This window comes from Cupressus sempervirens, chromosome 2 (assembly GCF_028749045.1).
Source record: "Cupressus sempervirens isolate cs-2001-9-10 chromosome 2, ASM2874904v1, whole genome shotgun sequence".
In the NCBI taxonomy this organism is placed as follows: Eukaryota; Viridiplantae; Streptophyta; class Pinopsida; order Cupressales; family Cupressaceae; genus Cupressus; species Cupressus sempervirens.
This window is the reverse complement of record NC_143119.1, coordinates 767,777,041-767,849,129: the sequence shown is the minus strand read 5'-3', so window position 1 is coordinate 767,849,129 and position 72,089 is coordinate 767,777,041.

The following is a 72,089-nucleotide window of genomic DNA, read 5'->3' as shown; positions in this document are numbered from 1 at the left end:
TTTTAACCATAGTCCTTTTCATGAGCACTATGTCCTAGTGCTTCCCTTCCAACATCTTGGGTCTCTTTGAACAATGGAACCTTGGGATGTTAGGGAGTGACACCATGGCTTTGTGGAATTGGACCTTATGCCATGTGTGTTGGGGGGTTTGGAAAGAGCAGAACAACAAAATTTTCAGGGATAAGGAAACAAAGGCTGACATTGTTTTCCACAAATGCCTTAATGCCTTGATGGAAAACTACACCAATATCAAAGGTCCTATCCCGTCTCTCGGTACAAAGGGTAGGGACAATAACAAGAGGGATGGATGCAAATGAACTCTTTCGCCTAAGAGATGGCATAAGGCTAATTTTGATGGGGCAGCCAAAGGCAACACAAGAAAGGTTGGGGTCGGAGGCATCATCAAAAATGCTTTTGTCAAAGGGATTGCTATGGTTGTTGCCCCCCCCTGGAATACAAACTAATCATTATGTGGAGGCTATTGCGGCTCACCATACTATTAAACTGGCAAGAGAAATGGGAGTGAAATATCTCTGGCTAGAAAGAGATTCAAAAAATATTATTGATTGCCTAAATGAGAAGAAGAAGCCAACATGGATAACTGAGAATATCATTGTTGAATGCATTCAACATCTCAAGACCTTCAAAAAAACCTATGTGGCACATGACTACCGGGAAGCCAACCAAGTGGCAGACAAATTGGATAACTGGGTAGTCAAGTACAATGAAGTGGTTAAGTGGATGGATGGTTATAATTTCCTGTTAGAAATTAATGAGTTGATCGAAAGGGAAAGGATCCTGGGTAGATTGGGTATCATAAAAAGTCCATAATGATTGTTAATGAGTTATAGGGAGTGGTTAGAAATATAATGTGTAGATTTATTATGATTGTCAGTGATTTATGAGGAGTGTGCCAAAATGTGATGTGGAAGAACGATAGCACTGGTACTTCTCACATCAACCATATCTATCAACTTACTTCAAGGATCGATTTTAGGCAGAAAATTCATAAGGCAAAAAAAAGGTCCAAGAAAACAAGGAGCACCAAAGTTTTTCTGGATTCAAAGGGCTTTGATATTGGATATAGAGCTTGCATAGAGTAAGATATCATGGTAGGGGAAAGACATAGGAGGGAACCAAAGGATGAAGCCCAGAAATGGCATAGACGTTCCAAGGTATGGAACATTCTAAAAAAAGGGGAAATCACGACTTCATTGAATGGCTCCATGGTTGGAAACCCTTTTTTACCAAGACTATGGTTAAGAGTTGGAATGAGGGAATAGTTAAAATTGATGGGTTGGATTTTACAGTGACGAAGGATGTCATATCTGTTGTTACTGGCATTCGCAACTTGGGAAAGAAATTCTACAGAGATAGAAAAATCTTGGGGCAAGTGGGGGTGGAATTCACTAAGGATCAAGAGGAAAAAGAGGCATTGGTGAAGAGAGGAACTCATTATCTTTCGAGCTCCATCAAGCCGCTATGGAGGTTTGTGTTGCGAGTTATCATCAAATATATCACCCTCGACACCAGATTTGACCACCTTTGCACCTACCACTTCGTGTTACTTAACCATTTCAGGTATGGGGTGAAGATTTCTATCCTCTTCTACCTCTACTCTTCTATGAATGAGAACATTAATGATTATCAAGAGAAGCATACTACAAATCCAGTGCTCCATGAGGGGTTGTTACTATTAATCTATGAATTCTTTAAGGCTAGGACAATGGGAAAACAAATTAAGAGTAGGAAGGAAGGCAAGAAGAACATAGGGGACTTCAAAGAGTTGAAAGAGGATTATTTGCCTTCTGATATAGAGGACAGTGTTGAGATGCATACTAATTTGGAGAGGGATGATTCCCCACAGAGTGGTACTGGTAAAAAATAATCAAAATGGAAAGGAAGGAGAAAAATGCTTTCCCCAAACCCAAGCAGGGCCTTGACACCTCCTTGGACAAGGACTATTATGAAAGGGTTGATGGCATCGATACGAGGGAAGAAAGTGCAGAAGGAGAGGGGGAACTTAGAGAAGGGGAGGGTTTGGAGAGGAAGAGGGGCAAGAGAATCATCACCGTCAAAATGCCGATAAACAAAGAGGATGATGTCCAAACATCCTAGGGCCAAAAAAGATAACTCTCTGAGGCCAAGGAGGATAAGCAAGGGATGGAGAAGGAGGGGGTGGAAGGGGACCTCAATCAAAGTGAAAGGGAGGAACAAGAGCAGGGCTACGTGGAATTTAGAACTAGTAAATATAGATGCTCGATTACGGGAAAGGATAGGAATGTGGTGTGGCAAAATTTTGACACATCTTCTGCTAAAATGGGAATCAATAAAGAGTTGATCAGAACTCTGGTCAAAGAGAGCGAAGAGGGTGAAATCCAAATGGAAGAGTTGATCGACTTTGCCCTAGTTATTTTTAGCGACACCACTAAGGAAAACCTAGAAATGGATGTCCTCAACAATGCCAAAAATAGTGCGATGGACAGTTTTCGCACCACCAAGTGGATTTTTCATGAAATCCAAGAGCTCAAATATGGGGTGAGCATCTTGGAGAGGGAGAACTACAACTTGAAGAATGGGATATCAGAGGAAGAAAAAAGCATGGACAATAGAGTGGAGGAGGTCAAGAACAGGGTTCAAACGATGGAGAGCTCAATGTAGATTATAGTGGAACAGAGCTATAATGTTCTCAAAGAGGTCAATGAGAATAATAAGTTGCACATTAACAAAATGGAGGAGCAAAGAATCAGTAAGGAGGAGGACCTTGCCCCCCACAGTGCAAAGGACAAGACCCTTGATGATAGCTCGAGGAAGTGTACTAGACCCAGCTTGAGGAAAAAGGACACCCTGGAACCTGACCAGGAACTCTTAGACATGAAGGAGGCAGTGGGTAGATTGTTGAAGCTAGAAATCAATGTAGCAAAAATGATGAGAGATATCTCTTGAGTGCTCTGACTTTTCTTGGCTAGTCCTGGTTTTTTGTCTTGACTCCCTAGCTTTTTACTGATTTTTTACTATAGTATGGGGAGTTGTTTCAACTGGTTGCTTTTAGTTTCTTTTGATACTTTAAGTGTTTTTTTTTTTGTTAGATCTATGTATTGTATGGGTTTTAGGGCCTTGTTAAAACTTTCTTTCCTTAATAAAAAATAAATTAAAATTATGCAACTTAATATGATGTAACCTCTCGCTCTTTTGAGCCAGGGTATCACCCATGTAGAGCATGTTATGAAGATTTGATTGTTTCTCAAATTGGAAATTATGTTGTTGTGAGTTTGGAAGTTTGAGTTGTTACAAATGAGAAGGAAGGAAGTTGGATCAGTTGTGAAGCATTTTTTTTGGGCTATAGGTATCATGGGATTTTGCATATATATACAACACGAGTACATTCCATACGTTAATCCTATGTTGTTGGATTTTCAATTATATTTTTATAAGGGTTACATTTTTTGAGTTTATTTGCATGGTCATAATGATTTCATGTTCATACATGAACCCTTAACGAGTCTTTACTTCTTAAAACCTTATTTATTTTTTATGTTTGTAATTCATTGTTTAATCCAGTTTGATGTGTATTCATTATTTACTTGTCCTTCATTTTTTTGGTCCTTCAAACCAAGGCCGTAGTTCTCTACTCGTAGTACATTATTTCCAATTAACTACATGGTTTTTCTTACAACTATTACCATATCACCACAAAATCTCCTAATTTCCTTTTGAACATAGTTGAATTGATATTGATCAAATATCTAAGAGAAACTATAGCAGATATTTTGTAGGTGAGGATCTTTTGACACGTCATGTGTGTGTGTGTGTGTGTGTGTGTATTTGGTTGGTAATTTTTGTAAAAATTCATTATAAACTTTCATAGATACATATATAGGCAATAGAAATAGCCTTTCTACACCTTTTTACATCTCATCCTATACACACCTGTCTTTCAAACCTATTCAAATATTGCCCCTTTAATCGAGTTATTCATATTACCCATTACAATATCAAAAAAGACAAAATTATATATGAAATTCCTTAAAAAACCTACTAGTTGCCCATCTTTGGCTTTGTCCATAAATTGCATCAATCTTCCATTTCTCCGCTCACCTGACCTCTTTATTGTCAACACAACCATCCATTAACAGTTCTCCATTGCTTCACATTCTGCCTACGACCATTAAAATCTATCTCCCTATCTTTTTACTATCAATTTGTAGCTATCTGTGATCCGCTATATTCTTCGACATCCTTTGATTTTCTTTACCGTAGGCTTATCCTTTGAAGCCACTTCACAAGTCCAAAATTTAAAACCCATTGCTATGGTTTTTATCAGTGAAAAAACATGCAAAAAGCAAAAAGAAAATTTCGTCACCCTTTCACATCATTCTTCCACCTTTGTTGGGAACAAGACCCTAGCCACCCTTCTTTTCTTCTTGTTTCCTCCTGTTCGTTAGCATCTTGGATGGAAGACCAAAAACCCAGTAACCTTTTATCCCTCCCTTTCTTTGAAGATGTAAATCTCCTCCACCAACCTAAGTCATTCCACTCTTATCTTTTCCTTGCAAGCTTCCTTGTCCACCCCAGCTAGCCACCAAGTGAAGTCAACTTTTCCTCAAGCTTCCCCCTCCTCTTCATTTTCAAAGCACTCGTTGTAATTGAATCCCTTCCTCGGCCATACCCATTCAAGTAAAGAGTCAATCCCCACAATCAAATCTTTAAGGAATGGTGACTTCATTACCCATTCCACTTCTTCTTCTGAAAATGCCAATTCAAGTACCCACGCCATCACCATTGTTGCAATATCCACATTGATTTTCCAGTGGTGGGTTGAATTTTGAAATAATTCCTCCACCGTTCCCTTAATTGCCTCCAAACCACTATGTGATGGGCATAGCAACAGTAGTCAAAGTCTCTAATTTTGGACCTATCCATAAAGTGCCTTCTGCTATCTAGTCGTCCTGAAAGTGAAGATAGCTTCCATCTTCTTCCTCTTAATTTCCTCTCTTGTCACTCTCGCTAAATCTACACTTACTATTCAAGGTTGTTAAAAATTATCTTTTTAGTTACTTTATTTATAACATATGGATTAGCTCCCTTTTTTGCACTTTCTTCCATTTTCCAAGTGCCTTAATCATTTCGTCCTTTGCTTTTAGCTCGTCTTTTCATTGTGTAGGTATTTATTGCAAATCGTTCAAATCTTTCTTCCTTACTTTTTTGATAGTTCTTTATAATGTCATCCTCCACTTGATCATTTACGCATCTTTTTAAACTTGAATACTTTTTTCCTTCAATCATCACCTAACACCCCCTCCCAACGGCCACACCATTCAAAACATTATGATCCCACCACCAAACATTCTGCTATCCATGTCAAAAGTTGATCTGCTTCCTTGTTTGCCTCTCAAAAAACACGACACACTTTAAAATTATTAGTACCATCTGATAATTTGTTTTCCCTTATTGCTAACGTTTCTCCTTTATGATCTCACACTATGCAGGGCAACCCCTAATTTTCCTAGATTTCTCCTTGCAGCCCCCATCAAAATTTACTTTTATCCAACCTTCCTCTGGAGCTTTCCACCTTATTTTATTTTCTCTATTCCAATTTTGAAATGCTCCTCCTTATTGCTCTAGACTGTCTAATTTTGATCCCTGGCTATTCCTTTGAATATCTCTATCTTTTATCATAAAAATACTCTTTAACAAATCCTTCTTAAAAACTTATGCACTTACCACTTCTTCAATAACATGGTCAATCCTTCTCAAGAGTTGTTCCATCGATTCAGTCACCTCTTGGAAAGATTATCCTATTTCGCTCTTTCCACACCTCCCATATTACAATTGAAGAGCATATTCTCCACACACTTTCTAGTATATTTATTTTACTCTTCTTGGCCATGACATGAAGAACTCCATTAGAGAGGGACTTCATGGGCCTATCCATCCCAACTTGCCTTATTTTTTTTCTACCTCATAGTTTAACAATAGATGCTCCATAGTTTCCTCCTCTTTACCACACATCACAATTTTAGTTGGACCTTGGAAACCTAATTTCTTCCTCCTTTCCCCAGTTAGAATTCTACCATGAATGGCTAACCATGAAAATGTTCCTGCCTTAGGCAAAATATCTTTATGCCAACATAAACTATAGCTAGGCCGAGTGGGCAGGAATAGATAGTTGTTGGGTGGGACTATAGCCAGGTGGGCCCGGTGGCCCCTACAGGTAGTCGTTCCATGGATAAGAAGTGATGGCAGACATACATTAATGAAGACCACCAGATCTAAGAAGCGAAGCTGAAGACATCTCCTTATGGTCCTGGAAAGCCAAACTTGGAAGGTAGGTCCCTTAGATATCTTCGGAAAGTCCCAACCCCACACTCGACTACTTATATAACTGCCCCCATCTTGCTTCGGGGTGGGAGCCCTGTTATATCACCCACTTCAAAACTAACATCCTTTCTATTTGCAATTAACTCGTAGCCTAGTTTAACAGAAAACTTTCTTGAAGCTGCAACACACCAAGTAATTTTATCCCTTTTAGCAATTATGAAAACTTTCCATCACATGAAAATATCTTCAAGGGATTGTTGTTGCCCCTAAGAAAGACCCTCTAGCCTCGAATCCTTCTATTCCCAAGACTTCCCTAGGACACCTTCCTTCTCAATTAAGTAATCTCTAACTTCCCCTCCTGCCCCCACCCCCCCCCCCCCCCATTCTGAGATTTGCTTGGCTACCATCACTAATCACCCATGAGATGTGGTCTGTTATGACATATCGACATGAAATAACAAAGTTCCAGATAGTTAAACCTTTTAAGGGGTTTTGGACTGTTAAAATCCTTATTCCATCATTTGAATCCAAGTATTTTGCCCTTAGAATTTTTGTCCAAATATGATCATAATCGGTTACCATCTACCACACTAATTTAGCTCCTAAAGTTATACTCATAAGGTTTAGTCTCTGATTCCAACTCCCCCATTCTTTTTTGGTCTACATAGTTTCTCCCTTTTTTACAAAGGTATTTTCTTACATTCCCCTGCACCACTCCAAAAGAATCTACTCATCTATTTTTCCATAACATTAATTACCTTTTTTGGGATTTTAAGACACATCATTGAGAAAATTGAGACTGCAGACACTGCTGATTTGAACATCAAAATTCTCTTTGCAGATGACAACCATTTACCCTTCCATCCTTAAAATAAATTAAAAAAAACATTTTTCAGCTAAACACTTCCACACATCACTTTTGTTTCTACCTTGAAACAATGGGATCCCCAAATATCTACTTGGAAGTAACCCTTGCTTTATATTAAGATGTCTATAGATCACCACTTTTTCACTTAAAGGAGTGTTAAAGAAAAAATCTTTGATTTTTTCTAGTTAATCTTTTGTCTTGAAATTTTTCCATAGGTCTCCAAAGTCCTCTTCACCATTTTGGCTTCATTCTTTGAGGCTTTCCCTATTAAAAAAGTGTCATCCACAAACTAATGGTGGGAAATAGCTTCCACACCCCTAGCCACTTTCACACCTTTCCACAGGCCTCTATTTCTCTTTACACTAATCAATCTTTCCAATACTTCAGCTAATGTGATAAAAAGAAAGGGGGAAAAAGGATCCCTTTATCTTATTCCTCTTTCTAACTCAAAGAAGCCTTGAGGGCCACCATTAACCAATACCGAGGACCTGACAAAACTCAAACAACCTTTAACCCATCTAATCCATACTTCATTGAAACCAAAATTATTCAGAACTTTAAACAAAAAAACTCTATTCACCTCATCATAGGTTCTTTTAATATCTAATTTCACCATCATTTTATAAATTTTTTTATTCTAATTGAATGAATCATTTCACAGGCTATTATAAAACCTTCAAAGATAGATCTCCCTAGTGCAAACCCAGTCTATTCATTTGAGATCACCACACTTAAAACCAGCCTTAGTCATTTCACAATCACTTTAGATATGATTTTATACAAAGTATTACACAATGAAATAGGCCTAAAATCTTCAAAGGTCTCGCATGCTTCCTTCTTTGGCATCAAAGCAATAAATGTATTATTTATGTCTTTTAAAACAAAACCCCCTTGTCTATATTCCTTAACCACCTCCCACACTTCATCCCCCAAGTAGTCCCAGAAAAATCTAAAAAATCTTCCCATAAACCCATCTGACCTTGGGCTTTTATCCTTACCTAAACCCCACAGAGCATTTTTTACCTCCTTTTTAGTTACTTCTGCACATAACATCTTGTTTTGCATCTCTGAGACACTATTAGGAATACACTCCAAGACTTCATCAACTATTTCCCCACCTTCTTCCTCTAACCTTCCCCAGTCTTTAAAAAAGGCTACATCCTCCCTCTTTATCACCTCTAGGTCATTTACCATCATCCCTTTAGAGTTTACATAGAGAAAATCTTATTATGTGCTCTTCTCACTTTAATTGAATTATGGAAAAACTTGGCGCTCCTATCTCCTTCTTTAAGCCATGTCTCCCTTGATTTCTGCCTCTAGTACACCTCCTATCTCAATCAAATTTCATCATTTTCCTTATTTAACTTCATTTCTTCTTGGAAGTCCTCCTCTTGCATTCCCTGTATGAGTATTCTTTCATTTAAATCTTTTGAAGATAGTTCCAAATCTTCTTTCCTTTTAAAAGTATTTTGAAAGGATTCCCTATTCCAAAACTTCAATTTCCCTTTGATATGTTGTAACTTTTAAAATATTTTGAAAGCCTTATTACCTTCTTGAAATGGGGCATTTTTCTACCATTGTTCTATCAACTTCTTAAAGCCATATGCTCTTAGCCACATTGCTTCAAATTTGAAAGGGCATCTATCTAGCGAGCAATCTTCCTGAATTCTAAAACTAATTAGAAAATGATCTGATCCATGGATATGTTAGGAATAAGGTGTCTCAACGTTGTATAATTCCTATTCTTAGTATTTGTTTTGTAAAATGTATTTCTTGCAAATAATGTTGATGTGTCGACATCTTGAATTGTGTGTAAGGAGATCATGACTAAAACGGTTATGACGGATTCCTATGACACGTAAGAGCTATGTTAGGAAGATTCAATGACAGGTGAAGACATGTGGCAACTAAGATATTTGAGTACTGTACACTCTACCCCAATAGTGGGGTTTGAGGCATTGCCCCAAAAAAATTTTTGGGGTTCCTATTTTCTCGGAGAATGGTAAAACCCTAATACAATTTACCTTTGGGAGTAGCCCTAAAGTGAAGCGCATGTTATAAGTGTTTTTTAGGGTTGTGAAGAGATGTGATGCGAAAAGGGTGTATTGTTGGTACTGCGAGTAGCTACTGGTGTCTTCTGTTGTCGATGTTGAACTTGCATTGCGAGTGTATTGTAACCTTGTATTGAAGATAATACATTGTGCAGGTTTTGAAAGGGTGGGGTTGTTTTACCGAAAGGTTTTTCCCCACCGAAAAATCCTTGTGTTATGTGTTCCTTTCTCTGTCTATTTTCTGTATGCATGGTTGGCTGCAATATTGTTGTTTACATGATATTGAATCCATAAGTGAAGAAGATTTTAATAGGATTTGCATCATACTTTCCTTATGAGATTAGTGTAGGAAGTTGTTTCTTCACCTGAGTTTCCTTTTAGGATAGGTAATATTTTAGCTTCCACCATCCATTCCACCAGTGTCTAGTCCCCCCCAAAGAAAAATCTATCCAACTTTTCTACAATATTCACAAACCCAGGTCTTCTATTATTCCATGTAAATTCACCTTGCTTAAAGGGAATATTAACTAACCCATTATTAGTCATAAAAGGCTGAGAAGTCTTCCTGTTTAGCTGATCTCTAGTCCCTCCCCCCTTTTTTCTCCCCTAGATAGAGAATAGCATTGTAATCACCATCTAAGAAAGTGATTTCATCTTGGAGAACCTCCATTATCTCTATTAAAGATTTTCATAACACTTTTTCCTCCCTACACTAAACCGGCCCATACACATTGAACACATTAAATTCTATCCCCAACTATTTTGAACTCACCTTAAACCATTGCCAATTCATTTCCTTCTGTATCACCACTACACTCACGGTTTCTTCCTTCCAAAGCACACACATTCCACCTGAAGCTCCATATGTAGCTACCCATTCACTATGCCACTTCCCATATTTCCTTTTAGCACCTTCTACATCATCCCCTTTTATTTTTGTTTCCTGAAAAAGAACCGCATCTAGTCTTACTTGATCAATGCCCCTCTTGATCAAGTAGATCTTGTTAGGGGCATTACAACCCCTGACATTCCATGAAAGGATCTTCATCCCTTTTAGGAAGGGTTTTTCCCCCTTCCTATCTTCAGTTTACTTCTTGAAATTTGAGTTAAAGCATTTAGTGATCTCCTTCCCCTCTTTTGACTTTCTCCCACTTAAACTTTATGGCTCTTTCTATCTAATTTTGCTAGGGTCCTTTTTTTCTTTCAAAGCCATCATCTCCTCGAAACGCAAATAATCCTCATCCAACAATTCCTCCCTATCCATTGCTTTCTTGTCCAAGCTCTCATCAGAGCTAGGTGTTAGAACAATAAGATATTGCCTTATTAATTAAATCATTTTGATTTAATTATTAGGTCACTTATTACCTCTAGTTTACTTAAGCTAAACTTTAGGCATATAATAATTAATTATTTTATTAATTATTATCATGCAACCTAGGTTTTAACCTGTTAGGGTTTTGACCTCCTTTTATAAGGATTGATCTCTTTGTAATCTGTTCATTCACTTTTGATAATAGCAATTTCTTTTTTGCTCATCAAGAATGTCTCATTTGTGGATCTGGGAATTCTAACATCCATAGTTTTTGCTTCTCTCTTTTTTTGATAGGTGTTTGCATGCAAGTGATTCTTGGGAGTTGTAGGGTTGATCTTTCATCAACTTCAACATGGTATCAGAGCTCCAAATCTTCATGCCCCTATTCTATTTATGAGAAGTTTGGTTTGGCTTTCAGATTTGTGTTTTTCTTTCAAAGGGTTTCATTTTTTAGAGTTTTTTTTGTTGTATTGAATTTGGGGGTCACCATTTTTTGGTGCACTCTGAGCCCAAAAAGACATCACCGTTGAGCTCAAAGCGCCCAAAAACCCTATGTTCATATAAAATTTGTCCAATTTGGAGACAATTGGAATTTGAGGCCAAAAAACATTGCTCCCAGATTGAACACATTTCCTGAGACAGTGATTTTCTGATTTTTGCACGCAAATCAAGATTTTTTATTCATGAATCAAGATTTTGGCATGTTTACCAAGGTGGCATTTTTTTAATTTTGGCACACAAATCAATATTTTTGGTTCAAAAATTGAGATTTTTGGCATGTTTCTTGATGCAATAATTTTGTGGTTTTTTGCACATAAAAATGTGATATTTTTGTGCTCAAATCGAGATTTGTGGTTCAAAATTAAGATTTTTGGCATGTTTCCTAAGACAATGATTTTGTGATTTTTGGCACACAAAAAATATGATTTTTTTGCACGTAAATCGATATTTTTTGGCATGCAAATCAAGGTAAATTGGTACAAAGTTGACATGATTCCCGAGACAATGATTTTTTTGCTTTTTCTAGTGCTTTTTTTTTTACCTACATGTGGTTTTTTGGCCATAACTTACTCATCCATACTCCAATTTTTTATTTGAAAGAAGTTTCAAAAAGTTGATTTTGAGCCCGTCATAGATTTTTTATCTTGTTTGGTTTCTTATTTTGGCTGTCAAAGTTAGAAGTTATTTTTTGCACTCTAAGAGACATATTTTAAGATATTCTATTTTCCAAATTCTGCTCTAAGCACATCCCATTTAGTTTTTTTATTTTTCTACATTCTAATAGATGTCTTGGTTGTCTAGGTCCAGGGATCGATTTAGTTGTTTTAGATGATTTTTCTTGGGTTGTACTATCTATTGTATCAATCTTATGTCTCTTTTGATCTTTGTTGACATCCTTTTATATTATTTTTGTAAATGCACTGAGATAAAGTGTCACTCTATTGCATTTTGGGATCTTGCACATCTTTGTGTTTTATTGTACTTGCACTACATTATAAAGTGCCTTGGGGGGTTTCATGTTGGCCACATTCGTCATCTTCCTTTTTCAAGTGAGTGTTCCTTCCATGATATTAAGCTCATGATGTGTCGATGACACACGCCATTATAAGTGTTTGTACTTCTGTTGCGATCTCGATGTTCTATGTCCTTCTTTCTATAAGAGATATTGCATTTAGTTTAAGTGTTAATGTCTTACCTCTCAACATTATGGGGGAGTTATGTTAGTTCTATTTCTTTCTTGGTTAAATGGAGTGAACTTTGTATTCAATATTTAATCCTATGTACTAGGCAATTTTAGTGGTTGGATACCTATGCATTTTAGTGAGATGGATCATTTACCATTAAGACATTTTTCATTCCTATTTTTGGAGGCCATGAAGATACCTTCCATTTTTTATTGATCAACTCTTTAAACTTAGTCTTCTCTACCTGGTCATGTTTTGTATGGTGAAGGTTCTTCAGATCAGTAGTTTGATAGTGTTTGCAGCTTCATGCTTCAATGGCGTTCTTCATGATCATATTTTGTTCCTATCTTTTGGAACATTCTTTCCATCTATTTTTGGAGTATGATTTTCCCCATGTGGTTTTCTCTATTTCTCCTCTTTACAGAGATTTGGTTGTGCTTGGGTACCTCATCATGCCTTGTTGTCAAGACCCAATTTACTTTCTGCAATAGTTTCTAGGTGTTTAGCTACTCCCTAAGTTTATCTTAAGGGAGCAGGTTAGAGTAATACGATATTGCCTTGTTAATTAAATCATTTTTATTTAATTATTAAGCCACTTATTATTTCTAGTTTACTTAAGGTAAACTTTAAGAATGTAATAATTAATTATTACCATGCAACCTAAGTTTTACCCTGTTATGGTTTTGATCTCCTTTTATAAGGATTGATCTCTTTGTAATTTATTCCTTCACTTTTGATAATAGAAAATTCTTTTTTTGCTCATCAAGAATGTCTCATTTGTGGATCTAGTAATTCTAGCCTCCATAGCTTTTGCTTCTCTTTTTCTGTGACAAGTGTTCGCATGCAGGTGATTCTTGGGAGTTATCAAGTTGATCTTTCATCAACTTCAACACTAGAGGCTCTAGAGGACTCCTTCAAGTTTTTGATTAGGGAAATTTAAATGTCTTTAAAGACCTCAACCTCACACTTAACTTCTTCCCCTTCTATCACATACCTATAATCTTCCTCTTCCTTAGTGCCTCTATGCACCACTGCCTTATTTCCGTCTCCCATCTTCAATGCAGACCTCTCTTCTACTATTTTATGGTTCCTCTCTAGCAACTAAATCTAGAGAGTCTTCTCTTAATTTTAAGTCTTCCCACTATTCTCTAACCACCCCCACCCACCCACCCCCCGCAAAACCCATCTATTGCACCTCCAAACTACCCTCTTTTCCCTCCAAAACTCTATTTTGAACTATTGCTTCACCTCCCTGCTCTTCCTAACTTTCCTGCAACACCTTCCTTAAAATTTGCTCACCTGCACATGCATCCAACTCATTCACCATTTTTACTCCCCCTTTCTTTTTATTGTGTCTAAAATTATTTTCTCTTGTTTTCCAAATCATTATGCTTTCCATTTCAATAGCAATCACTCTTGAGATTTCATCTCTCCTTTCATGCACTCTTATTTTTGCTTCATCCATCACTATTGCCCTATTTAGGAACCTCTCATCCTCCCTTCCCTTTTTTCGTCCCTCTTGTTTACACTTTTATGATTCATGATCCTCACATGGGTAATGCACACACACCAACCTTCTTCCATTGACAGGGGTTGCCTCCAAACTTCCCCTTTAAAAAAAACCTCAATCATATATGGTATAGGAATGCAACCATTCCACATTGTGCATATTCTTGGGAACATTTTTAAAGTTACCTTATCTACCATTTCCACAACCTTCACAAATGTTCCCAATTTATTGCATATCTTCCTATAACAATTTTCAGTCCAATATTCTCAAGGAAGATTTCTCAAACCCACCCATATAGGAAATTGCTTTATTATTTCCTTTGTATGGTCAAAGTTTGGCACCCATGCTTTCATATAGAAACCAAACCCTTATAGGAAATATGATCCCCCATTTAAATCCCAGTCCCTATCTTGTGCCAGCTCCACCGTTACCATACAAAATCCATTCTCCAAAGTTTGAAGCCTTTCACCCTTCCCCACTTTTCATCGCACCAGTTTTTTAGCTTTCCTATTGTAGGCCATGGTCCTCCCCATTTTAAAAAGAAAGCATTACTTTCCATAAATTTCCTCTTCTCCTCCATAGGGCCTTGTTCTAAAACTACCCTTTTCATTGTGCATCTTACCATTTCTTGGTCCTCAATTAGTTGTTTCTCCTAATTCTCCACTGCATGTGGTTTCCTTAGCCTTTTTGTAATTTATCCAAAAGCCACTTTTCCCCCAAAAAGTTAAATGATGTGAATCTCTGCACTGTATGGCTTCTATGACCATAGACACAATTCTTTTCACTTTCATTTTGCCAACTCCCCTCCTTTTGTTGTTCCACTTTTTTCCATTGGGCCCTCTTTTGAAAAGTTCTTCATTCTTCCTACCATCTCTCATTTATGTTACCCCAATAGTTCAGACCTTCATGCCTTCTGAAAGGTTCAAACCTTCCAGGATACTAAAAACTTTTGTCTTGCCCAGTAAAACTGCTCTCCACCAATTAGCCATCTCTCTCCTTGTTATAGATTCATGTTCATTAACTCAAATAAAGACTATAATTGATATTGGTACCAAATATTTACACTCTAAATCTCTTTACACATCATGTATCTTCATGCCAAAGATAGGAACTATATATTCTTACTACCTAATTTATTAACAAGTTTGTTTTAATCAACACCACCTATTTTTAAGTCTATATATATATATATATATATATATATATATATATATATATATATATATATATATATATATATATATATATATATATATATATATATATATATATATATATATATATATATATATATATATATATATATATATATATATATATATATATATATATATATATATATATATATATATATATATATATATATATATATATATATATATATAGAGAGAGAGAGAGAGAGAGAGAGAGAGAGAGAGAGAGAGAGAGAGAGAGAGAGGGCGGGGGGGGGAGGAATGCCCAAATATTTTACTTGATGCTTATGCCCCCAACCCCCACCCCACCAAAAAAATGTTTAAGGTCCTTCAAATCAAGCCCTTACTTTTCTACTCATAGTACACTATTTCCAATTGACTACATGTTTTCTCATACAACCATTCCTATCTCACCACAAAAGCTCCTAATTTTCTTTGGAATAGAGTTGAATTGATATTGATTAAAGCCAAAGTGTAGTTGATATTGTAAGGAGAGGAACTTTTGACACATTATGTATCTTCGTGCCAAGGATAGGAAGTGTATATTCTGTTAGAGTAATTAGATATTTCCTAACTAACTCTAGTTCGCTTAAGCTAAACTTTAGGCATATAATAATTAATTCTTTTATTAATTATTATTATGCAACCTAGGTTAGACCTGTTTATAAGGATTGATCTCTTTGTAATTTATTCATTCAGTTTTGATGATAGCAATCTCTTTTTTTCTCATCAAGAGTGTCTCATTTATTGATCTAGCAATTCCAGCCTCAAAAGCATTTTGCTTCTCTCTTTCTTTATGACAAGTGTTTGCATGCAAGTGATTCTTGGGAGCTGTGGGGTTGATCTTTCATAAAATTCAACATGGTATCAGAGCTCTAGATTTTCATGCCCCTATTATGTTTATGATAAGTTTGTCTTGCCTTTCAAATATGTACTTTTTTTTAGAGGGTTTCATTTTTCTAAGTTTTATTGTATTGAATCTAGTGGTCACCACTTTTTGGTGCACTTTGAGCCCAAACGGACATCATAATTGAGCTCTAAGCGCCCAAGAACCTTATTTTCATATAAAATTTGTCCAATTTGGACACAGTTAGAATTTGAGGCTAAAAATGTTGCTCCTAGATTGGACACATTTTTTGAGGCAGTGATTTTCAAATTTTTTTGGCACATAAATCAAGATTTTTGGCCCATTTATTGATGTATAAATTTTGTGCTTTTGTCACAAAAATCAATTTTTTTTGCGTGCAAATCAAGACTTTGGGGCACGTAAATCAAGATAATTTTAGTGCAAATCTAGTGCACTTCCTGAGGCAATTTTTGGTACTAATAGACATAATTTTTGAGACATTTTGGCACACATCTTGAGGTGGTAAATTTTATTTTATTTTCTTTTCCAATGCTTTTTGACCTGCATGTGGTTTTTTGGCCATAACTTGCTCTAATACCATGTGAAATTTTCTACAGCTATAGATCTAGCTAGGAATTGAAAACAAACAATCAGATTATTGTATTATTGGGATTCACCATGTTTCATGCCTTATTATACATGTAGTACTCATGATTAAAGTGTTATGGAGGGTTGATGTTTTGCCTATGTTTGCCATCTTCCTTTATCTAGTGAGTGTCCCTTCCATGACATTAGCCTCATGATGTGTCTAAGATAGATCACCTTAGTACACACATATGTACTCTTCTGTAGATCTTGATCATGGTTCCTTGACATGTAGTTCTTTTGGCCCACTTTTTCATTTGCCTGTCACCTCACCCTTGTTTGCATTAGGGGGGTTCTTCTATTATTTCTCATACTTCCTTGATTTGATTGATCAACTCTTAAGGCTTTGGTGTTTCATGCCATTTGTATCTTTGAGTTTAGTTGTTTGCCTTTGTGTACCTCTTGATTTGATGCAAATTATAGTCTTCTCTACCTGGTCAAGTTCTATTTCAGTGGAGGTTCTTCAGATCAGTAGTTACTTTTATCAAAGCTTTGCAACTTCTACATGCTTCAGTGATGTTCTTCATGATCATCTTTTGTTCCTATCTCTTGAGACATTCTCTAGTTTGGAGGCTTCTTCAATCCTTCAGTAGTCTTTTCAACATGTTTTCCATCTCTTTTTGGAGTAGGGTTTTTCCCATGTGGTTTTATCTATTTCTTCTCTTTGTAGAGATTTGGTTATGCTTGGGTACCTCATTAGGCCTTATTTGTCGGGACCCAAATCTACTTTCAGTAGTAGTTTCTAGGTTTTAAGCTACTCCCTAAGTTTATCTTAAGGGAGGGTGTTAGAATAATTAGATATTTTCTAATTAACTTTAGTTTACTTAAGCTAAACTTTAGGCTTATAATAATTAATTCATTTATAAATTATTTTTATGCAACCTAGATTAGACCATTTTAATAATTATGTTTCTTGCTTGTCCAAGACACTAGTCTTTTACCAAGAAATAATGCTCCACCACTAGTGTTTTTTCTATCATCAATACTTCCTGCCCAGTCAACATTTATGAATACTTTTAAATCCAAATTGCCTCCTATTTTGTACCATAAACCATATTCTTTAGTACCTTTCAGATATCTCATGATTCTTTTGACTACCATCATGTGATTTTCTTTGGAATTTGCTAAGAATCTTGCCACCGTACTGACTGCTAATGCAATATTAGGCCTTGTATGCATTACATACTACAATTTTCCAATCATTGATATGTATGTGGTCTAATCTACCTCTTTGTAATCATTTTTGGAAATTTTATGTCTAGTAGAGATAGGGGTTCCAATTGGTCTTGAATCTTCCATTCCAAGTTTCTTTAGTATCTCCTTGATATATTTAGATTGAGTAATGTAGATACCTTCTTTCTTCTATTGGATCTACAATCCAACAAAGAATTTTATCTCTCTAAATATAGATATTTCAAATTCTTTACTCATTTCCTCTAAAAATTCCTTGCATAAGTCATAATTTCTTGTGAATAAAGTATCATCAACAAATATTTTTGCCAACACAATCTTTTTGTCTGATCCTTCTTTGAGATACATACTACTATTATCATTTTTTCTTTGAAGACAAATCTATACCAAGTAGTTATGGAGTCTTTCATACCAAGCGCTGGGAGCTTGCTTGAGACCATATAGTGCCTTGTGTAATTTGCAAACCATGTCTCTTTTTCTAGGATCTACAAAACCTTCAAGTTGTTCAATGTAGACTTCCTCATCAAGAATTCCATTCAAAAATGTAGATTTTACATCCATTCGATAAACTCTAAATCATCTGTGAGTTGCATAGGCTAGTAAAATTCTAACATCTTCTAATCTTGCAATAGGAGCAAAAGTTTCACCATAATCAATACCTTCTTGAGAATAGCCTTTACATACCAACCTTGCTTTGTTTTTGGAAACTTTTCCATTTTCATCTAGCTTATTTCTGAATACCCACTCAGTGCCAATTATATTTTTGTCCTTGGATCTAGGAACAAGAGTCCAGTTTTTGTTCTTCTCAATCTATTCTATTTCCTCATTCATTGCTTTAATTCAAATTTCATTATCTAAAGCATCTTTAACATTTCTAGGTTCAAATTCAACAAGTAAACATGCACCTTTCAATTTTTTTCTTGTCATTGTTCCATCTAATTTGTCTCCAATGATCTGATCAAATGCAGGATGTCTTCTAACATATCTTGCTAACACAAGTTCTTTGGATTTGGAGTTTTTTTTATTGATTTCTTCATGAACTTCAGTATTAAGCTCGGGTCCCACTGTCTATGACTCAGGTCCATCAGACTCTGTTTGCTCTAGTAATAGCTTGGTAGTTTCTAATTGTGACTCAGGTCCTTCATACTAAGACTTGGGTTGCATTGTCTATAACTTGGTAGCTATTGGAGATTTTGGGGACTTGGGAGGTGAAGCTTCTTATCTATCAAATAGATTTGGCAGGGTATCAGGTTCATAGTAAGCAAATCTTCTGTAATCCTCAGGCTCGTTTTTGCTTTCTTCTTCACTCTTTTCTGCAAACTCATCAATTCTAACATGTGCATTTTCTACGATTTTATGAGTAGACAAATTCAAACATTTATAAGCTTTAATTCTACGGGAGTACCCTAGGAATATGTCTTCATCACCTTTGACATCGAATTTACCTTTTTTAGATTCTTTCAAGATATAACATTTTTTGTCAAATACTTTCAAGTAACTTACATTAGGTTTATAGCCATAGCATAGTTCATAAGGAGTTTGATTTGAGTCTTTCTTTAGCTGTACTTTGTTCAAAGTATGTACTGCAATGCTGATTACTTCTTTTCAATATTTGATTACAACATTTTTTTCTATCATTAGTGTTCTTGCACAATCCATGATGGATCTGTTCCTTCTTTCAGCTATACCATTCTGCTGAGGTGTATTAGGGGTTAATACTTGTCTTTTAATTCCTTTTTCAATGAAAAATTCATTGAATTCATTTAAAATAAATTCAACCCCTTTGTTTGATCTCAAACATTTCAACTTCTTTCCAGTTTCTTTTTCTACTCTTGCCATATACCATTTGAATTTTTGAAAAGCTTCTGATTTTTCTTTTAGCTACATTACAATCATCAACAAAAAGAATGAAAAACTTATCTCCACTATAACTCTCTATTCTAATAGGTTCACATAAGTTTGTATGCACAAGCTCTAAGACTTCTTCAAAATGATAGTTTTTGCTTTTGAAACTAGTTTTTCCCATCTTACCAATTTGACAGTTTTGCATAGACCCATATCAAGTTTCCTCAAGCTGGAAATATCTCTTACTCTTTTGTTTTTGCTTACTTTAACCAGATTATCAAAGTTTACATGACATAATCTTTTGTGCCATAACCAACTTTCTTCTACCTGAGCAATAAAACATGAACTTTCACTAAGATCTAGATAGAATAGGTTGCCTTTTGTTTGTTTGCTAGATCCAACTAGATTTCCTTTCCCATCCAACAATTTGGCCTTCCCATTCATAAATTCTACTTTGAATCCAATTTTATTCAACTATGCCACACTTAGTAGATTATGCTTTAGTCCTTCTGTTGGATACAATTAAATAATTGTGTATTGTCTTTGATGTTACACAAATGTCATATCAGTTATCAGACAGAGTCTACCGAGTTCTATCAACCAGGAAAACAGTTTACAGAGTCTACCGAGCTCAGTCGGTCAGTAAAAGCCTTTTGCAGTGTATACCGAGCGTTCCTGTATGTCACACGGTGAGTTAGTGTTAACCGAGTTCACTCGGTAAGCTAAGGAAAGTTTAGTTCTTACCGAGATCACTCGGGTATCAAAGGATTTTGTAGCGAACGGTTAGTGTTAACCAAGTTCGCACGGTAAGTTAAGGAAAGCTAAGTTTTCACCGAGCTCACTCGGTAGTCGAAGACAGGTTTTACCGAGTCCAGTCGGTTTCCAAAGGAAGTGGCAGGTTTACCGAATTCCCCAGTAATTGTAGTTTTTACCGAGTTTTGCCGGTTAACACAGGAAGGAAGTTTTTGTTCTGTATTGACCGAGCAGTGTCGGCCAGTGAAGAATTTTATTTTTTAGTTCAAGCCGACTTTGGAATATGTTTCGTCAAGTTGATTAGGCAAGCCGACTTTGGAATTGTTTTGACAAGTTGGTTGGGCCGACCTGGTATTATGAATAATATATAAAGAGGTGCTCAAGATGCGAAAAAAAAGAGAGTGAGAGTATGTACGGATAGTGCAAGGAAGTGCAAGGAAGAGACTTGCGTATGCCTAAGCAGAATTGAGCAGAGGAAAATCTTGGAGCTGCAGAGATATATTTGATCAGTAAGGATCTTGTGGAGCTAAACTGAGATCTGTATTCAGCAAGATAAGTTGCATGTATTTTCAGATCATTCATTGTTGCTTTCTAACCATTGTAACAGTGATTCTAAAATCTCCTAACAGAGTTGGTTTAACAGCCATTTCATAAATCCTTTAACAGGGTGGCAATTCAGTTGAATTGTTCAAAAGACCTCTTACAAGGCCACTCCTAACAGGATGATTAAATCCTCTAACAGGGTCACACCTAACAGTGTGTTTTGTAACCTTTAACATGGTTGGCTTCTAACAGGGCTCACTTCAGAAGAGTGAAAATTGGTGACTAGTTGCTGGTGGTTTTTCCCATATTGGGTTTCCACGTAAATCTGGTGTCTACTGTGTTAATGATTACTTTCTTTTGCATAGTCGCTTATTTCAGTAAATGCTTAATAAATTAACTAAACATCTATCAAGTTTTAAGCAGTAATTTTTGTGTTTATCGAGTAGCAGAAACAACTAAGTTTAAGGCATCTTTGGGACTTTTGAAAATGTTTTTGTGGTAATTGATTCACCCCTCCCCTCTCAGTTACCCCATCTTCATTTTCCAACAATTGGTATTAGAGCTTCTGGTGCTTGCAGGAGAAGATTTCAAAGATCTAAGCCAAAGATCAAGATGTCTTATAAGAGGGAAATCCCAAGGCTTAACCGAAACAACTTCTCAGCATGGCAGGGATTAATGAGACTTCATCTAGCTTCCATTGGTGACACTGGTCTGAAATATCTTGATGAGAAATATGTAGAACCATCAGGTACATTATCAGTCAATGACATTGCTATAAAGAAGACTCATAACATTATGATGATTGATATTGCATCTGCCTTGAGTTATGAAGAGTTTGATGATGTCAAGGACTGCACTACTGCCTATGAAATGTGGGAAAGACTGAAAGAGATCTATGGTGGAGATGACAATGTCAAAAGAGCCAAAGCTGAAAGTCTGAGAGGACAGTTCGATCAGATGAAAATGAAAGAAGATGAAAATATTGCCAAATATGTTGAAAGAATTAAAGCATGTGTCAGTGCTATCAAAGCTTCTGGAGGAAGTATCAGTGAAGAGACAGTCATAAGTAAAGTTCTTAGAACTCTACTTCTAGTTTATGCCATCAGGGTATCAACCATTCAAGAAAGAAGGTGTGAGGCCAAGCACAAGATAAACCTAGAGGCCATAGTTGAAAGATTGACAGCATTTGAATTAGATAATTTTGATAATTATGTTCCAGCTGCAAAGAACATTGAGTCTGCATTTGAAGCCAAGCTTTCACTCAAGGACAAAGGCAAAAAGAAGAAGGAATCTCAGTCAGAGAGTGAAGATCAATCAGATCAGAGCTCTGACAGTGACCTTGAAGTAATTGAAGCCCTACTTGCAAAGAAATATTCAAGAGGAAGAGGTAAATACAGAGGTAAAGTACCCCTAATCTGCTTTTCATGTGAAGAAGTCGATCATATTGCTGCAAGGTGTCCAAACAAGAAAGATAAAGATGAAAAGAAAGATAATAAATGGAACAGTAAGAAAGATTTCAAATCATTTAAGGATAAAAGTAAGAAATCATGTTTTATGGCTAAAGATTCTAATGATTCTAATGATGAAGAAAAGGATGAGATTGTTTAAATTGCTGTAAAAGATGAATCTGACAATGAAGAAATGGCACTCATCTCTCACATAAGTAAGAATGATACATGGATCATTGATAGTGGCTGCTCACATCATATGACTGGAGATAAAACAAAGTTTGATCAATTTGAAGAGTATGATGGTGGCAGTGTAAGATTTGGAAACAATAAACCTTGTTGCATCAAAGGAAAAGGAAGAATCACTCTAACCCAGGAACTTGTATGTGATAATGCTTATTGGGTAGAAGGACTAAAGCACAATTTATTGAGTGTGGCACAGTTACTCAACAATGGACTCAAAGTAGAATTCATCCAAGGCAAAGCAAGACTGTTGAACGGTGAAGGAAAGCTGATTGGATCTGGTATTCAAACTAAAGGTAACTTGTTCTATCTTGAACTTGATGAACATTCATGTTTTATTGTTCAAATAGAAGAGAGTTGGTTATGGCATAAAAGATTATGTCATGTGAATTTTGACAATCTGGTAAAGATAAGCAAATTCAAGAAAGTGAGAGGCATTCCTGATTTAAAGAAATCAGAGATCGGTTTATGCAAGAATTGTCAAATTGGAAAGATGGGTAAGTCTAGTTTCAAAAGAAAAAATTATCAGTCTGAAGATTTATTAGAAATTGTACATACTGACTTATGTGGACCTATTGAAACTGAAAGCTATACTGGTGAAAAATATTTTATTCTTTTTGTTGATGATTATTCAAGAATGATGACCATCATGTACCTAAGGAACAAATCATAAGCATTTGAAAAGTTCAAATGGTATTTGGCAAGAGTAGAAAAAGAAACAGGGAAAAAATTGAAATGCCTAAGGTCAGACAGAGGTGGTGAATTTATTTCACATGAATTTAATAACTTTTGTATTGAAAGAGGAATCAAAAGACAGGTTTCAGCACCAGGTACACCTGAACAAAATGGCATAGCTGAAAGAAGGAACAGATCCATCATGGATTGTGCAAGAACCTTGATGATAGAAAAGAATGTTGCTATCAAATACTGGAAGGAGGCTATCAGTACAGCAGTTCATACCTTAAACCGAGTACAGTTAAAAAAGGACTCATTCAAAACTCCCTACGAAATATGGTATGGCTATAAACCCAATGTAAGTTATCTGAAAGTATTTGGAAGCAAATGTTATATCTTGAAAGAATTTAGAAAAGGTAAATTTGATGTAAAAGGTGATGAAGGTATATTTCTTGGATACTCATGCAAGAGTAAAGCATATAGATGCTTGAACTTATCTACTCACAAAGTCATAGAAAGTATACATGTGAAAGTTGATGAATTTGCAGAAAAGACTGAAGAAGAAAGCAGAAAAGAACCAGAAGATTACAAAAGATTCGTCTTCAGTGATTTGGATATAATATCAACTGCATCTGAGAATCAGAAATCTTCTTCTACCGAGTCATCACTAACCGAGTTGCAGGAAACATCTACCGAGCCAACGTCTACCGAGTCAGAAAATACCGAGTTAGAGATTATCGAGCCTGAGGTAACCGAGCAGGTACATACCGTGCCAGTTGATACCGAGCCAGACCAAACCAAGCAAGGAGGAGAAATGCAAGAAGATAACGATAAAATTCATCCAAGAGAAAAAGAACCTGTTCTAGCCAAATATGTCAGGAGACATCATTCAGCAGATCAGATCATTGGAAATAAATCTGATGGAACCATCACAAGAAGTAAGTTGAAAGGTACTTGTTTACTTGCTGATTTTGAACCTAGAACTGTCAAAGATGCATTAGAAAATGATAAATGGATTGAAGCAATGAATGAAGAAATAGAGCAGATAGAGAAAAACAAAACATGGACTCTTATACCCAGGCCTAAAGACAAAAATGTAATCGGTACAAAGTGGGTTTTCAGAAATAAGTTGGATGAAAATGGTAAAGTATCAAGAAACAAAGCTAGATTAGTGTGCAAAGGATATTCTCAAGAAGAAGGAATAGATTATGGAGAAACTTTTGCTCCCGTTGCTAGATTGGAAGGTGTTAGAACCTTATTAGCATATGCTGCCTACAAAGGATTTAAAGTTTATCAGATGGATGTCAAGTCAGCATTTCTAAATGGTATACTAGATGAAGAGGTCTACATTGAACAACCTGAAGGTTTTATTGATCCAGATAAAAAGAACATGGTTTGCAAATTGCACAAGGCATTGTATGGTCTGAAACAAGCCCCTAGAGCATGGTATGAAAGATTGCATAGCTATCTTATTCAAATTGGATTTCAAAGAAATAATGATAACAGTAGTTTGTATATCAAGGAAGGACCAGAAAATAAGATTGTCCTGGCAGAAATATTTGTAGATGATACTATTTTTACAGGGAATGATGATCTTTGCAAAGAATTTTCAGAACAAATGAGCAAGGAATTTGAAATGTCAATGTTCAGTGAAATCAAATTCTTTGTGGGACTTCAAATTCAGCAGAACAAGAATGGCATCTACATCACTCAAGCAAAATATATCAAAGAGATATTGAAAAAGTTTGGTATGGAAGACTGTAAGCCAGTTGGAACTCCCATGTGTACTGGACTAAAACTTACCAAAGAAGATGATTCAAAGGAAATAGATCAGACATTGTACAGATCTATGATTGGAAAGTTGCAATATGTAGTTCATACTAGGCCAGATATTGCTCTTGCAGTTGGAATTGTGGCAAGATTTTCAGCCAAACCAAGAGAAAATCACATGATGGCAATCAAGAGAATAATGAGATATCTAAAAGGAACTGAAGATTATGGATTATGGTATAAACTTGGAGGAAACCTAGACTTAAAAGTGTTTACTGATGCTGATTGGGCATGAAACCTTGACGACAGAAAAAGCACAAGTGGAGGTGCATTCTTTCTTGGAAAGAGGTTGGTTTCTTGGATAAGCAAAAAGCAAAACTGTACAGCTCAATCAACAGCAGAGGCAGAGTATGTTGCTGCAGCAGTAAACTGTTCTAATATTGTTTGGTTCAAGCAATTGCTACAAGGCATGAAGATGGAAATCAAGGAACCAGTCGTCATGTTTTGTGATAACACAAGTGCAATCAATATATCTAAAAATCCAGTAATGCATTCTAAGACTAAGCACATTGCAATCAAGTATCACTTTGTCAGAGAATTGGTGCAGGACAAGGAAATCAGATTGGAATATGTACATACAAAGGAACAGATTGCTGACATATTCACAAAGCCTTTACCTAAGGATGCATTTTTGTATCTCAGAGGTAAGTTAGGGGTTATTCCCCTATCTGAAGTTCACTAAAATAAGTTTTAGTGATGCATCAGCTCTTACAAAATTGAACAATCATCAGTTGATGCGGCAAATCAAGGAAATATTGCATATGAATCAGTACTAAAGGTACAATGAAATTCATTTGAAATTAGATGGTCTTTGGCATGTGTTGTCAAAGAGGGAGAGTTTTACTGTCATATCTTTTCCGAAATTCGAAATTTGATTAAGTATTTTCTTCACAGAGGGAGATTACTGTAAGAGGGAGAGTTCTCTATCTTAGAGGGAGAATTGTTAATTGTGTTGTGTTGCAGTAGACTTGCTTTCAAATTTCATTTCTGCTATGACATGTTGTGTTGCCATCAATGCCAAAGAGGGAGATTGTTGGAAACAATTAAATAATTGTGTATTATCTTTGATGTTACACAAATGTCATATCAGTTATCAGACAGAGTCTACCGAGTTCTATCAACTAGGAAAACAATTTACAGAGTCTACCGAGCTCAGTCGGTTAGTAAAAGCCTTTTGCAGTGTATATCGAGCGTTCCTATATGTCACACGGTGAGTTAGTGTTAACCGAGTTCACTCGGTAAGCTAAGGAAAGTTTAGTTCTTACCGAGATCACTCGGGTATCAAAGGATTTTGTAGTGAACGGTTAGTGTTAACCAAGTTCGCACGGTAAGTTAAGGAAAACTGAGTTTTCATCGAGCTCACTCGGTAGTCGAAGACAACTTTTACCGAGTCTAGTCAGTTTCCAAAGGAAGTGGCAGGTTTACCGAATTCCCCAGTAATTGTAGTTTTTACCGAGTTCTGCCGGTTAACACAGGAAGGAAGTTTTTGTTCTGTATTGACCGAGCAGCGTCGGCCAGTGAAGAATTTTGTTTTTTAGTTCAAGCTGACTTTGGAATATGTTTCGTCAAGTTGATTGGGCAAGTCGACTTTGGAATTGTTTTGACAAGTTGGTTGGGCCGACCTGGTATTATGAATAATATATTAAGAGGTGCTCAAGATGCGAAAAAAAAGAGAGTGAGAGTATGTACAGATAGTGCAAGGAAGTGCAAGGAAGAGACTTGCGTATGCCTAAGCAGAATTGAGCAGAGGAAAATCTTGGAGCTGCAGAGGTATATTTGATCAGTAAGGATCTTGTGGAGCTAAACTGAGATCTGTATTCAGCAAGATAAGTTGCATGTATTTTCAGATCATTCATTGTTGCTTTCTAACCATTGTAACAGTGATTCTAAAATCTCCTAACAGAGTTGGTTTAACAGCCATTTCATAAATCCTTTAACAGGGTGGCAATTCAGTTGAATTGTTCAAAAGACCTCTTACAAGGCCACTCCTAACAGGGTGATTAAATCCTCTAACAGGGTCACACCTAACAGTGTGTTTTGTAACCTTTAACAGGGTTGGCTCCTAACAGGGCTCACTTCAGAAGAGTGAAAATTGGTAACTAGTTGCTGGTGGTTTTTCCCATATTGGGTTTCCACGTAAATCTGGTGTCTACTGTGTTAATGATTACTTTCTTTTGCATAGTCGCTTATTTCAGTAAATGCTTCATAAATTAACTAAACATCTATCAAGTTTTAAGCAGTAATTTTTGTGTTTATCGAGTAGCAGCAGCAACTAAGTTTAAGGCATCTTTGGGACTTTTGAAAATGTTTTTGTGGTAACTGATTCACCCCTCCCCTCTCAGTTACCCCATCTTCATTTTCCAACACCTTCAACCCAATAAGCATTATCACATATAAGTTCATTGGTTAATGAAATACATCCTTTTCCTTTTATGCAATAAGGTTCATTGTTTCTGAATCTGACACTACCACCACCATAATATTTCATATGCTCAAACTTTATTTTGTCTCCAGTCATATGATGTGAGCAGCCACTGTCAATAATCCATGTATCATTTTTGCTAACATGATATATAAGTGTCATTTCATCTCCTTCATCATCAAATTCATCTTTTACAACAATATATACCATTTCATCTTCACTATTATCATAATCTTTAGCCATAAGACAAGACTTCTTACCTTTGTCCTTGTAGTCCTTGTAGTTTTTGAATTCCTTCTTGCCTTTGTACTTATTTCTTTTCTTTTCATCCTTGTTTTATCTATTTGGGTATCTTGCAACAATGTGACCAATTTCTTCACAAGAAAAGTAGATCGGAGGAATCTTACCTCTATACTTTCCTCTACCTTTGAAATATTTCTTTGAAAGTAGGGCTTCAACAGCATCAAGATCATTATTTGAACTTTCTTATTCTTCTTCTTCACTTCCTAATTGATAGATCTTTGATTTCTTACTTTTTTTCCCTGAGTGAGAATTTAGTTTCAAATGCAAACTCAATACCTTTGGAACTAGGAACATAATTGTCATAGCTATCCAACTCAAAAGCTGCCAATCTTCCAATTAGAGCATCCAAAGTTATATTACTATTTGGATCACATCTCATTTCTTGAATAACAGACACTCTAATTGCATAGATAGGAAGAAGGATTCTAAGTACCTTGCCTACAACTATTTTCTCATCAATGTCTCTTTCATATGCTTTGATTACGCTCACACTTACTTTGATTCTTTCTGCATATTTTGCAATGTTTTCATCTTCTCTCATTTTCATCTGATCAAATTGTCCTTTGAGACTTTCTGCTTTAGCTCTTCTTACATTATCATCTCCTCCATAGATGTCTTTCAATTTGACCCACATATCATAATTTGTAGTACTGTCTTTGACTTTATCAAATTCAACATAATTAAGAGCAAATGCAATATCAATCATCATGATGTTATGAATTTTCTTTTCAGCAATATCTTCAACTGATAATGTTCCAATAGGAGTCTTGTATTTAGTATCAAGATACTTGCAATCTGATCATTAATAGTTGTCAAATGTAACCTCATAAGTCCTTTTCATGTTACAAAATTATCTCAATTCAACTTGGGAATCTCTCTTCTGTAAGACATCTTGATCTTTAGCTTGGGTCCTTGAAACATTCTTTGCAAGCACCAAAAGCTCTTATACCAATTGTTGGAAATATAAGAGGATTAACTGAGAGGGGAGGGGTGAATCAGTTACTACAAAAATAAATCCTAGATCCCTTATATATCAATACAAAATAACTTCTGAAAACTGAACTCTACTGAAGCTAGACAAACACACACAAAATTTTGTAACTTGGTAAACATCGAAAATGATTAGCAAATACTTAACATGCAAATATTAAGATATTATCTGTGCTTACTATTATATTAGCTTTAAGTGCAAACATATAAGAGAAATAATATGAATGCATTTTACACCAAGATTTAACGTGGAAACCCAATTTGGGAAAAACCACCAACTACAACTAGTTATTATTTTTCACTCTTCTGAAGTGAGCCTTGTTAGGAGCCAACCCTATTAAAGGTTACAAAATACACTATCAGGTGTGACCTTATTAGAGGATTTAATCACCTTGTTACAAGTGGCCTTGTTAGAGGTCTTTGGACAATTCAATATAAATGCCACCTTGTTAGAGGATTTACAAATAACTGTCAAGCAAACTCTGTTAAGAGATTTAGATCACTGCACAATGGTTAGAGATGATCAAGTATACAAGTGAAAATTTAGATCTATAATCAATAATTCAGTTGCATCCAAATCAGGTAATCTCATTGTTACTTCTTGATCAAATGTGTCTTTTCAACTTCTTAAGGATATTCTACTTGTCCTTCTGATTCACTTCCTCTTAGCATCATTTAATCTTCAATTGTCTTACATGCATTCACTTCCTTTTAATTCTCAACATGACCTTATATTTATATCTTTCATGTTGACAAGTCGACTAGAATATAATTTAGAATAATTAATATTCGTCCCCTCAGTTGGCTAGAACCAATAGATAAATCAATTGAACTTAATATGCCAAAATAAGAAAATCCTTTGTTAGTCGACCCTACTTGGTAGACACTAGTGCAGAAGCATCTTGTCTCTCCAAATTTATGACAAGATTCATGATATTTTAATAACTAAGTCATGAAGATTTTGTATGATCATGTCAAAGAAAATAAAATATGTGGCAAGTAGTTAAAATAATTTTATTAAAATGGATCTTGAGGCATTTGTAATCATTTTGTGATTGTCTATTATTAGACAACATAGTGCATTTGTTAAAATGGCTATGAGGAGACATTAACCACCAAGGAATCTCAAATATGGAATTTACCTCATTAAAGCAAGAAGAATGTAACCGAATAGGCAAGGGAGTGGACGGTTGGTTGTAACTGTCATAAATCGTCTTTAATAGACATCTATATGTAATCGATGTACAAAAGAGAAGAGAGTGACTTAAGGGAAGATTAGAAAGGAATCTACTCTCTCGTTGAAGGCCAAAGAGCCACATATGTTATACAACAGTTAGTACTTTAGTACTATATCTTAGATATGTTTATAGTTTGCAGTTCATGTTTGTTTTTCCCTTTGTTGTATTTGGTTTTTATAACAATCAATTTCAGTCTTGATACAAATACCATAACTTTAAAGTTAACTATTGGATCTTCACGATTTTGAAATATGTTTGAAGAAACCTAGTTTGGAATATTTTCACCAGAGCGATTAAGAAAAAAATGCCTGATGCGAAAGTTATGAAGGCATGAGTACGAGTATATATGGAAGATCTCATGAATTAAATGTTTAAATGTTGAAGTGTGAAGATGTGTGTTTTGCCTCTAATAAATGATGAGAAGAGATCGATATTTTGATGTCTTGGAGTAAGGAGTACTCATTGAAAGGAATTGAGTGTCTCAATGAAATTGATATGTAGTGAATGAAACATGGCATTCTTAATATGTCAAACCTCTCTCCCTTGATTTCCATGTGTTGATATGCACTTCTTTTGCATTGCAACTGTTGTGTCAACCCAATATTAGGAGGATACTTGGGTTGCAAATGGAAGTGGGAGTTTGTGTTTATAGCTGTGAAAGTAGCCCAATTAAATAATGAAGAATCTGATTTAATGATGCAGATCCCTTTGTCATCAAATGGGAAAGATAGTGGCTTCACGGTTATAGCCAATAATGGATGCACGATATGTAGTAGCATATGACTCAAGAGAGCCTAATAATGAAGGGACCCGATAAGGGTGATAAGGTGGAAGATTGGAGCAGAATGGGCAATTTAAGATTTAATAGAATATTGGGATGGTGATTTATGTTATGAAGAGTGAAGTTTTGAAGTTACAAGGTTTAAAGTTTTGTGTCATTAGAGCACGTTACATCAAGTGGTATCAGAGCTAGCAAATGGTCTGGACGGAGTTTGGTATTTGTTAGTATTAATGGGGTTATAGTTACATGCAGCAAGCAAGGTAGACATCTATCAATGAGACCATAGATGTTGGTCCGATGGCTTGTGCAAGAGGTCCAAAGGTAGTGTTGTGAGGTGGACAAGCAACAACACCATGGGAAGCAACCCATCGACACTCCATCTAATTGGAGTTAGTTCCAACATCAAAGCATGCAACGGAAGCATATGCACAAGCTTCATTCCAGTATGGTCTTGACATTTCCACAGGACCATGGAAATTTTCAACTCTGTTAGTATGGTGTGGGAGCACCTCATATCTCCAAATTTATGACAAGATTCATAATATTGTAATAGCTAAGTCGTTAAGATTTTGTATGATCATGTCAAAGAAAATAAAATGTGTGGAAAGTAGTTAAAATAATTGTATTAAAATGGGTCCTGTGGCATTTTGTAATTGTCTATTATTAGAAAACACAGTGCATTTGTTAAAATGGCTAGGAGGAGACATTAACCACCAAGAATCTTGAAAATGGGATTTACCTCATTAAAGCAAGAAGAATGTAACCGAATAGGCAAGGGAGTGGACGGTTGGTTGTAACTATCACAAATCATCTTTAATAGACATCTATATGTAATCAATATGCAAAAGAAAGGAGAGTGACTTGAGGAAATATTAGAAAGGAATCAACTCTCTGGCTGAAGGACAGAGAGCCACGTACTATATCTTAGTTACACTTATAGTTTGCAGTTCATGTTTGTCTTTTCCTTTGTTGAATTTGGTTTTTATAGCAATCAATTTCAGTCTCGATACAAAGGCCATAACTTTAAAGTTAATCGTTGGATCTTCATGATTTTGAAAAATGTTTGAAGAAACCTAGTTTGGAATACTTTCATTAGAGCGATTGAGAAAAAAATGCTTGATACAAAAGTTATGAAGGCATGAGTACGGGTATATACGAAAGATCTTAAGAATGAAATGTTTAAATGTTGAAGTGTGAAAATGTATTTTTTTGTCTCTAATAAATGACGAGAAGAGATTGATATTTTGATGTCTTGGAGTAAGGAGAACTCATTGAAAGGAATTGAGTGTCTCAATGAAATAAATGTGTAGTGAATGACACATGGTATTCTTAACATGTCAGACCTCTCTCCCTCAGTTTCCATGTGTTGATATGCACTTCTTTTGCATTGTAACTGCTATGTTAACCCAATAATAGGAGGATGCTTGGGTTGCAGATAGAAGTGGGAGTTCATTTTTATAACTGTGAAAGCGGCTTGATTAAATAATGAACCTGATTTGATGATGCAGATGCCTTTATCGTCAAATGGGAAAGATAGTGGCTTTACGGTTGTAGCCAATAATGGATGCATGATATGCAGTAGCATATGACTCAAGAGAGCCCGATAATGAAGGGACCCAATAAGAGTGATAAGGTGGAAGACTGGAGTAGAATGGATAATTTAAGATTTAATAGAATATTGGGATGGTGATTTATGTTATGAAGAGTGAATTTTTGAAGTTACAGGGTTCATAGTTGTGTGTCATTAGAGTGTGTTACATCATACACTAACTTGGAAACAATTTTCTTGTGTTGACCAAGTGAACTCGGTTAACATTGCATATTCACAAAGTTCCTTTGGTAACTAAGTAAGCTTGATTAACATTGGTTCCACCCAACATTTCCTTCATTAACTAAGTGAGCTTGGTTAACACTCAACTTCCACAAGCCTTTTCATTGACACCCGAGTGAACTCGATAGATACTGTCCTTTTGAACTAGGCAAACTCTAGGATGCTCGGTAGACACAAAAAACTGTCTTCAATGCTCAAGTGAGCTCAACATACACTGGCTAGTGATGATATGACATTTTGTGTAACGTCAAAGACAATACACAATTATTCAATTGTTCTAACATCATCTTAATTTGTGTTTTCATATTAAGGAAAAGGATTTTGTAGGTATTATTCCTTATGTGCATGAGGTATTACAATTTCTTTACAACTTTAGTTAACCTCTCTTTTGACCTATTGGAGTGGATTCCCCATTATCCTATATAATGTGTATGCAAAATCTCCAAATAGGTCCCTTTTTCCTTGTTTCTTTCACTAGAGGCAAAGTATTCCTTCTTCTCTTTTCTTCTAGGGATCTCTTCTTCTTTCTATATATAGATATTTTACAAAATCTTATATGGGAGATGAAGGTTGTTGTTCCTTCTTTCTTAGGATTTATATTATCTTCTCCTCTTGTCTTCTTGCAATTTGGTGTTTTCTAATTGCATGATGATGTTGGAAATATAATAGGGAATGTGAGATACTTAGAGGGGAGGGAGGGGGAGGGGGTTGAATCAGGATCTATAAAAATTTAACACTTCAAACAAATATTAAAGCTGATAGCTTCACCATAAACCCTTATCTCGTCAATATCATAAACTAAATGAATATTCACTACAATGCATGATTTAATCTAGCATCCAATATCATGAACAAATCACAAACATGTAAAGTAACTTACACACATAAACACAAAGATTTGTTACATAGAAACCCTCCAATGTAATCGTCAAAATGTTGTGGGACGACACCCACAAATCTTCACTATTGCAACAATAAAGTTTGCTTATCAGGGCTACAAGTTTGATCACTTCTGACGATCTACTCTGTGAGGGGTATGCCCTATTAATTAGTCTACCTTGATTAAAGGATTTAACCCTACAACTAAGTAAGTACTATGTTAAGATATTTACAAAGGTTTATGAGGACCACTATGTTAGGAGATTTAAACCTTGATTACACTTGTTTAAATGTATCAATACCTAATCCTTCAGTTTGCACTAACATGTTGAAAATAGATATCCTCTGTTCATTCATTGATCACCTCTCTGATATGATATATCTCTATCTCTGCACTTCACTACTTTGGTCGGTCTCTACACTATGTCTGATCCAACTTCACCCTTCAATGCATCCAATCCTTCACACTTCACACGCATGCAATAACCTTCTCTTTTTTGTCTATTGAATTAGATCATAGACCCTCCTTGAATAAATGATTTGGTTAACCTTATATATTCAAATTAACAATCTAGAGTCAATCCTTTTGTCGTTTAGACCTTCCAATTTTATGATTGGTGAAATCCCTTTCCTAGGAATTAATGATCCTCAAAAAAATGCATAAACACCTCATTGATTAACTCCTCAATCTCCAAAACATGCTTATAGTGCAATAAAAATAGTTAACATAGATTTCAATGTCATTCCAAACAAAAATTTAAAATTGTGTTACTCGACACTTACAACATACTGATGCTCAGCATAAACTATTTCTTCATGTTGTTCCTTAGCCTCACTAGCTTGGTATGAATTGTATGACTTGGTCTATATAACACTCGACTTCTAGTAAACTCTTACTAACTTAGCGTGCATTGTGATATTTGATCTCCTCGATAATCATGTGAGTACTCAATAACTAGTATCATGCCTAGTAGTAACTACTACTCAACACTTGACTTAGAATATTTATAAGTCTTTATTCCTTCACTCGACCTTTATAGGATGACTTGGTCACAGTGATGACTAAATAATCCTTCCTTGTGAATAGCTAAGTGTTTGATACTAATAGACAACATGACTTAGGGATTAACAGATTGTGTTCTTATTTCCTTTTTTGGATATATTATCTCTATTTGTTACATCTCCTTGCATTACACGGGTGTTGATTTCCTTCTTCTCTATGTTGCTTATGTTTATAAGATGATTGTTTAGAATTTATAATTGCATTTTTGCTTCTCTTTATTTTTCCATAGATTGGTATTGTTTTATAGAACATTTCCATCTATAGACATGTATTGCTTTGTTATATGCATAAACGTGTCTTTTTTCCTAGAAAAGCATCAATCATATCTTTGATCATAATGCTTTTCATATAATGATCTTCTATAGATTTATTTCCATCTAAGATACTCCTTTCTAGCATTCTTACATTGCTTGGAATTGATTTTTTAATGGTGTTTTCTTTTTATTTGCTCCTCTGTGGTGTGCATTATATTTCTCTTGTTGGATATTAGGTGTTTGCATTTTTGTATGACTGTCAACTTTTTCTTATGACTCATCCTTATATTATTCAAGATTTTTTTATATAATCCACCTCCTTTTCTTGTCTCACACTTGGGGGGAAAGAAGTGTTGTATATTCTTTATCTCTATTTCTAAGGATTTATTTTCTTTAAACCTATGTGAAATTTGTTTACTTTCTTTGACATTGTTCTTTCTTTATGAAGAATTGTGTCTTGACTATGTAATCTCTCTTTTGCATGTCCTACATCATCACCTCTTCTTTATCAAGAAAATTTATGTCTATTATGTACACTCTTCCTTGCTTGGAGATTTTCATCCTTTATCCAAGGATTCCTATTTTCATCTACATGCATAGGGGAATCAAATAGGTGCATTCTTATTCTTATTCCTTCTTCTTGGAGATGTTATCTTAATCAAGCAACCCTCTTAGGTGGATGTCTTGTCATTAATATTTTTCCCTTTTGAGGATCCTCATTCATAAGTGATACACTCTTTTTATAATTTTCTATCTTCTTAGATTATAAGGGTCAAGGCCCTTTACTATGAAATATTCCACATTGTTGTCTTAAGGATATCTCATTGTTGCATACAGTAGGTATCCTCTTTCTCTTCCTTATCGTGCCTATTTTACATAGACGTGATAAGGAGGGGGAATATATATGCCCTCCTTGTATGTATTTTTTGATCTAATGGGGTAGCAAATACAAATTTTGAGCATGACTTGGACTAAGCCCTATTTTCTTGGTATACTTTCCAAGTTATTCTCAAATCTATGAATTGTTACTTCATCTCTCTTTTGCACCCACAAATACATGTGCTAAATCTTATAATGGGCAACACATAACAACTTTTGAAGTCCCAATATAAATAACATGTTCAAGCACAACATGTTAAGTCTCATACATGGGTAACACATTTTTCCACAAAACCATGTCATGGTGATACAAAGAATGTTTATATATGGATGGAACTTCAATGGGTTGACTAGCGGGTTAACATCCCGTTAGACTATTCAACACCATCTTTTACAACATCTCTCTTGTTGATTTATAGTAGGATGGGCATTGTACTGGGTGAGGTAATCATCTCTCTCTCTCTCTCTTCCATACTAGTAGAGATAGATCCTAGGGCTATATTATTAATGATATTTTTCTTGCATTTATTATGTCATCTTTTATTCTCTTGTAAAAAATTTCCAATTATGATATTATTGGGTGAGATGCTTCTTCAACTAAGGTCTCCTTCACTAATTGATTTGAGTTTGTTTTTAGTACTAACCCCTTTTGTTGTGACCTTGTCTTTATAGCATTGTTTCATTTTATTTTTATTTGCACCATAGTGCATGGACGTGGAGTTGTGACGCTTAGTCTTGTGGGCTTATTCCCTTTGACTAAGTGATGTTCTATCTCATTGTGATTCATTAGATTATTCTCCTCTTATTCTCTCTACTCTACTGTAAGTGTGGGTTGACCCACACTCTTGCTAAAGTGGGGGCTAATTTTTTTAAAAATTGGAAGCACCTCAACTTAATATAATTTAGAAAACATTTAAGGCAAGATCATCATCCTCTTTGCACCGTACCTTCTTTCTTTCCTCTTATATCCCTTCTCTCAAGTGGAATTAGGGTAAAACCTAATAGATCCTCTTTAAAGCTCTTATTTTCATGGTGTTGAACTTGAAGGAGGTTCTATCCTCCTAGGTCCCCCTTCTCTTTATTTAATCACTTGGAATATTCTCTTTGCACTAAAATGACTATATATTAGACTATGTACCTAATTTCTTGGATCTAGAACCTTTTTAGGATCCTGCAAATTTTGGCCCCTAGTTGTAAGAGGTGCAATGCACCCCTGATTGGGCCTTATTTTGGGTCTCGTGTGTTGATACTTTCAAGGTGTCAATTCCTAGGCATGTTAGCATATGGGAGTTAGTCAATTTCAAGCTTGAATATAAGAAAAATAAATTAATCCAAGAGAGTTTTCTATGAAAATAGGTACCATAAATTCCAAGCTTTAGAAGAGCTTTCCAAGATCAAGAAAAGAGACAACACAATTTTTGAAGAGGAAAAAACAAGGAAAAACCACGTGAATTATACAAACAAGGGAAATTCCTAAAGAATGAGTGAGAGAAAAAATGAGAGAGAAATGGAGGTATAAGCTCATTACAAGCACTACATAGTGAGTGTGTGTTAGTAAGAATGAAAGAGGAGCATCTCTTATATAGAGATGAGAGAGGGATTTATTTAGTAACTACCGAGTGAATGGATTCCACTTTCATAAGTGTGTGCATAATAACTGTCAATCCTCTTGAGGAATAAACTATTTTCCTTTATAAAGGAATTACAAAAAAATGACTTGTCCTCGTAGATGGACAAGAGGAAAAAATACATTAGGGATACCTTGGTTTATCACATTTAATAAATAAATACAACCAATGAAAGATTAATAATTCTAACAATCCATCAACTTCATATCCAAGCATTTCCTATGGTCAAGCATTCACACTCGACCTCTTGAGTTCTCAAGTGCTCTTCAAACATTCAAAGGCATTCAAGCTATTCCTCCATTGAATATCAAGGATTTGTGCATTCAAGCTGTTGACGGAGTTTATTCTAGATCCTCCATTGTATTTTCAACATTCAAGATCTCCCTTCATACATTCAAGATCCTTTGTTGCGTCTTCTACATTCATCATCTTAAGATCTACATGCATCCATAAAGAATATTTCAAGCACACCCATAAATAAAGGTTTTGGTTTTAGTTTGATTTCTTTTCTAGTATTTTGAAGTTGAGTAAGAGATATCTTATCCACATACTTGATTACATCCCAAATTCAAGAACATGTTCGTAGATTTACATTATTTTATGTTAGACTATCACTACAACTTGCTAACATTATATTTATGTTTCAATTCAATGTTAACTCCTAAAATAGGGTTTGACTGAGGCAACCCCCCCAAACAACAAACAAACAAATCCTTATTTTGCAAGTTATGAATTTTGATTTGGAAAACATGTTGTAGATATGGATCCCCTTTTTGGCTTTCTATGGTACTTCAAAATCAAAATCAATGTCACACACATTTTATTTGGGTTGACTGGATTGGCCCTGATGCATCAACAATGACTAGGCTGCCCTTGATCATCTAGTTCACCCCTGACATATCACTAAACAAATTATAGGTTTTGTCTGTCTCACATTTTCCAAATTGGATCTTGGATTACAATAGTTTCTAACATCATTTGATAGCCCATTTTCAGGTTTGTATTTTAAAAGGTATATCATCTTCCTCTTTTCAATTTTAATACATTTTATCTTCTTATCATATATTTATATCTCGGTTCTACATTGCATATATTCTTGCTTAAACCATCTTAAGGTGGAGATGAGAGGGAAATAAATCCATGTTACAAATCCTTTTGCATTTAGCTTTTGAATTGATACTTCCTTTTGTATTAATCAAACCTAATTCAAAGGGGTGCATCTTGGTTTTCCCCCTCCATTGTATAGGGGGGATCGCTCCCACCTTTCCCCCTAAATAGTTTGTAACAAAGATTCACGTGGATTGTTGTGCATGGTATAATCACGTATTCATGAAACTTTAATGTAGAATGTAGATAAATTGACAATGAACTAGACTAAACCCAAGAAATCATTATCAAAATGTAAATTCTATGAACGTCTCATGTTTCTCTAACTACAACTACTAAGAAAGCTCTCAAACCAACATCTCAGTGACAGTTCTAGAATGGGAGTATGCTTAGAATGCAAATCTTCAAGAATGCATGCAAGATCTATGCTTATAATGTAGATTATATGAAGATAATTACTCTTAGAATGCTATGACCATGGACATACAATGAGCTAACATGTAATAAATGATGCTAAATAACATAAAAATAATGCTAAAATTGATAACTCAGAGTGTGCCTATAGTGCAGATGCCTAAAACTTGGCTCCTTTGGCTCTTGGATTTCCTTCCTATTTATAGGATTTCAGAAGGGGTTGGGGTAAGAATCGGGTTTTTCACCTTTGACTGGTGGATGAAAGTGAAACTGAAAATATTTCATAAGAGACCAAGAGGAAGAGTCCAACAGACTTGGTTTTAAGGATAAATGAAGATATTTCTAATTCTTTTAAATGAAAAAGGGAGATTTTCACTTTTGTGAGGATAATTGATTTAATAAATGTTTATCTATTTTCAACACTTTGTCTTTTTCTTCCTCCCTTTTTGAATTTCATTTTATGAATTTGAATTGTTTTTCTCCTCTTTTAAAGTTGATTTAGGTCTTGTTGATTTGATAGATAATTAATGACTGGATGTGATTTTTGATTTGAAAGTTTGTCGTGTTTCTTTTGATTTCCTCCTTAATTTGCATTGATTGATCATAATTATGTAATTAAGGTCTTTGCCAATTTTTGGGTGTCTACAAATGCCCCTCTTTGAGCTAATATGCGAAGCATATTAGTTCAAAGACTATCTTGATTTTTTGATTTTAGGTTGAATTCTGATGATTGAATGATGTCTCAACATTTTGTAGTTCTCATGGTGTCTAGTTATTGATGGCTTGATGTCTAATCTTTGATAATTTTATGTCTTGATTGTCATTGATTTTGTTGATTGATGTTGTGATGCTTTTACTTGGATATCCTGGTTTAGGTTAATTTGATGTTTGAAATTTTGGCTAGGGTAGAACGATTTTAATTTTTTCAGAAATTTTTTATGTCCCAATTTGGATGCCCTAGTTTGATATGGATATACTGCCCCCTCAAAAATGGAATTGGAAAAAAATTGAAAGGGCAAAAATTAAGAAGGTTCCAATTTTATTTCTAAAATGTGGGATAATTGACGGATAAAGATGGTCAAGTTGATTTAGTGCAATACCCAATGTTGGAGAAATTGAAAAAGTGATATAAATGCCCCTAAGGAGTGTTAAATAGGTCAAAAGGCCTTTTACCCTTGTCATTTTCACTCTTTCATTTGATATTTGGCATTTTGGTGCTCTGAGCTAGAAAGGATGGTGGTCCCTTTATGCGAGTACAGATTAGAGAGGGGTCGTAGGTATAAGCGTCCAATGGACTACGATGCCCTGGTAAGTCATTGAGATCCTCCATTTTAAGATTTTTGCATTTGTACCTAAATTTTGGTGAATTTTGCACGATTTTTTGTGGGAAATTAGCTTGTTAGGTGTTTTAGCGCATTTATCCTTTCTTTTAGTGCTTTTGACTTCTTATAATGCATACGAGTAATGTTTTAGAGCATACGCAAGGCGAATCAATGCATACTGAAACCTAGATCTTTGGAAAATTAGCACACATAATCAACATGTAGTGCATACAGATGCTTTGGTAGTGCATTTGCACACTTTAGCGCAAATGTTTTTTTTTTTAGCACATATGTATAGTGTTTTAATGCTTCTATTTTTAATAGTGCTTTTACAATGTTAAATGGCACATACGATCATTCAAATAGCACTTAGCCATGTTATAGTGCATTTGAGGTATCAAATAGTGATTCTAAATGTTATAATAGTGCATTTGAATGGTCTTATAGCATGTGTGCCCTAGGAAATAATGCAAATGAACTGTGAAGGGCAAAAATAGATTATAAAGCCTGAATTGAGTGGAAGATAATGCAAGAGGCTAGATTCTAGGTCAGTCAGTCAAGGATCCATCATAATGAGTAAACAATAGTAGTCAAGTAGTCATGAAGTGATGTTCTAGGATCAATAAAGAATGATGCCCCAGCTCAGGATACAGAGTAGGGAAAACAAATAGGTCCAGCTCAAGATAGAGAAGGATGAGTAACAGGTCCAAGATAGAACCAGTAGCTGAGTAGCTAGATATAGATAGTAGACTGATGTATGATGATCACTTGTGATGAAGGCTAACGTTGTTGTTTGTGTGTTTGATGAAAAATAGGTACGTGCATGACAGCTCATGGTATGAGGGTTATACCCATGGCCCCTAGAGGTAGTGGGTAGATTATTGGCAAAGGAGTGATAGGCGATTAATAGATGTGGATTTACTTATTTGTTATAGATGCCCTAGTTTCGAGTGAGCAGGGGGCTATTGATAGTTATGGCCGAGCGATGGCACTCAGATCACAACACCTTTCATTTACTGATGGGGGAGATGACAGTGACTCCCAAGGATGTATATCAAATATTTTGAATCCTGATAGTAGTGGATTTGGTGTGCTATGATTAGATCGTTGATGGCACTACTTTTCAAGATTTGTTCGGGGATGACAATGTATCATGGTTTCAGATGCTACAGTATGAGGCATTACTGACAGTTTTGGTTGGATTGATAGGAGGATTTTTGTTGCTAGACCACCAAGGGTGAGGGTGTCTAATTGGATGGGGCTTATTGATCAGCCATAGAGATTTGAATGGGGCAGCTACATTTTAGCCCACTTATATCATGACTTACATCAAGTTGTGTATTCTAGAGCTTCGCTGCTATCAACAGTGGTGATTTTGTTACAACTATGGACATGGGAGGATTTGCACATTACTCATCCAGTGTATGTGCGACAACTATAGGGAATGCCTTACATGTATACTTATTCTGGTGTGATCATGTAGCCCCATTTGGGCAAGACAGAGTATTGGCATTGCATATTGGATGACATTGATGAGGTTGTGTGGAGACCTTATAGGTTTACAGAGCCATGGGTTGAGGATGATGATGAGATGGTATATTTCTTTGGTCCAAGGTATTTTCTTGGTTGGGTACCTATAGTGATAGAGAGGTTTTGTTTTAGGTAGGTGGTGAGACAGTTTGGTCAGCAACAGGGCATGCCACAGGGATCAACACATTATGCTTAGGTGCAGTTAGAGAGAGCAATGTGGGGGCTGACTTTGGAGTATGAGGCTTTCTTGGAGGCCTTTCTATAGATGATAGACACACCACAACCATGGGCACTATGGGATGGAGTGGCAGATGTAGAGATGGAGGGGGACTATGCACGATGGTTTCAAGAGCATCCCTTTCCAAGATATATAGATCCAACAAAGCATATTCTTGGAATTGACAAGCCATTGAGTGGGGGAGAGGATGAGGATGATGAGGGTGGTTTGGGGAGAGGTAGAGGGAGATAGTGGACCAAATTCAGGGCAAGAGGTGTGGTTAGAGCATGGGGGAGGCGAGGTCGAGTAGTCGTGGTACTACTGCAGAGGGATGTGGCACGAGGTCTAGTGCAGGGACCAGTAGGTGCAGGGAGGGTTGGAGGGATCTAAGGCCATGGTGGTGTGAGGGTGAGAGGAAGGATGGTTGGTGGTGTGGGAGTTGGGAAGTGGGATAGAGGTATTGAGCAAGGTAGGGCAGAGCAGGTGAGGCCTAGGTTACCTAAGGATGTTCAGTTTATCTGGTGATAGATGTTGCAGGTACAAGGTCCTAACAGAGATTCATAGGATATAAAACCATAGGGGCCACAATAGGTGCTACCAGAGGCACAACCATAGGTGCCACCAGATGCACAGCCACTCAGGCCAGGGGGATCTACTGATTTGGAGGCTCGAATGAGTGTTGTGGAGGCTCAAGTGGGTGCATTGACAAGTACCCTACATGAATTTATAGCTATGATGACACAGGGGCCAGCAACCACAACCACCACCAAGGATAGATGGGGCATTGACTAGTCAAACAGTCATACTTGGATAAGTTACATCAGTGACAAATGCGATAGAGCAGGCACCATAGGAGGATACGAATGCCTTCGGTGACTAGGGACCTTTGGGTCAGCCACCTACGTGGGGATAAGTGTACATTATGTGTTGTGGCCTTACTCATTATGTATGATAATTCTCATTATGTACAGTTGATATTGATGTTGATGTACTTGGTGATCTTTGGGTGTTCATGTGGATAGACATTGTGATTTGTGGATGTTCATGTTATTTGATCATTTGGATATTCTTGTTGATGCAGTCTGTCTTATATCTATGTTGGCTTTATCCTCTTGATGTATTGTTCAATCTTTTGCTTTATGAGATATTCGAGTTGGTTGATTTTCAAACGTGTGTATTTGTTATATCATGGACTCATGGATATGTGTAATGATTTGATTTGATGGATATGATAGGAGTAGATGTGTGTGTGTGTGTGTGTGTGTGTGTGTGTGTGTGTGTGTGTGTGTGTGTGTGTGTGTGTGTGTGTGTGTGTGTGTGTGTGTGCACGCGCACGCACGCATGCATGTGTGTGAGTGATTAATGTAGCATGACATATGGATAATTAATGAAAATAAATGAAATGGCAATGATGACATAATGAATGAAAATGTGATGTGATGGTGTGAATGTAATGAAATGAAACAAAATGTGGTAAAAAGAAAGAAATTTGATGTAATGCAATGTGATAAATGAAATATAAGGAAATGACAATGGATGTAATGATATGAGATGTGATGTGGTGTAGTAATTTTTTTTTAATGTGATTTGATGTAAGGAAATGAACCGTGAAAAATAAATTATGATAAAAGAAGCGTAATGGAATGAATTCTGCGATAATGTAATATAATGAAAATAGATAAAATGGCATGGAATTAAGAATGAAATGGAATGCAAGGTATGAAAAAATGTAATGAAATGAAATTTGTAATGTGATAAGATGTAATGTAATGTAATGAAATGCAAATCAAAAGTATGATGAAATGTAAAAGGAATTAATATGATGTGATGAGAGGAAATATGATATGTGGTATGACAAAATAGGATTCAATGTAATGGAATGAAATTTAATGTAATGCAATGTAATGTAATGCAATGATGTGTGATATGTAGTGAAATGGGATTGGTTGTGATGTGACGTGATGTGAAATGAAAAGGATGTGTGAATGAAAAGAAAAGAAAATGTGGATGAATGAATGTGTGACAAACTGTCATGGAAGGGAACATGATAAAATGAGAAGAAAAATAAATATGTGAAGATGGGATGTAATGACATGGAATGAGAAATGAAAATGGGAGAAAATGTAATGTGATGACATGTAAATGGGAACGTAATGAAATAAAATGTGATAAAATGTAATGTGACAAATGGAATGTGAAAGAAAGTGAAAAATGGAAGGAAATGAAATGGTTTGAGATTTGAAAGCTATGGGTTGGAATGTCAACTTTTGAGATTCAAAAGCCACAAAATGATATAGAGGAAATGCATGAATTAAAGGTAATGTGATGAAGAACACGAAATGCAAGTCACAAATGTAGGAAAATAGGAAAAGTGAAATATAATAAAATGAAACGAACTGTGATATGTAAGGAAATGAAATAGGAGGAAATGAAAAGGAAATGAAATGGGATGTGACAAAATGAAGTTGTTTGGGATTCAAAAGCCATGTAATGTAGTAGGAGATGGGGTGTGATGAGGAATGAAATTTGATACAAGGAAATAGTGACTAGAATTATTTGAGATTCAAAAGCCACATAATGCAATAAGTGAAATGAAAATATAAGACAATGATGTGAAACAATGAAGTGCGATGCATGGTGGCAATATTGTGAGGAGACAAAGTCCATGATAGTTGAGTGCTAAAATCTTGCCTTAATGTTGATGTTCATGTCTATTATTGGATAATCGGTCGTGAATTTGCTGAATGATGTTGTGAAGGACTTCTTGTGTAATCATGATTTATGTGCCAACAATTTGTTTTTAGAGAACCCAAGATAAAAATACAAAGTAAATGAATGCAACTAACTGTCACTTTGTAAAGAGATGCAAAATTAACAATCATCATAGAGCATTTAATAAAAAGTGACTAAGTACAAGCACCATTAGCTCAGCTATGTCGATATGAATACTATGTCACGCCGAGGAGTACCAACAAACATGAACAATGTACATGAAAAATATGACAATTATTAGAAAACAAAGTTATATATGCAGAAGAATAAAAATAGGCATGTAAATAGTCACATGTCAGATGAAAAACCAATAAAATATCACAACTTCATCCCGGTACCTTTAGTCAAACACATCATCGAGGCACTAGAAGTACATAATGGTGTAGAAAACTATTATTTACAGACTAGGCATGCTGCCAGTTGTGGGTAATAGTGTCGAGTTTGTTTAGTTCTGCTTGGGAGCAACTATTGTACAAGTTAGATTACAAAGCATGAGATGTGTCAGAAGCGATTTAGAAGCATATTCTATTTGGTGATGTGCATTGGCAGGAATTAGGGTGTCTGAGTGTCAGAGCCAAGGGTCAAGTGTACCTAGTACCAGTGTGGTGGGATGTAAAGAATGAATATGTGGTAAGACCAATAAAGATCAAGTCTCAGGTGAGTGATGGCTATAAGTAAGCAAATATCATGGGAATGGAACAAAGTGAGGTGAAGAGTAGAACGTGACTATTGGATATATTGAGAATTTGTAGAAAGTGTGCAAGTGAAAGTATGTTGGGCTCACCAGATTAGTTACAATAGGAGGGTGATGCTAGCCAGGGAGGGTGGATGAGGTAAGGGCTAAGAGTGAAGCGTGTTCGGTGAACCTCTAAGGAACTAGTGTATCCATCGAAACTACAAGTGTTAATTCTAAAGCCAGGTGAAGCAAGTCATGCAGACAAGGGTCAGCACAACTCGAAGAGGTGGGGATTAGGGTTAAAAAAATTCCCCTCGTTGATGTTAATGATATTGTTGGGGACTGCAGTGCAACATGCATTGCAGGTGGTATTAGATGACAAGTCGATGATGCAGTTGGAGAATAGTCTTCCTTGGATGACAAAGAGTATGTCAAGAGTGGAGGAGGAGGTGGAGGAGATAAAATCTCCTGAAAAGTCCATGGAAGAAGCTTCAAAGGATGCGGGAGGCATTAGTGGGGTGATGAGTGGATCATGTTTATTGCTTAGCCTTGGGATTTCAGGACAAGGGTCAACAGAAGGGGAAGTGAGCAGTGTGAATGTGGAGGCACCATGGCTTGAAGCGGGGGGTGGAGATCAAGCATCAAGTGATGTGGAAGAATTATGAAGAATTGTGGCCACAGAAAGAGTCTAAGTAGAGAATGCTTTTGCTAGGATTGATGGAGAAGGTGCAGGAAGATGGAGTGCAAATGGAGGCAAGACGGCTGAAAGCTACGGTGGATGTAAAGTGGGCATGGGCGCAATCACTAGAAGTGGAACTATGTGTGGAGCAATCGTGGGTAGAGGGAAATGACATAGGAATGGGGGCATAGTGGTTGCAGGCTTAGAGGTTGTAAGAATCTCTGAAGATGGCGCAAGTGGGTTTAGAGAGTGCTCAAAATGAGCTGGTGTTGTTGTAGTCAGAGTCAGAGTCATTAGGGAGGTGATTGCAAAAGAAAACTCCCTATCATTGAAGCTACAGGAACAATTAGCATTAAGTGAGGCGAAGGTGAGGTAGTTGCAGCAATGTTTGAGCGAGGCAAAAGTAAACTTGGAGCATTGGCAAATGGCGACTGATCAAATGCAATAGGAGCAGGATGTGGCCCAATGAAAGATCACTACATTGGGAGTAAACAAGCTAGTGGAGAATGTGTTTGTGGAAATGCACCAGACGACAAAGGTACATCGGGAAGCCTCTTATTATATGAGATGTTATCATCAGGTGTTCCAAATGAGGATTGGTGAGAGACATAGTTCATGGATAGGGAATTCACACAACTATTAAATGATTAATTATGTGGCGGGAGGTTTCCAATTCCCATGGATGTGGTGTGGGTACGTAGAGGACTAATGCCAAGAGCTTCCTCTTCTAGAGTTGGGTCAGAAGAAAAACCAGGTTGGACACTTGGTCTTGCCACCTCCTCCAGGGAGGCTAGAATAAATAATCTTCTAGACACTTATCGAATGTAAAGTTGTCATTGTTGTCATAGTAGAATAAAAGTTTGTGTTCGTTGTTGTGGCAAGCAAAGGGACAACTGATATTGATTATAATATATTGTCATGTTTGTTTTTGGTATTTTTGGAATATATTTGGATGTTTTTAGTGTTTTGAGGAATATGTGAATGTTTTTGGGATTTTTGATAGATATTTGAATTTTTTTTAAAATTTTGGAAAATGTTGGAAAGGTTTTAACCTCTATAAAAGTGGGAACAATACGATCTCTAGAGGAAGGAAAACCTTGACTTATATGTGGGGAACTGAATCCCTGTGTGGGCTTGTAATGAAAGATAAGTAGAGATTTGCATAACATTTAGAGAGATGTGATGTGTAAGGCATAATTCTGTGTATATAAGTTTTTGTGATTTTTTGGAAAATGTTGGAAAGGTTTTAACCTCTGTAAAAGTGGGAACAATATGATCTGTAGAGGAAGGAAAACCTTGACTTATATGCGGGGAACTGAATGTTCGTGTGGGCTCGTAATGAAAAATGAGTAGAGATTTGCATAACATTTGGAGAGTTGTGATGTGTAAGGCATAATTCCACGTATATAAGTTTTTGTGATTTTTGGAAAATGTTGGAAAGGTTTTAACCTCTGTAAAAGTGGAAACAATACGATCCATAGAGGAAGGAAAACCTTGACTTATATGTAGGGAATTGAATGTCTGTGTGGGCTCGTAATGAAAGATGAGTCGATATTTGCATAACATTTGGAGAGGTGTATGTGGAAGGCATAATTCTGCGTATATTAATAGCCTTTACAGATGATTACAAGGCTAACATTGGGATGTTTCTCTAGGTGTGTGCCGAGATGGACACTCTCAAGGCCTATGAAAAGGCATTTGGGGGCCCAAAAGGACATATGGGCCTTGAGAAAGGTGAAATAAGGCCTTGAAAAAGGTGTTTTGACCCAAAAAGGGGATCTGGGCCTTAAAAAGGTGTTTGGGGCCTAAAAAGGCACTTGAGGGGCCTAAGAAAGGTGCTTGGGCCTAAAAAGGCACTTGAGGAGCCTAAAAAAGGTGTTTGGTCCTAAAAAGGTGCTTGAGGGGGCCTGAAAAAGGCATTGGGGCTAGAAAAGGTGTTGCAAGGGGCCAAGATCTCACGCTTACGCTTACTTATTTTGTGCCCCCAGTTAAGTGAGGATGAAAGAGTTCGACGGATATCTGGGCTTTCGGGATAGCATTAATATATTTGTTGAAGGGGGCTAGACCAATTGTGGCCACTACAACATAAATAAGACTAATGATCTTTTCAAAATTGTTGCTCTTGACAAGAGGAAGGAAAAGAGGACACCTCTTATGCTATTCGTGTTGTGCCAGATTTTCTAAAGTCTAGAAATGTTTTAGGACATAATTATGTTGTTTCTTAATACCAGTGAGGCACATTGTATTCACATATTTTATGTCCTATTGTATACCCTATTTGAGCTAAAGTGAGCCATGTTTAATAGGAATTTTGAGGTGGTGTAGCTTTAATAGCTATGTTTGGCAATTATTATCCCCTTTTGAATGTTTTTGGCAATTTTTGAATTTTTTTGATAATTTTTGTCAATTTTTGAATTTTTTTTGATAATTTGGAACAATTTTTATTTATTTTTGATAATTTTGGACAATTTAAAATTTTTTTATAATTTTTGACAATTGTTTAATTTTTTTGATAATTTTTGAATTTTTTGATAATTTTGGACAATTTTTGAATTTTTTTGATAATTTTGGACAATTCTTAATTTTTTTTAATAATTTTTTATAATTTTTGAATTTTATTGATAATTTTTGGCAATTTTTTAATTTTTGGGATTTGGAATGAGGATGTGAGTGAGATTTGTTGACAAGGGTAACCAGGACCATGTAAGGCACCTAAAGAGGCAAGGAGACCAACAACAGGCAAAAAGGTGAAAAGTGGGTGTGGATAGTTGTATTTGGGACGTGGGAGGTAATGAAAGGAGTTTGAGACATCAAATGGTTGACTGAGGGCTAAAATAAGCATTGGGGATTGTTGGTCAAGGTGGATAGCTGAGATGTGCATTGATTTTCCTGCAATTCATGTATATGGTATCTCAATACATAATCTGATTCCCTGTTTCTCCCAATTTGTTATTCTTCCCTTTGTTGTTGTCATATTGACTATCTCTACTATAGTGAACTATGTCTGATGCCAAAGAACCACTGAACTATTACCCACAAGTGTTTCTCAATTGGGTATGTGTGAAATTAACTCGACTGTGCTAGATAAGCCTTAAACAAGCAAGATTTTGTCACAGAGATAGTTGATCAAGTACTGTTTTGATTTTTTTCAGCATTGAAGGACATGTGTTGTTTAGGGAAGTCCAAAGGTGCTATCTCTCACTCCTTTTAAACTAAAGGTGGCATTCTCACTTCTTTTGTACCACCAATTTTTTTTTGAAATTTTCTGGTGTTTTTGATTTTTTGGTATTTTTGATGTGTTTCTCAAGGCTCTAGACATAAAATCTCTTGAGATGGATGCTATTGATGGGTTTTGCTAGGTCTGTGCCATCACAATCTGAAAGTTTGTAAGTACCAGTCCCAAAGGACTCTGTGATAATGTAAGGACCAATCTAGTTGGCCTCCCACTTTCCTTTCTTTTCCCTAGCCGCTTAGTTCTTAGGGTTTTCTTAGAGCACTAGGTCACCAATCTGAAAAACACGGGGTTTGACTTTTTTGTTGTAATATCTTGATAGCCTATTCTGATACACTTTGAGGTGTTCATGTGCTACATGCTGATGTTCTTCTAACAACTATAGCTACTTTAGACGGCCCACTCTGTAATCCTCATTTGATAGGATATCACGAAGGGTAACTCTCAAGGATGGGATCTCAACCTCTAAAGGAAGAATAGCTTCATAGCCATAAACCAAGGAGAAGGGTGTCACACTTGTAGGTGTCCTAATACTCGTCCTATAGGCCCAAAGTGTAGGGTTCAACTGTAAATGCCAATCTCTACCAATATCACTAACTGTTCTTTTGAGAATGTTGATAATGGTTTTATTGGTGGCCTTTGCTTGGCCATTGCCTTGGGATAATAAATTGATGAGGAGTGGTGTATAATGTTAATTTTTTTACATAATTCATTAATTATTTGATTTTAAAGTACAAGGTATTGTCCGTGAGAATGGCATGGGGTATGCCAAACTAACAAATGATATAGTTTAGAATGAAGGAAGAGATTTGTTTTCCCATAGAGTTAGCAAGTGGGGCTGCTTCGACCCACTTGGTGAAGTATTATGTGGTGATGATAATCCATTTATGTCCACCAGAGGAAGGTGGATGAATGGCTCCAATCAAATCAAAGCCCCATTGATAAAAAGGCCATGGTGTGGCCAAAGGGTTGAGCTCTTGGGCTAGTGCATGAACAAGGTTACCATGGATTTGACATTTTTTGCAAGTTTTAACATAGTTGATAGAATCCTTTTCCATGGTTGGCCAAAAACAACCCATTTGTAGAATCTTCTTTGCTAGTGTAAAACCACTGGAGTGTGACCCACAAATCCCTGCATGGACTTCTTGCAGAGTGATTCTAGACTCATCCTTTTCAAGACATCTAAAAAAAGTACCATCGAGACCCTTCCTATACAATGTATCAACCACCAAAGTGTAGCGTGAGGTTTTTGGAATGAAATTTCATTTTTTGTTACATGATAGGTTAGACGAAATGGTGTTATCATGAAGGTAAGTGACAATGGGGTTATACTAAAGGGAATCAGGAGTGTCTAAGTGGTAAATGATAAGGGAATTAGGTTGAATAAATGTGGGTTGAACCACCTCTTCTACTAAGAACTCATACCACTCATGTTGCTCTAGGAGTTGGAGTAAGGAGGCCAAGGTGGCCATAACATCTACTGCTTTGTTTTTATCTCTGGGAATGTGTTCAAAAGTAATATGAACAAAACATGCCTTGAGGGTGTCAAACCTATGTTTCTAAGGCAATAAATTTTCATCTTTGGTCTGATAAGTGTCAGTGACTTGATTGATGATCAATTGGGAGTCTCCATAAACCTCTAGTGTTGTTAGTTTCCACTAAAGCTAGTTTAAGACCCAAGACCAAAGCTTCATATTATGCCATTTTTTTGGAGTAGGGGAAAAGTAGTTTTTAAGACTTAGGGATGGTAGCACCTAGTGGCATGATGAACAAAATATTGGTGCCTGATCCATGGTGTGTGTAGGAACCATCAAAGTAGAAATTCCAAGTTACTGGCTCTGTCTGAAGAATGTGCATATCTGGGAAATTAGATAGGATAGGATTTAGACTCTTTATAGGTGCATTTTCCAATTGATCAAAAATGGCCTATCCTTTTATTGCCTTCCTATCAACATACTTAATGTCAAACTCACTTAGGATCATCACCCATTTGGCCAATCTGCCTGTTAATGCTATTTTGCTGAGAAGATATTTGAGGGGATCAATTTTGGAGATGAGCTTGACCTTATGTGTTATAAGATAATGATGTAGCTTTTGGGAAGCAAAAACTATAGCTAGACAAGCCTTTTCAATAAAACAGTAATAGAACTCATAGTTGACCAAGGTACGACTGATGTAATAGATAGCTTGTTCTTTTCCTTGGTCATTTTCTTGTGCTAGGAGGACTCCAATTGATTTATCCATTAGAGAAATGTACAATAACAAACATTTTTGTGATATTGGAGGTACCAACATGGGCAGATTCATCGAGTAGGTTTTGAGTAAGTCAAAAGCTTTCTGACATTGATCATCCCACTGAAAAATTATATCTTTGTGTAGTAAGTGGGTGAAAGGTACACACTTTTTTGCCAACTGAGAAATGAACTAAAAAATTGATTGAAGCCTACCTTGAAGAGAGTGTAACTAACACAGGTTCTTTAGAGGTTGCATACTGATTATGGCTTGTACCTTTTCCAGGGTCAACTTCTATCCCTTTGGCTGAGACAATGTATCCTAGAAGCTTTCCTAATTTGATGCCAAAAGTGCATTTCTTGGGATTGAGCCTAACTTTGAACACTTCAAGGTGGGTGAATATCTTAGCCAATATGGGGAGATGTTCTTCTTGACTATGAGATTTGGCGAGGATGTTATCCACATAATCTTCCATAAAGATATGCATCATGTCATGAAAGATAGTGGTCATGGCACGTTGATAGGTGGCCCCAACATTCTTTAGCCCAAAGGGCATCACATTCCAAAATAATGTGCCCATTGCACAAGTAAAGGCTATTTTTTCTCAATCTTCTAGTGCTATCCTAATATGATTATACCCTGAAAACTTGTCCACAAGTGAAAACATGGAATGGCCTGCTGTCAGGTCTACAATGGTGTCAATGTTGGGAAGAGGGAAATCATCTTTGGGACATGCTTTGTTTAAATCCCAGAAATCAATGCAAATGCATATGCTACCATTCTCTTTTGATACAGGAACAATGTTGGATATCCACAATGCATATGCTAAAAGCCAAATGAAATTGGTCCTAATTAACTTCTCTAACTCCACTTTAACTAGTAGAGCTATATGGGGATACATCTTTCTAAGCTTTTGTTTTATTGGCTTGACCTCCCGAGAAATGTTGAGATGATGAAGCATTAACGTTGGGTCTAATATGGGCATGTCTGCATAGGACCATGTGAAGTTTATCTATCTTTCTTTAAACAAGTGAATGAATGCATTTCTTTCCTCTGTGCTCAAGGATTATGCCAAATAAATGACCCTCAGTTCTTGTTCTGTGCCAATGTTGACTGGTTTTGTTGGTTCAATCAAGATAGAAGATCTTTCCTTAGAGTGTTTAGTTAAGGTGTCAATCACCCCATCTGTAGGTGCCACAGTTGGGTTTTCACCTTGGGATGCATCACTTCTATTTGTTTCTATTTTTTTCTTGAGATTAGCTACAACTTAGTAGTGATCATTAAGGCTATGAAATGCTTGACCTATTCTAGTGTGATTGAGGTGATTGATATCAGACCCAACTATATGCGTCTCTTCTATTCTTCATTGACGAGATGGTTCGACCACATTAAGATAGATGAAAACGTAATGGTCAGTGTCAAAATGAAGAATGTGGTGAGGCTCAATTATATCCCAACTAATGAGTTTGGGATGGACTAGGGAGAGGGATTCATAATATGGAAAGGGTTCAACAGGGTTTAAAGACATGATTTCATTGGATGGATCATACGTTGTATCCATTAGATCTATGACATAAACTTCTTCTAGAGTATCACGAAAAGTAGAGCTTGCGAGAGGCTTGTAGTAGTCATCTTCAACTTCTTTTGGAAAGAAGTCAAGAAATAGCATTTGAAACCAAAACCCTTCAACATGTTCATCATCTTCTAAGATGCTTTGTTGTACCCTAACTCTCAATGAAGTGGTCCCCAGATAAGAGGTTGTTCCTTGTGTAGCCAAATTTTTAGATGCGGGTATGTGAACAACATCACATTCTTTGTCATGAAGAGACTCCTTAGATAATGATTCAAATTCCCATTTAGTGGAATTGTCATCATCTCCATTATTAGAGGTATTTATGGGTGATTCTTCCATGGACTGTGAACCTAAGAGGGATAGATTTACATTTATGATGTCAGTTTTTTTTGGCTATACCATCCCTTTGTTTAGGTATCCACACTAAGGTAGAAGAGGAGGAATCACTATGCTTAGGATGAGCCTCATAAGAGGTTTGTGTCTTGTCTTGTTCACCATACCCTACCCCTGTTTTGGACCTGTTGGACTTGAATTGTGCTATCAAAGGTTTGACGATGCTTGTCCCTTTCTCTAAGGGGCCATCTCCTTTACATCCCATCTTTTTCTTTGACTGATTTCTTCTACTAAACTTAGAGGTGCTCCACTTGCTTTGATAAAATGTGTGTGATAAGGCTAGTGGTGGATGATGGTTTCCCATGAGATTTCAAATAAAGTGGGGGATAAAATAAGGAGACTGAGTACTCACCCACTCCTTTGCATTGCAATTTACACTTTCTATCAAATTCTTTCATCAATCTATCCATTTCTTCATAGTGTGATTGTTTACGATCTCTAGATGATGATGGTGACGGAAGGGAAGGGCTTGAACAACCAAATTTCTCTTTACCCTTAGTTGATGTTGAAGAGTGGTTGTCATTTAGGCCAGTAGAGCATGAAGCATCTATAGATGTGGACTAGCTAATATCATCTGTTGGTATGCTAGTTTCTTCCTTGTTATGAGGGACAAGAGAATTAAAATATTGGGCAAAATGTTGATCTCCAGGTATGGTCACCTCTTGACCCATGTAAGGAAATTTAAGACATTGATGATAAGTGGAGGGAACGACCTACATGCCATTAATCCATGGTCTTCCTAATAGTATGTTATAAGTTAATTGTAGGTCTAAGACCTGACAAATAATTTCTTTTACAAGTGGTCCTACTCTAATTGGTAGAATAACCATGCCTTTGGAGGATCTCTCCTCATCGTCATAGGTTTTGATGGTGATTTTATTTCTTGGGTCAACAACATCCTTTGTATACCCTAGGGCTTTACTAAATTGAGTGTGAAAATATTGAGGCCTACCCCACCATCAACCAATGCTCTCTTAACTCTGTTTCTATGGATAAAGACTTCAATATGCAAAGGAGAGTTTTGTGGTTGGATGATAGGCATGTCATCTTGGGCTAAAAAGATACACACTGAGGGGCAACTAGATTGCTGACCATGTTCTAAAATCTACTCACATCTAGGTCATTTAGCACTAAGGCTTTGGTGAGTATTTCTTTATGCTTTGGGGATATCTGTAATAGTTCAAAATTGGAGATATGGGTTGTAGTCTTAAGTAATCAGTTGACTAGGTTGTTCTTGGGTAATGAGGAACTTATAGTTGCATGATCAGGATTCATCATAGGTCCTGGTAGAACAACTTTAGAGGCCTAGCCTCAGGTGACAACATTCGATGATTGTTTCTTATTTTTGTCCTTGAGTATTATAACATTCACGACATCATCAAAGCTGGAGATCATGTTGATAGTGTTGTCGTAATGATGCACGTAATTAACCTTAGTCTAATTAGCTTTAGAGGATTCCCTCTTTTGATGGCTCATGCAAGGGTTCTTGAAGGTCGTATGGTCTTCATTATTGGTAAGATTGTTTACTTCGATGGTTCCATCATTGATTAATTTTTGTATTTCCCTCTTAAGGGCAAAATAATTTTTTGTTAGGTACCCCCTGTTTTGATGGTAGGCACAAATGTGCTTGTCATTCCACCACTTTGGATTGACTTGGGGTTCATAGGTTTTGCCTCAGGAAGTACAATGAGCTCATCAACCAAGAGGGTTTGCAAGGCACTTTTGTAACGCACCCTGATAGGAGTATACTCCTTGGGCATATCGAAAGATTGATATTTGTGGGGAGGAGGAGCTTGATTGTAAGCAACTTGTTGATTGGATGTTGAGGAAGTTTTTGCATTACAACAATAGAATGGATGGGCATTGTCTTGTCGGGGTGTGTTAGAATAAGTATTGTTGACAACAGGATATGATTGATTTAGATTGGTTTGAGGTTTGACATGGTTAGCTTCGACCACCCTGTCATTAACAATGTTCTTGTTGTTGTTTCTCCACCATGACTTTTATTTATTGGTTGCCCAATTAGAGGAATTATGAGTCTGTGTGGAATTGTTTGAAAAGCCCTTACTATCTTTTGATGGTTTAATAATGTCATTATTTAGTAAGGTCTCTTCTACCTTAGTGGCATTTTCTAAGGTAGTTTTTAAATCTTTAGGCTCTTGGAGTTGGAGCCAATAATTCATCGGTTTGGAGAGACTATTAATGAAGATGTCAATCTTCTCTTTGTCTGGTATGTCTCTATGATACTTGGCGAACATGTGTCTCCACCATTGTAGGAAGGTTTTGAATGACTTGCTAGGAATTTGTTTCGTGTTGCATAAGTCGATCATTGTAACTTCCCTTTCGATATTGTAGGAATATTGGGAGATGAATACAGAAGCCAGTTGGTCAAATGTTTTGATATTGGAGGGTAGCTTGGAGAACCACTCCATGGCTTGTCCTCCGAGGCTCCCAGGAAATAGACACATCAAGTATGTCATGTCATGGAAAAATTCCATACTTAGGGTATAGTATTGTTTGGGTGATCTTGTGATTTGATGAGCTAAAATATTTATTGTATTTTGGTATTTGTACATTTTGTGGGAAAGGTGTGAAGGTAATGTTCTTATCGAAAGCGAGAGGACACACCTTTTCAAGGCTAAATTTTGCAAGCTGTGTCTTTCCTTGCTTCATCCTTTCCATTTCCATTTGTAGGTCTTGTAATTTTTGTGTGACAACATCTAGGGGCGACTCTTCTTCGTCTCATCTCAAGTTGGTCACATCAAAATCAGATGGAAATTTTACACCTTGTTGTGCTAATGTTAGTATATAATGCTCCTTGTATTTCTCGAGTATCTTGTCCATGATGTTGATAAGTTCAGGATTTTGTTGAAAATCTTCAATTTTAGTTTCAATACTCTTGTCATCCCATGTGGCAGATGAACCCATTATGGCTAAGGAGTCTAAATTTTAGTTGAACAAGGGTGATTCATGAGTATCTGTGTTTGGTGAGCAATTTTTAGGTGAGGTAGGTTGAAGGAGGTTTAGAGATTTTGTGCATTTGGTGGTTCTACTGGCTATTCTATCACTCACTCAAATAGGTGATCGTTTCAATTTTGCAGCTATATTGGTTTTATGTGGTCGCATGAAATGTTAGTTCTATTCATTTAGTTCTCATGCATTTTTGAAATGTTAGGGTTTTCGTTGATTGTGATTCATATGGAGTAACAAGCTAGGTTGGACAAGGTGTTTGACAAAATGGATGAGATGAGTTCACTTTTGCGAAGTCAGGTAGGGGACGGATGCATGTCTCCTAACTTTTCTAACTTGATGTGCAAAATGAAGCAACAATAACTGTTGGGTTGATAATGACATTTGTAGCTCTGCTTGTTTTGAAAAGATGTTTTTGGTCAATCATGGAATCTCTCAGACTTGTAAAATACCAACGAGGAAAGGGTATCCAAATTTGTCGTTTGTTTGCAATTATCATGCATGCAAATGGCCTCTGCTTTATGTATCTTCTCATATGCATCATAGTATTGATTAAATGCACTATTTAACAGATCATATGCACTTTTTTAATTCTTAGATGTGCTATTCTAATTGTCATATGTGCTATTTAATGATTCAGATGCATTTTTTGGCTGTGCAAATACGTTATTTAAAGGCTCAAATGTGTTGTCTTATAGGAATACATGTTATAAAAGAGATCAAGAGCATCACAAGAATATTTAAAAGCAATGTTTTATGCAGTATATGCGCTACTTTAGGGTTGTTCAACAATGTTCTTGTTTTGGACTTGGTTTCTCAATGCCAGTTTGAAGTTGCATCTTTTAGAAGGATAGTGATATGCACTGGTGTTTCTTATTAAATTTTTAAGACACATCCAAGCATAATAGCAGTATAAATCAAAGTAAAACATAAAACCGCATAGACACCTATAAAGTGAAAGGAAAGAGCTTCCTAACAAGGTTATCTAAAGCCAGTTACTAGTGGGTTTTAGTGTTTAATCAACTATGTTTTGATTTACTTCTCTTATGATAGAGATCTTCCCACCAATGCTAAGGAGGTTTGGTGCAATCCCTTACGAGACTACTGGATGAAGGCTATATTCTGAACATGGGTGGCTTGCATTTGATTAGGAATACAAGATTGGGAGGCAATCCCTCTCACCGGCCCTGCTAAGGCAAAGCAAGAAATAGAAATCACAAACAAGTTTGGGAATTTGATCACTCGAGAAGAGTGAGATCATATCCCTACTATTTTGACTTCTCAAACATAATAGACACAAAGTTTTAATCACTAGCCCTTATACTATTGAAGATAAAGGGGCTCCTACTTAAGCTATGTGTGGATTCTTTCCTCGTTCAATTGTGACTGATCTTTATAGAAGGTCGGGCACTTTGATCAACTTGAAGAAGTTGAGAGCATAAGCCTACTTTTGTTTTAGATCAATGAGATCGAATGCTTCTATAGAGCTAGGTTTGGAACTTATCAATGCCACATTTTAAATTAACAAGCACTGAGGTCCACTTACTTGATTTAGAGCTAGCAAAGGCTAGGCACATTTATGAGGGTCTTTATTCCTGTCTGCAATCTGAGAACTTTCATTAACTAGGAAGGGACCTGTAAGCAAATGATATTCGGATCTAGAAGTTAGATTTAGGAAAATGTAATTTTTACTAGATGCATTACAGGAATACTCATATGCGTTACATAAAGCTTTGCATGCACTATTTGATCTAAATGTGATTTAAAATACTTTATATGTGCTTTAGAAATGATTAGATGCATTACAAAACTCTTTAGAAGCACTACAAAAAGTTTTAAATGCATTACAAAACTATTTAAAAGTACTTCAAAAAGATTAAATGCATTAAAAGAGAGTTTAAAAGTGTTAGAATATCTATTAGAAGTGTTAAAATAGAGCTTAGAAGCATTAGAAGATTCAGATCTGACCCTTGTGTGTTTGGGGAAGGCTTTGGGACTTTATTCTCACTGATACGAAGCCTCTAGAACATTGTAGAACCTGTAATAGATCAGATCTGCACAAGGAAGTAGCAAGAAACACAAATCTATACTAAAAATGAAAGATTAGATTGAAAAATTTGAAAATAGAGAGGCTTTGAGCTCAAGCCCCACAATGGGCACCAATATGTAGGTATAATCGCGTATTCATGGAACTTTAATGTAAAATGCAGATAAACTAACAACGAACTAGACTAAACCCAACAAATCATTATCAAAATGTAAATTCTATGAATGTCTCATATTTACCTAAGTATAATTGCTAAGAAAGCTCTCAGACTAGCATCTCAGTGATAGTTCTAGAACGTGAGTATGCTTAGAATGTAGATCTACAAGAATGCATGCAAGATCTATGACTATAATGTAGACTATATGAAGATAATGACTCTTAGAATGCTATGACCATGGACATACAATGAGCTAACATGTAATAAATGATGCTAAATAACATAAAAATAATGCTAAAATGTTATGAATTTGCTAGAATGATAATGCTAAAATGATAACTCAGAGTGTGCCTATAGTGCAGATGCCTAAAACTTGGGTCCTTTGGCTCTTGAATTTCCCTCCTATTTATAAGATTTCAGAAGGGGTTGGGGTAAGAATCGAGTTTTTCACCTTTGACTGGTGGATGCAAGTGAAACTAAAAATATCTCATAAGAGACTAGGAGGAAGAGTCTAACAGACTTGGTTTTGAGGATAAATAAGGATATTTCTAATTATTTTAAATGAAAAAGGGAGATTTTCACTTTTATGAGGATAATTGATTTAATAAATGTTTATTTATTTTCAACACTTTTTCTTTTTCGTCCTCCATTTTTGAATTTCATTTTATGAATTTGAATTATTTTTCTTCTCTTTTAAAGTTGATTTAGGTCTTTTCAATTTGATAGATAATTAATGACCTGATGTGATTTTTGATTTGATAGTCTATTGTGTTTCTTCTGATTTCCTCCTTAATTTGCATTGATTGATCAGAATTGCGTAATTCAAGTCTTTGCCAATTTTTGGGTGTCTACAATTGTATTTAGGATCCCAACCACATTAATTTTTTTAAGGGGAGCACTTGATAGAGAAAGATAGATCGAGGAAACTAAGAGTTAATTATAAGATTTTATTGTAGTTAATTAATTCTTAAACTTCAAAATTAATTAGTTGTAAGTCCTCTATTTATTTATTTTAGAATTGGTCTAGAGTGGGATGCACTACATTTGTATTAGCAAACAATCTTTATTGGATGATGGTATGGAATAAACGATGTAAACATTTTGGTCCCACATTAAAATGGAAAGGTGTGGCTTCATTGGTTAAAGAATCTCATTATAATGTGGATTCTAATGTTATGTAAAGGGAAATTGATTCAACATATGGTTTAAGAGATAATTCATTAATCACCCGTATATTTATCAACTCATGATGCAATAAATTTTACATGTCTGACATATTGCATGTCTAACACCACAACGCCATGTGTTGTAATGGTCATAGATTTCACATCATGTTAGCCCTAGTTTTGAGTCACCATTATAACTTTTTAGTTCCTCTTTAAAATCCAAAATCTTACATCAAGCAAGTTCCTCATGTTTTCTCCTTTTCAAGAGTCATCATGCCTTGCATATGGAAGTCGGTCTTGTGATGTCTTTTTGTGAGTATTTCTCTTGAACCACATTGAACCAGTTTGAACCTTGGTTCAAAGTAGTTCAAAGAAGTTCAACCAAAGCTTTTTGATACTTACCTTTTTTTACAAGTGCAACCTCCTAAGTCTAGTAGAGATATTTACTTAAACCACTTCGAACCTCTTTGAACCTTGGTTCAAAGAAATTCTATTACTAAGGATTTTGCACACGAATATTAATGATTCTTAAAAGGACGATAGTTCTTGATAAATTCAATAAGGTGTCAGAGTAATGATTAGAAGGTCTTGTTCAATTTATCATTTCTTGAAGTGAAGGCCGAGTTTTCATCTTGATTAAAATGAAGGTAAATCTTTCATTTGGGGGCTAGATTCAATTTTAGAAGTTCATAATTGTTGCAAGGACATTCACATAGGGTGATCATTTAATGAAGGAGTCCTACCATAGTTTACAAGTTAAGTCGCAACAATCTCACCATGAATACCTCATTATGAGGTGGTACATTTTCCAGTATGTTCCCTTACCTTTAAAACACTAGTTTCCCACTTAATCATTTTAATATATGCAAAGGCAAATTAAAGGTGGAGCACTGGTGAAGGAAGGGAAGGGGTCTAGTTTTCTTTCAACTAGTTACAGGTGAAAATACAAGAAATCCCTTGTCCTTTCTTCTATGTTATTACTTTGAAGAACAAGAGAAGTGTTGGGTTTTTATTTCCTTCATTTAGAATGAGGTTTTTTCTACATTTCTTTGGGAATATTTCTAGTCTCGAGTGTAAGAGACCTATCATTTTAGACACTACTTTAGAAAGCATTAGGGTTGAGAAGTTACAAGAGAGTTTTCTTGAACAGGTTAAGGAGGTTAATGGTTGTTTAGAATCCTAACAAGTGGTCTAATAGAAGTTGCTACTTCTCCCCCTAGCCTTTTAAGTCTTGAATTGCTTCAGTTGTGCATTGATCACTATGATGTGAGAACCAAGAGTATTTTGAACAAAGATGAGGAACCAATATTGATCACCACGATGTGCTTCCTAGAGTTGTAGCTCTAAAAGATTTTCCCAAGAGGCCAATAAAGTTTCAGTTTCAAAGTGGTTTTTTACCCTAAGGGGTTTTCCACATTAAAATATTGTGTCACTTTTTTATTCATTAACTATCTTTCTCATATGTTAAATTTTTTTAACTTGTAATTGTTTCAAGTTTTTAAAGTATTTTAAATCAATGATTCACCCCTCCCCCCCCCCCCCAGTGGTGTTTGTATTCCAACAAGTGGTATCAAAGAAAGGTTCCTTATATCAAGCTTAACAACTTTGGGTAGATTTTGGTTGAGTGGAATACTTATCTTTTATGGCTCAAGATAGTTCTTCAAAGGTTCTTATTTTTGATGGATCAGATTATGCTTTTTGGGAAGTAATGATGCAAACATATTTGTTATCTATTAATGTTGATGTCTGGGTTTTAGTTGTTAATGATTGTAAAGTTCCTAATACTTTACCTATAGATCTTGATATAAAGAGGAAGTATGAAATTGATATGAAAGCTAAACTTTCTATACTTAATAGTTTATCTAAAGATGTTTTTGTTAAAGTAATGCATTGCAGTTCTTCTAAAGAAGTATGTGACAAATTATAAAACACATATCATGGTAATGATAGAGTTAAAGAAGCCAAGATACAACATCTAAAATCAAGATTTGAAGACCTTAAAATGGGTAATGATGAAAAGGTAGAAGACTATCTCCTTGAGATAGATGAAACTGTAAATGGCATAAGAGGACTCGGTGAAAAATTTGATGACATTGATGTTGTAAATAAAGTTTTGAGATCTCTTTTTGATAAATTTGATTCTAAGATATGTTCTATAGAAGAAACTAGAGATATTAACAAGTATACAATGGAAGATATTCATGGAGCACTTGTAGCTTATGAAATGAGAAAGTTTGGCAAACAAGAATCCACAAGCATTCAAAGCAGCATTCGAAGCAACTCTCTTCAGAATTAGCAAATATTAATGTTATTAAAGTCCATTTATCAAGGAAATTAAATAAGGAGCAGGTAGATACAAATGTAAACTTCCTTTCAAATGCTTTAATTGTGGTAAAATAGGACACTTTTCATCTAAATGTCCTTATAATAGTCATGATGAAGTAGATGATGAGAAAGAGAAATAGTGTAAAAAGAAATTCTATAACAAAAAGTTCTTTAAGAAGAAGAAGAGTTTTATTGCTAATGCATCAGATAGTGACTCTAGTAGTTTTGAATGTGATGCAAATGAAGTTTCATTCATGGCTATAGAAACTACTTCTCAAGAATCAGATAACGATGATGATGTTGAACTTCTTGAGGCTGATTTAGAATGTGAATTTCTATATGCACTTAAAAAGATCAAGGAATTAAAAAGGAATTTAAGTGTTCAAGGAAATCAATTCTTAAAATAAAAAGAGAACTTTGAACAAGAAACTAAGGACTTAAATCAACAAGTTATAGAATTGAAATTACAAGTTGAGGAACAAAAGAGAATTGCCTTTGTCACTAAGGAAGAGTTAAGTTCTAAAGATCGAGAATGTACAAGGTTAATGAATGAAGTAGTATCATATAAAAGAAAGTTAGAAAAATATGAGAACACTACTTTGGGTGATATGTTAAGGAAATAATGAAGAACTGATGATCTAATAGGAATTGGTTTTGAAATTGGACAATGTTCTAGAGACAAGAAAAATAAATCTTTATTCGAGATATTTAAATTTGAAAGTAAGGATACAAATTAGAATGCTGCCACTTAAAATGCAAGGAAAAAAGTAGATTTTAATCAGATTTATAATGATAAAAATCAGGTTATATCAAGCATTTCATTCATGGGTAAAAGATACTCAAACAGGTTCACTTCTTTCTTTGATGGGTATTGGTTCATGTGTCATCAATATGGGCATAGAATAAGTAATTGCAGATACATGTCAAGAAGGTATTCAAAGTTTCATTTTGGTTATTCCTTTCCTAAAATTAATAGTCTAAGATGTTACAAATGCAATCTCTTTGGTCATGTTAAGAGTAATTGCAAAACTAAATCAATTCAGAATGATCAATCTTATGCTAGTCTACAAGTTGATAAAGAATTTGATACTAAAGTGACTAAGATAAGGAGGCCTAAGATTAATAAGTCTATGTTTGTTCAAATGGCTCTACATTCTGAAGAAAAATACTTTTGGATAATTGATAGTGGTTGTTCTAGACACATGACATGGGATAGAACAGAGTTTAACAAATTAATTAACTACAAAGGTGGCAATATTAGTTTTGGTGATAATTCTTCCAGGCAAATTAAAGGTTTGGGTTCTTTGATGCTTAGTGACAAAATCTCCATTCATGATGTGTATTATGTTTATTGATTAAAGTATAATATTCTAAGTGTTATTCAAATTTGTAATCATGGATAGAAGTTGTTTTTGATGACCATGGTTGCCAAATCAAATTAAAATTTGGATAGCTGGTTGCATCAGGTAAATATCTAAAGGGAATGTATACAATTTAAAAGATATCAAAAATACTAACAATCATGAAGATGTTTATCTTATGGGACAGGTGAATGAAAGTTGGTTATGGCACAAAAGGCTTGGGCACTTGAATTTTGACAACTTGGTAAAAGTTAGTAAGCATAAAAAAGTAAGAGGTATGCCATGTATAAGTAATCCAAAGAATGTTATTTTTGAAGGGTGTCAACATGGTAAACTGAAGGGTGTCAACATGGTAAACAAACAAAGGCATCTTTTCCTTCAAAAGAACATTTTGCTTCTAAACCATTGCAATTAGTACATATCGATTTATGTGGTCCTACAAGGACAATGTCATTAAATGGTGAAAAGTATTTCATGCTTTTTATAGATGATTATACAAGAATGACATGTGTAACATTATTAAAACATAAATCAAAGGCATTTAACAAGATTAAGATTTTCAGGAAAATGGTTGAAAATGAGTCAGATATGAAGATTAAATGCTTATGATTTGATAAAGGTGGTGAGTTTACTTTAGATGAATTTGTTGATTATTGTGAAAAACATGGTATCAAAAGACAATATGCAGCATCCAGGACACCTCAACAAAATGGAGTTGTTGAGAGAAAAAATTGAACAATGAAAGAAATGGAAAGGACTATGTTAGATGAATCTAAAGTACCAAACATGTGTTGGAAAGAAGCAGTTCAAACAACAATATATATTTTAAATAGGGCACAAATAAGGGTAAAAACTAAGTACACTCCTTATAAGTTATGGTATGGACATCCTAAATCTCTTAAGCATTTTAGAATTTTTGGAAGTAGATGCTTCATTAAGAATTCTGATGATAAAATAGGAAGTTTTGATTCAAGATGTGATGAAGGATTTTTTTTTAGGATATTCTTCTCAAAGTAAAGGTTACAAATGTTTTAATAAAAGGTTGAATAAACTTATTGAAACTATACATGTGAAAGTGGATGAAGTTGTACAGGATAAAAAGGAAATAAGAATGGATAATACTTTCCTGCAAGACAGTGAATAAGACTTGAAAGAAGCAAATAATAAAGTTGTTGAAGCTAAAGAAGAGATAAAAGATCAAATAAAAACACCAAAACCCACAAGTACAAAAGCTACAAGAACAAGATTGAAGAAGTATCATCCTCAAGCACAAAATATAGGGGATAAACATGCAAGGATTCAAATGAGAACAAGAACTACATCTAGTGAATGTGCTAATTTCTGTTTGTTATCTCAAATTGAACCTAAATCATATAAAGAAGCTAGTATGGATGCGTTTTGGGTTAGTGCCTAGACCTAAAGATAAAAATGTAATAGGTGCTAAATGGGTCTTTAGAAATAAACTTGATGAAAATGGAAAGATATCAAGGAATAAGGCTAGATTGATTTGTGAGGGTTATGCACAAATAGAAGGTGTGGACTTTGATGAAACTTTTGCACCGGTGGCTAGAATTGAAGTAATTAGAATATTTCTTGCATATTCAGCTTTCAAGGGCTTTAAAATGTACCAAATGGATGTTAAAATGACATTTCTTAATGGTTATCTCGGTGAAGAATTTTATATGGATCAACTTGAAGGATTTGAAAACAAAGACTATCCTAATCATGTCTACAGGTTAAAAATGGATCTTTATGGTTTGAAACAAGCTCTGAGGGCTTGATATTCTAGGTTGGATCAGTATCTTATCAAAAAATGGCTTCAGAAGAGGTGTGTTGATAGAAATTCATACATATATGGTACATGTGATGATGTTCTCATTGTTCTTGTTTATGTTGATGATATAGTATTTGGATCCAATGATGATGCTTTAAGTCAAGGTTTTTCAAAGCTTATGCAATCTGAATTTGAAATGTCCATGCTTGGGGAACTACCCTATTTTCTCGGGTTGCAAATTTCTTTGTTGGAAAATGGTATATTATTATCCCAAACTAAGTATGCAAAATAAATGTTAAGGAAATTTCATATGGATGATTGTAAGCCAGTGGGAAGACCGATGATAACAGGATATCAACTTACTAAAAATGATGATTCTCCTAATATTGATCAAACTACTTATAGATCCATGATTGGTAGTTTACTAAATCTCATAGTTTCAAGGCTTGATATCATGCATGTTGTATGTTTGGTTGCAAGATTTCAATCTTCACCTAAAGAATCTCATTTTATGGCAGTTAAAAGAATTTTCAAATATATTCAAGGTACTTTGGATTATGGGATTTGGTATCCTAAACATGATGATTTCAAATTTCTTGCTTATACTGACTTAGATTGGGAAGGTTGTCTAGATGAAAGAAAAAGTACTCCAGGAGCAACATTTTTCTTAGGTAACAAGCTAGTGTGTTGGCATAGTAAGAAGCACGAATCTACTATGCTTTCTAGTGCAAAGGCTGAATATATAGCTACATGTTCTTGTTGTCAACAGGTTCTTTGGATGGTTCAAACTTTATTAGATATGAAAGTAACAATGTCTAAACATGTTTCTATCTATTGTGATAATTAGAGTGTAATCAACATTTCTAAGAATTTGGTTATGCATTCACACACTAAGCACATTGATGTTCATTATCATTTCATAAGGGAACATGTCTTGAATGTTAATGTTGAATTAGAATTTGTTCCTTCTTCAAATTAGCTTGCTGACATATTTACAAAAACTCTCTCAAGAGCCACATTTGAAGGGTTAACAACAAGATTGGGGGTTTTATCCCTCTCTTCTCTTGCATAAGTTCATAAATGAGTGATAGGTTTTAGGGGGAGCATATTTTGCTCATCTTTTTGTTACACTGAAACCTAGGTATATCTCCTTTGTCATTAATGTCAAAGGGGGGAGAAAAATGAAGAAGATGTCTACATGATGGATATATAGGTACAAGTACACATGGATATACAGGTGGAAGTTGGTATTGACATCAATACCAAAGGGGGAGTATATTGAACCCTTGGTATTTGGTCTTTAATTGTTGTAATTGATGTCAATAATGAGCATGTGGTATGGATAACATCATATAATTATCTTATTTGATATCCTTCAATATTGTTCAAAACATATTCAAGACAAATACTTAAGTGTTATACAATTAACACTTAATGTTCACATTGTTTTTGAAAATGGATATAAAAAAATAGTTTTGGTCTATTAGAAAGTCGACAAGCTTTTTTATTAGATAGACCCCAACTATCATACCTTTTTGGAAAGGTCTTAGAGTTCACTAAAATGAGTTTGTTAATTTTTGCATAATACATGTATGGAAAGAGAAAAAATCTATTTATCAAAAATAGGTACCAAATTGTTATGTCAGTTTTGGTAGTTTTGAGTGGTTTTGGTCTAATGGAAATTTTGGGTATGTAATTACCTCCAAAATTTTGAATTTCTTGGTTTATAAGTAGAGATACATTCCTCTAAAATATTTAATAGATGGTTTTGATAGAAGTTGCAGAGTTAGTGTGGAATTCCTTGTAGACCGAACAATTTGTACGCAGATTTTTAACAGCAAAGAAGAGGGTAATGATTTATGTTTCTATTTTCATATTTTTGATTTGATTTTCATTGAAAAAGTTTATTAGAGGTAGAAGAAGGGTTATATATTGCTTCTTCATTCATTCATATCAGTATTTGATCATATCTTTTAATGGAAAAAGAAAATATATTTGGATATTGAATGTTTTGAGGAGAATAGAAGTATATACTGCATTGTGTTTTCAACAAGAAGTTGAAACTAGTGATTCATAATTTGTGTTGTGGTAGAGATGATCCTCTAATTTTATATCTCACTTGTTCATTTTTGAAGTTGGTGCTTTAGGTGTAAGGGATTGGTGTTCCTTGAAATTGATGTTTCTAAAATAGGGTGTTGGTGCTTCCTAGAGTTGTATCTCTAAAAGATTTTCCCAAGAGGCCAATAAAGTTTCAGATTCAAAGTGGTTTTTTACCCTAAGGGGTTTTCCATGTTAAAATATTGTGACACTTTTATATTCATTAACTATCTTCCTCATGTGTTTAATTTTTATAACTTGTAATTGTTTAAAGTTTTAAAAATATTTTAAACCATTGATTCACCCCCTCCTCTTAGTGGTGTTTTTATTCCAACAGTAACATGATGGCTCAAAAATGGATAGAGACTAACTATAAATGTTGTTCTAGTCTACATAAAATAATCACTAAAGATCACATGAAGCCTCATGTCCATGATCCCATGATTTTGCTACACCGGGTTAAAGGATTTGTTGATGTCTTTCTCTTTGAAGACTGGATGTATCGCTACATAGATATTATCCTAAAACAAAAATAGTTTCTAGATTGGGTAGAATTGATAGCTAGTTCACTAAGGAATCAACTTAAACATTCTAAGCTATCAAGACAAGATTTCCATATATCTTCCTACTTGACCTATTGCATCGCATGTGTCAGCAACATTACATCTCTTCCCCATGAACCTTGGAATGAAGATGTAACTAGTTACCAATATTACCCCCTGCTACAAAAAGACAAAGTGTTGAAGAAATTTAGGAAAATACATGATGTTTTGATAGAAAGTGTACATTTGAAGCTCGAAAAAGCACAAATGCTAAGGACATACCTAGAGGCCCAAAGGCTAGTTCAAATATATGGAAGCTCTTTCATTCAATTTTCTATGTTTACATACCTGTGAGTAGGAGGATTTGAAGAAGACCCTATGAAGCTACCTCAATATGCATTAGATTATTTTATTATAGCTGAGGTATATAGGCAATTATTTTCTATGATTAAAAATAATTTGCCTCGGGAGAAGTGGGAGTCTATTTTTCCTGTTAGACTCAGTCATTTAGCTTGTAGTAATATGATCAATCCCTCTATGATTGGAAGTAACTTGCTCAATTTTAACCTTGGATTCTAGTATAAAATAATATATTTTGATAGCAAAAGTGCTCAGCCTTAAGGTTTAGTCACCAATAGTTCCTCATTTAGAAGATTAATGGGAAAATTGCAATGATGAGAGAGAGGTGGTTAAAAGAGATCATTCAAGATTAACACTTCCTCAAATTAACTCCTTGAAATTGAAGTTCAAATTGGAGGGAATAATTGAATATGGTTTAGATGTTGTTGAACCAGGATGGGAAGAGGCAAGTGAATAGAAGCAACTAGAAGTGGACTAGAACTAGGATGAACAAGATGATATAAACCTTAGAACCAGATCCATTATATCCTATATGGATAACTGGTTAAGGAGAAGGAATATGAAATCAATCAATGAGAAACAAACTACGAAATCCCCAAATGTGGTTTCTTTCTCTAAAACATTAACTTCTAACTTCCAAATTTCATCTCATGTTGCAGGTGGTATTTTGACTTCTAAGAAGCAAAAAAGGGCAGCATCTCCTAAACAAATCACTGCTCCTAGAACCAAGTCCAGGAATAAATTTGAGGTACTCACACAAAAGAAGGTTTAGAAAGAGAAAATGATGACTCAAGGACAAGATCAAGGAGAAGAGCTCACCTTCTCAGATAATCAAGATGGTGATGTAGAATTAATAGAGGCCTCAAAGTTAGATCAACCTAGTTTCATGACTACCCTTAAAGGAAATCAAAGGATGAAAACCACTTCTACTATTCCACCATGGCTATCAAACTTAGTAAGTAATAAATGCATCCTTCAACTAGTATCCATACTCGTTAAAGACATAGTCACAAAATAATTAGCTCACAGTTCTAAGAGCAAGAAGATGAAAAGTGCACACAATTGATCAAAGACCCTATAACTGGAAAGGTGATAGCAGAGGTGGCTACCTATAAACAAAAGGAGGAAATTGGGGAGATTGATACAGAGGATTTTAAAGCTACTATTGTAGAATTTGGAGCCATCACTAGAGATATTGGAAACCACTTCTTCAAATTCTCAATAGATCACATGTTCATTCAATTTGAAAGTGATGACAAAGAAAAGAAAGAACTAAAAAGGATAGTAATCACCATGGCCAGGTAAATAGATTATCTAATTAATTTGGGCATTCTTCCATTAATTCAAACTCTGCAATCTTTCAATCCTAATTCGTCAGATAGCCAACAATTGGTCAAACAAATGCAAAAGGGAAAGTTACTCTCAGAAGAAACGCACAAGTGGGTAAGTTCCATAATCAAAGAGGGAAGTAAATTCATCCTAGATCTCACTACCATGTATGTAGAGGGTAAGTACTATTGGTTGAGGTCCAAACCCTTATTTTGGTGTGGGAGGTAGATCAAATTCGGTGCCAAGCCATTATGTTTTAGGTACATGAAGTTGAAAGATACGGTGTGGTGAAGTTCTTGAGTGAAAACCCCATGACTATGGACTCATACATGTTGTTCATCCTCAAAAAAATATGGGTTGGAAATATTCAATCTAAAAAGGAGTCATTGAAGAGATGCAAGCAGTGGAACTTGATGCAGGAGCATCTTGGGTTGCACTACTATCCTACATGTTTTCAATTTTTACTTTGCTACTGAAACTGTGTTTTCTAGTTTCTGGGTGTCTGTTGCAGACCGTGTAACTAATTTTTTACAATGGATGAGAGGATATGATTTATAGAAATTTAAGAGGGCCCATATTACTTCCTTGTATCAAAGGCGCAAGTTCTAATTCCTCATAAGTTGGAGATATGACAATTCTCCTAGAGTATTAATTTTTGGTAGTTTTACGCAATAGTTTTCTATGCTTGAATTTTAAGATGGATGCACACTTATAATTGGTGAATAATCCTTTTCAAATTTAAGGGGTTGTAGAGGACCTAAAGTAATACCCATGGTTCAAAGTGTGAGTTCTAGTTCAATCAGAGCTAGGAGATATCGTGATTTTACTTGGATATCAATTTCTAGACATTTAATTGCTATTGCAGGCCAACTTGTGGCACTTCAAGTATTTAATTTTGGTTTTTAGAATTTTGGGTTGACTTTTGTCTTAGATTAGTATAAGTAGGGGTCTTAGGTAGAGTCTTAATCATAATTGAGGGTAGATAACTGATAGAAATTTGAACTTGAAGCTGGATCTTGGATTTGAATGTATTTTGTATCTGGCTATAACCCAGAAGGCCTTATAGCTAGGCATGTATGATGATATTTTCATGAATCAATAAAGAATATTGTTCTCTCTCTCCATGGTGCTTTTATCTTGTATGTTTGCTTTCATTTTGTTAACTCTTGCATGGTGGTTTGGGTAGTTGTGTTTTCCTATTGGCCTTAGTTACTCATGACCTTCCCTGCGTCAGGTGGTATTAGAGCTTGAGGTTCATACTTGTGATGATTAAATCATGTAGAACACTATTTTGGATATTGGTTATAGGGTTGCAGATCTACAGATTTGACCTATAACTTTTAGAGGGTTATGATCTTGTAAGAACCTTATTTGTAAAGATGGTTCATGGTAGAGGAAATGTTGATAATGTTATATTGGATCGATTTAGACAAATTGCAGCTAGATTATATGCTGTGGAGACAACTCAGAGGAGAGGAGCATATCTTGATGATGTAAGTGATGATGAAGCAGTAACACCAAACCATAATACAAAACTTGAAGAAGATCAAGATGAGGAAAGATTATTGAGAGTGTTTTCTAGGGTGAATTCAAAGCCCGCTGTAGAAGTTGTTCCTTATGATGGAAAATTGGATACCAATGTTGTGTTAGATTGGATCTCAGATATGGAGAAGTTCTCTAAGTATGAAAATACTCCTGATAATAGAAAGGTGAAGATTGCAGTTACTAGGTTGAAAGGTCAAGCTTCACTATGGTGGGAGCATTTGCAAATTGATAGACAAAGGAGAGGAAAGGAGAAGATCAGAACCTTGCCAAAGATGGTGAACAAGATAAATAACAAATTCCTTCATGTCAATTACCAAGTTAGCTTGTTGAGAAAGATGGAAAATTTGAGACAAAAGGACATGACTATAAAAGAGTATACTGAGGAATTCTATAGATTGGACATTAGATCTAGACATGTGGATGATGATGTTGAGAAAATTGTAAGGTACATAAATGGATTAAGATCTGGAATTCAAGATGAAATAAGTTTTGTGAAGTTGGAAAGTGTGGAAGAAGCATATCAATATGCCTTGAAAGCTAAGGAGATCTTGACAAAGAAGCATGAACAAAGACAAAGTGGTAGAGGTGGTAGATTCCAAAGAGGTAGAGGTAGATCTTATGGTGAAGGTGACAAATCTAATAGTTTTATATAGGATAAGGGAAAATTTGAATGGAAAAATAATGACAAAGACAAGATTGAGTAGAAAGGTGGTAGTTCATACCAAGGAGGTACTGGATCTTACTGAGGAAGAGGTAATTCCTATCCTAGAGGTGGTTTCTATCATAATTTTTTCAGATGTGGCAAAGAAGGGCATAGATCTTTTGAATGTAGATCTTTATAAAGTGGGCAGAATAATAGAAATGTTGTGATGCAAGTAGACATTGAGAGTTCACCAAGTGGACCTAAGGCTAGAGAAAATTTGATGGTGAGAAGAACCTTATGTTGTAAGGGAAGTGATGAGGAACCTATCCTTAGAAGAAGTCTTTTCAAGACCAGATGTAAGATGGATGGAAAATGCTGCAAGGTAATCATTGATAGTG